This window comes from Lactuca virosa, chromosome 4, assembly GCF_052849685.1.
Source record: "Lactuca virosa cultivar CGN04683 chromosome 4, Lactuca_virosa_CGN04683_v6, whole genome shotgun sequence".
Taxonomy (NCBI): Eukaryota; Viridiplantae; Streptophyta; class Magnoliopsida; order Asterales; family Asteraceae; genus Lactuca; species Lactuca virosa.
In genome coordinates, this window is record NC_136429.1 from 413,408,912 (window position 1) to 413,481,000 (window position 72,089).

General features: G+C 39.3%; 1 protein-coding gene across 2 annotated transcripts; it reads right to left on the reverse strand.

Annotated features, from left to right (window-relative positions):
• Positions 1 to 13,249: 13,249 nt before the first annotated feature.
• On the reverse strand, positions 13,250 to 17,577 carry LOC145108925 (uncharacterized). 2 transcript variants are annotated; one of them, XM_079046009.1, is made up of 6 exons: positions 17,335 to 17,577; positions 16,049 to 17,242; positions 15,256 to 15,682; positions 14,707 to 15,173; positions 13,816 to 14,626; positions 13,250 to 13,745 (listed from the first exon to the last, which is right to left on the reverse strand). In XM_079046009.1, the coding sequence occupies exons 2-5, from the start codon at positions 16,378 to 16,380 to the stop codon at positions 14,560 to 14,562; spliced, it is 1,293 nt and encodes a 430-aa protein (XP_078902135.1). In that variant the 5' UTR covers positions 16,381 to 17,242; positions 17,335 to 17,577; the 3' UTR covers positions 13,250 to 13,745; positions 13,816 to 14,559. The 2 variants fall into 2 exon arrangements, with proteins under 2 accessions (XP_078902135.1, XP_078902134.1); XM_079046008.1 differs by having other exon boundaries at positions 16,049 to 17,577.
• Positions 17,578 to 72,089: the final 54,512 nt, after the last annotated feature.

Consider the following 72,089-nt stretch of genomic DNA (forward strand, 5'->3'; position numbering starts at 1 on the left):
TTTCCCAAAATACCCTTACTTATTTGTTTGTGTTATGAGTTCTTATTGAGATATTAGTGATGCATGCTAGAATATAGGCTAGGTATTTCATATATTAGGGCTAGAGTTGCCTGATTTGTGATGCCTTAGCCTAGGGGGTTGTTGCTATCTGTTATGTGTCTTGAGTATGTGTTGAGTAAGAGTATATAGCAGAAATCTTTTAGAGAGAGCTTTGAGTAGAGGAGTAATCTAGGAGAGATACCTAGATGAGACTTGAGGAGTCTGCTGAGAAGAGTAATTAGATACCATGAGAGGTGAGATAGCCTGAGTTCTGTGATGCCTTTTGAGATCAAGTAGAGCAAATAGAGTTGTAACCTAGAGTGCTTTTACGTGTTGGTGGTGATTATTCGATGCCCGAATGCTGCTTGCTTTGTGCTTTGTGGAACTCTTCATGATGGGAGTCAGATACTAAGTGAATATGACGATATTCAGGAGGTAGATGGCTGACATCATAAGGAGTTCTTCAGCAGTTGATGGTAGAGAAGTGTGAGAACCTAGGAATAGCCTGGGGGGGTGTCTGTGGTCAGAGGGGTATGCTGATAGAGGAGAGTATTCGCTGGGTAGCGACCAAGTATATCGGGATTGGTGATCGGGAATGGTTGAGCAGCTACTTAGGAAATCTAGGGCGATCCGTGTGGAAAGTATGGGTAGATGTGGCAGGTAGTATGGGCCCATACTACTGAAAGCAGAGGACCCGTACTCAAAAAAGGGAGAGTTTCAGAGGTTCTAAGTAGCAAATTGAGAGGTGATAACATGGTTCGGGTACCATAATTCGTAGCGAATTGAGAGGTGATAACATGGTTCGGGTACCATGATTCGTGGCGAATTGAGAGGTGATAACATGGTTCGGGTACCATGATTCGTGGCAGATTGAGAGGTGATCACATGGTTCGAGTACCATGGTTAGTGGTGATTAGTGCTTTAGAGTTTATCAGTTATCCCGTTGTGATTGATCAGACTAAGAGAAAATATGATAGAGTGTGGGGCCAGAGGGCCATGAAGAATGAGTTTCAATAGAGCATACCTTGGAAGGGAAATCGAGTTAGTTTCCGAGGGATTTTTGGTGAGATGCCAGTTAGAGTTGCAAGACTCAGGGATGAGTAGAGGCTGATGCTAATCGGAGGATCGCGGTCTGAGCTGAGCAATCGACCGATAGATGAGACGTCACCTTCTGTGACAAGGGTTGCGTTGTTCCCGTTCCGTGGGAGGAGAAAAAGAGATAGCGAGCTTCCGGTTTCAGAGTTTGGAGGCGAACCCTATGGGTAGCATAGGATTGCAACCTTTCCACCAGAGTATTTGGGCAGTATGCTACTGCGAGGTATTCTTATGCCATGAGAAAGTCATTAGTAAGACTGAGATGGGAGAGACTAAGGAAGGTTCCTTGATGGGTGAGGCATACTTTTAGCAGTAGTTCCTGGTGATTAAGAGGAGTACATCGGGGTGGTGGCCCTCATTGTCTACATTGTGTATCGACTGTGAGAATGAGGTCTCTTGCTTTTATATTTTCCCGCAATGGGAGGCTGGTCGAGGAATCAGAGAAAAGGTGTGTGATAGTGCATTATTTCCAGATTGAGAGTCAGGACTGTTTCGGAACAGTCAGGGTATTCGGCGGTGTGTCGGTCAGAGGCATTCAAGATGACTTAAGGCAGTCACGTTGGTAGGATTATGAGGTTTTTGTCGGAGATACGGGGTATTTGGAGTTGCTTGGTTTCCATCGGGGAGATCATTGAGTGATTGTGTGGTATGTTTCAAGAGTCAAGTGTGATGTACCTGGAGGAACAGTCTATGGAGTAGATTGTTGGTATGCCAATTGGTGATAGTTCGAACCCTGAGTGGGGGAGAATTGGGTATTCTATTGAGAGGATCAGCGATCCGTTCAAGTGCGGTTAGAGAGATGGTTATGAAGATCTATAGTGTGGACACATGAGACCTGGGTTATTGGCGAGATGATGTAGGTGTATGTGCTTAATCAAGGATGAGTGAATCCACGGCTTGTGGCCGTTGGGTCAGAGTATTTATTGTGGCTAGGGATTTCTGGGGTTTGCAAATGTGGAGTTCGAGACGGTTGGGTCGCTGAGTTAAGGGTGTATTAGCTGAGAACTGCGGGTATTGATTTAGATTGTAATCTATACTCCAGGAGGAGCAGCAGTTGAATTGTCAACCAATTACAGAGTCGGTATGAGTAGTTTCGTATGGGTGGTGATCAGTAGAGGGTGGAGCTTCGGATTTTCGTCAACGTGCTTTCAGTCATTGTCAAATCCCCGTGTTGCAATTGTGAGATGGGGATATTCCGAGGTTACAAGTGGTGCGAGGGGAAGATCGGTTGTGAGAATCTGAAAGGGGAATGCGGTATCTGAGTATGATGTCGTGAGTGGGATCAGTGGTTGAGGCAAGACAACGTACGGTTCTGTGATGGTGTGCCAAGGTGTCCGAGTATGATGTCCTAAATTTCAGATTATTTTGAGTCTTGAGTTAAGAGATGGCAAGTGGTGTATCAAGTATATATGGTTCCAGTGGGAGCCCCTTTGGCTAATTGACATCAAGTGAGAGTATCTAAGAATGTGAATTGCGGCGAGAAAAGGAGATGTCATGACAGCTGCTGTCAGGCGTAGTGATGCTTATTTTAGTTGGGTATGTGCACCTACCTATGCTAAGCCGCGGAGCATGAGTTAGTGAACGCAGTGTGACGTTGACTTGAGAATGAGATAGTAGGATGGTAAGAGAAAGTGCTGTAAGACTGCGAGGAGCTGCAACATCCATGAGTTAGTGCGAGGAAGTATGGTAGTACTGCGGGAAGCCGTAGTATTCATCAGTCAACGAGAGGGTGTGGTGATACTGCAGAGAGCTGTAGTATTCACCAATCGTCGAGCGAGTATTGTGAAACTGCGGGGAGCCGTAGCTTTCACCAGTCAGAGGGAGAGCGTTGTGAAACTGTGGGGAGCCGTAGCTTTCACCGGTCAGAGGGAGAGCGTTGTGAAACTGCGGGGAGCCGTAACTTTCACCAGTCAGAGGGAGAGCGTTGTGAAACTGCGGGGAGCCGTAGCTTTCACTGGTCAGGGGGAGAGCATTGTGAATCTTCGGGAAGCTGTAGTAGTCACTAATCAGAGTATGGCACAGAGGAATTCTTAGGCTTCGATAGCCTTATCGCTTGAGTCTTCGGAAACCTGGTTGCCAGACCAGGGGCGAGACCGGGGTCTCCTTAATGATCGGGAATCGTTATATTCTGAGTTAAGGTGTGGTTATCGCAATCAGAAGGAATTGGAGAAGTTATTTATGCGTGAATTGCGGGTCATGGGTCGTGAGTTGAGTGCTTCATTGGGACGAGTGGTTCCATTTCTGAGACAGACCAGACTCTCGAGTTAGAGTTTGGCCCTAGTGATGTATTGAATAGGCGAAATGAGATTCCGGATCCAGAGAATGGGGTTCCATTTTGAGGGGAATTGTTGTTATCTGATGACTTAGGCTTGAGTGGGTCAGTTCGTTGGTACGGGAGGTATTGCGTGACGCATGGAACCAATGAGTAGTAGACGACAGAGGTCGGGGTGAGATGATCTTCAGTTGGGATTGTAGTAATCGCTCGGGGTAAAGCGGGCTTCGTGACTTGTGTGTCACACTGGGCCGAGATAGTTAGTGTAGGAATGAAGTCAGTGAGACATGTTGAGGTCTGCAATGGGTAACCTTTGGAGGTTCAACTACTAGGTCGGGAGATGACCTGGTGCTCAGTGTTGAAAGGGATATTGGAGAAGGGAGCTGAGGTTTATGATTGTTAGATGTCAGAGGATAATTCTGAACAAACATGATCATTGTCTTGTGTCGGAGGACAGGGTGTGGAGAGTTCATTGTTCAGATGGGTTTTGATTGCAGTACAATGGATGGGTCCCTGGTATGATGTGATCCTTTCATTCTTTGGAGTATGATCTGAATTGTTTAACATGTCTGGTATGAGTGATCGGTAGTCAATTTTTGGGCATTGACTTGTTTTATCAGTCGCAACGAGAGAATCAGAGGGGAAGTGAGTTGTCAGGGTCTGTTATTCGAGGAGCGGGTAACATGGTGATATCTTGAGAAGGCGGCCTGGTAGTGAGATAGGCCACTAGAGCTTCCAGATTCTGAAGAGTCAGAAGGGGTATCGTAGCGGTAGAAGGGTATGTCCTCTTCCGGGTTTGGGAGTTCTGGTTTGGATTTAGGTGTCCATGGAGGGAGATAGTTGTGTGGTATGAGATCCTTTCGGTGGTGCTTTTCGGTTATTGGGTTCGATCTATGTGTTGTTGAGGAGCGATTTCGAGGGCGAAATCTAATTCAAGTGGGGGAGAATTGTAACATCCAGACTTTCAGGTATATTATTGTGTGATTAATCTGAGATTTATGGAGTGACTCAGAGAGTTGTGAGTCCAACTCGTCGAGTAGAGTCGAGTTTCCACGTGGGATTAATGAATGGACTCGACGAGTCAGAGAGCCGACTCGCCGAGTAGGTGCTGGGCAGAGAAACCCTAATTTCCCGGGGTTGGGGCCTATATAAGGGAACTTATAGCACCATTTGCACCTCACCAGTCACCCTACTTCCTTGAGAGAAACCCTAATCGTCCATTTGAGCTAGAGAGTGTGAAAGAGGCTAATCTTGTGGATTTTAGTGCATTGTTGAAGGAGGAGTGGAGAACATCAAAGCTTGGTTCAAGAGAAGGCTTTGGATCTAGAGGTTTTTTAGAGTTTTGCTTCAGTTGGAGGTAAAAAGATGCTAACTTGGTCATTTCCTTATGAAGATTTTGGTTTAGGGAGTTTCTAGGGTTTCTCCTATTCTTTTTGGTGTCATTATGATCTTTGAGCATGATTGAGGTTGAAACCTCAGATCTGAGTTGTAGGAGGCTTTGTGAGCCCAAATACCCGAACTTTATTGAGTCAGAGACAAGACCTTGAGCATGTAACCTTTGTTAGAACTTGTATTGGCATCATGGAGCAAGTATGCCATGCATGAACGTAAAGATCGAAGCTTTACGTGACAGTCGAGCCTTGGGAGGCTAGATCTAGAGTTTAGGGTAGTAGATCCGCCTTAAAATGTCTGAATGAGAAAACAGACCGAAGGGACTCGCCGATTCCATGGCCTGACTCGACGAGTCAGTTAGGGTTTGTCCCGATGAGTCTGATCATGCGATAACTCGGCGAGTTGGGGGTCAACTCGACGAGCTAAGCTGGAATTTCTTGAGACTTCTGAGGAAAAGAGGGGACTTGACGAGTTGCATGAGTGCACTCGACGATTCGGGTCAAACAAGGACTGTTGACTCAAGTTTGACTTCCAGTTGGTCAAACCTGAGTAATGGAGACCATTGAAGGGTAAAATGGTCTTTTACCCACTTTCGGAGTTAGAGAGAGAAAGAGTAACCTTTGGTTTACTTAGAGTTAAGAATCGAGTATTAATTAGAGAATATTTACCCTATGTGTTAGGCGGTGGCTAGTTCGAGATTCGAGTACATGGATAATTGCTTGCGTGCCTCGAGGTGAGTCTTCTCACTATACTTTACCATGAGTGGTATTTGTGTGTGACTGAGATGTCTTATGTGCTTATCTGTGTATTGTGATATCCTGCATTATTTCTTTGTGATTTATGCTGTGTATTACTCAGAGCTTACAGAGTTAGGACCGGAGGGTCCACAGAGTTAGGACTGGAGGGTCCATCAGAGTAGTGGGACTGGAGGTACCCACTGAGACACATTGAACGGAGGGTCTTACAGAGTTATAGCCTTGAGTGGCTAATGTATTGAATGTGGTATTTTGGGGAACTCACTAAGCTTCGTGCTTACCATGTTATATGTTATGTGTTTCAGGTTTTTCTCAGGATCGCGGGAGGGCATCGGCTAGATTGTACACACCAGAGAAAGAGTTATGTTTTGAGGATCCTGGATTATTAATCAATCAATTATGGAGTTGCGTTTTTATAAATTAAATACATAAGATTTTTGTGATATGTGTTATAAAAATTATGCGATTTTAAATGAAAAATTTATTTAAAAATTTACGGTGTTACATGGTTTATGGTATGTTTAATTTGATATTAATTGCATATTTTACAATGTTTAAATCATTCACAAAATGGAATGGTCAACATATAGATACCAAATATAACTTCCATTGGCATTTTGTTGCAAAACATGTGTTACATTGCTTACATTGCTTACATATTAAACAAATTCTACTTCATACAACTTACCAAAAGATTACATTGCTTACTGCTTACATCTTCAACAAAATGCTACCCTACCCAAACCATTACATTCCAAACTACTTGTAAAATATAACAAACACAAAGAAAATCCAACTGCATAACAGGTAAATTTTGAGTCTTGTGGTTTGAGCCTTCAATTTGTTGATTTTCCTCAGCAATCCAGGTATGATGGCTTTTGAACGTTCACACATTGGACCATCATACCACCCAATAAAGCGACACTTGGATCCCTTCAAAATTAAAAAAAAGCTAACACAGATCTTAACATGTAATGGGAGAATAATGATGAAAATACAAAATCCATTTGCTTACCTCAGTAGGGCATCCCAGAAACGTCGACATGGGTTTTTGTCGGTCCATGTAGTGCGAACAATAGCCATTTTACCACAGAAACACAACACCATTGTTAATTTCTTCAGATGAAAGCGTGAATAGTGATTGTGTTAGGGCTTGTGAAGAAGATGGGAACGAGGGGATAAAAGCTTGAGCACCGTAGTATCATCGATCTTATAGGAGGGTTTTATTAATTAAATAAAGGGAGTAAAACAGAGAATGACAAAAATACCCTCCCTTTGACAAGTCAAGTGGGTGGTAACGGGGGGAAAAGTGACGGCAATAAAGCTTTTGGACCAAAGTGACAACAAAATGTAAACTTTTCGACTATCAGTGCTAGCCCAAACCTTTTTGGCCCAAAGTGGCAATTTCCACCTAACCACAGAGACCATTCTTGCAATTTTCTCACATTTTTTTATGGGTTTTGGTCTAAACGTTAGAAAAATTGGATTTGTGGTCCTTTTACGCATATTTCCTTGTGGATTTGGTCATTATTCAAATTAAAAAGACTAATATGTCTCTCTTGATATTTTTAGAATTTATTCTATTTAAATTAAAGTCGTAATAAATATAAATGTCTCTATCGATTATCTTCTCATTTCCTTTTTTCATTCAAAGGAATTCCATTAATAAACATCATTCGTGTCATTCTTCATGGTTTTATGCCTCCCCATTGACACAGGAAAATTGTTACTCTTATTTTTCTTATCAAAATATATCCCATGTGCATATCATGTGCTCACTAGTATCAAACCTAGATTTTCATCATAGTACCGATCCAGTATGATATCTAACACCAACAGATGAGGGATTGAAATAAAACTTAACGTAAATGATACTAGTTGATATCGATGATGTGATGAGAGAAGTTAAAATCATGAAGCAATAAGAGCTAAGACAGACATGACATTTTTTTACCACCACTATAGTCGGATCGTTGTCGTTCACCATAGTTGAACCGTCATCTTAGAAAGGATTATGACTACCTCATTCAAAGGGACCTTAGCACTTGGTGTAGTTTTTTTTCTTTCGAAAAGCAAAATCAATGAGAGTTAGTTGAGAAAAATGTTTTAAAATCCGGTTTTATAGTTGAACCCATATGTTGACCGGTTCTCGGTTCAACTAATTCGACCGTTGAGTCAACCCAGTTTCTATAATTTTTATGAATTTTTTATTTTCCTGCATATATATATATATATATATATATATATATATATATATATATATATATATATATATATATATATATATATATATATATATATATATATATATTAGGAAACTGATGAGAACCGTAATAATCACGACCCTAAAGTGATTCAAGAAGAACCAAGATTTAGACAGAAAATGTAACTTTTGATCGAGTAAAATATGCATTAATTAACTATTAATTAGACGTGAAACTCGAAAAATCTTTGTTATTGTTCCTAGTAGCATGAGAGAATCATGTATTTTTAACGAAGATTAATAATGGTATTGTATTTTCCTAAATATACAGTTATTAATTATAATTTATGAAGCATATAGTTACACTTTATATAACTTTCCAAATGAGTTTTTATTTTTTTTATTTTTATGTTTAAGAGCTACAACCACTTTTATTTATCTTTTTCTGACATAAGACATCAGTCAAATGGTTAGAAGAGGTCTCGACTTAATTTTTTTTAACAGTCTTAATGTTTAATTGGTTTGTATGTCAACATTCTTGTAAGTCTCTTCATATTCATCAATGTACCTCATGTACCTCCAGATGATGTCATTAATACAGATGTTTTTGGGGTTTTCTATAAGTACCCTCATTTTTTTCCAATTCCACCCCCTTGACATGACTTTTTTGTCTTTTGTTGTTTTTTTTTGTTTTTTCTCTATTTTGTTTTTTTGTTGTTTTTAATTCTTTTTTATTTTTTTATTTTATTATTATTATTATTATTATTATTATTATTATAAATTTCGATAACCGTATAAAATCCGGACAACATTTTAAAATTCGGATGAAATCTTAAAATTCGGACGTTGTTATAAATTTGGACGACATAATAAAATTCGAACGACTACATAAAACGAAACAAAAACAAAGTTTGTCTTTATTTATTACAGATATATTTATTGGTTCGGTATTAAATTTTCGTGGTGTGTTATGCGGATTGAAAACAAACTTTACTTTTGTTCCATTTTATATAGTCGTTCGGATTTTATAATGTCGTCCGAATTTATAATGTTGTCCGAATTTTAAAACGTTGTCTAAATTTATATGATTATGGAAATTTATAATAATAATAATAATAATAATAATAATAATAATAATAAAGAAATAACAAAAAAAACAAAAAGGGCAAAAATATATATATATATATATATATATATATATATATATATATATATATATATATATATATATATATATATATATATATGTCAAATCAAAAGTAAAAAGGTTGATTAGATTGATGGTAGGGGGTAAAATTGGATAAGAAGGGTACTTATAGCACAACCCATGTTTTTTTAGAGATATGGAAAATTAGAAATAATTAAAAGAAAAAAATATATTCGAATAAACTAATAAATTTGCCGCCAATAATCTAAATTGTAATTTTCTTTATGATTTGAAATAATTTCCATCCCTTCACACATTCAATAGTGCATGAAAGATAATTTGATTTACCAAGAAGCATTTATTGGTCATCCTGCATGTCATTGAAAATATTTAAGAGTCATGTCATGTGTGAGATTAGAATTTTACAAATAAATAAAAAGAGAAAGCATGGCGTGGACATGCTTATGTTTCAAACAAAGGGTATCCTATATGCAAAATAAAAAAAACAATAGTCAATGCCTGAAAATGACAATGAGAAAAAAAAACAATATTACACAATACGTAAGTGAATAAAAATTACCAAGATATCATTTGGGTTTTGGCTGTTAAAAGTAGGTTGGAGAGATAAATCTTTAGGCTCATGAACATCATTTGAAGCAAAAAGGCCGTCCATTGTCACACTGGTTTAGTTTCATCAACCGGTGAATATGTATCTTCTGCATGAGGTATATTTGTGTCCTTGTAGTTTATATAAATAGTCTTAAATATATAAATAACCAAATATTAATTAAATAAATACAAGTTTTTATTAAAATTTAATACTTTACCGGTCATTAATTTTGTTTGGGTCTTTATGATTAAAAACTATAGACTACGCAAAAAAAATATATTTTTTGTATTAAGTTGAAGGGTATATAAATAAATATAAAAATCTTATATTTATTAATCGTTAAAATTAGAGGGTGGTAGAGGGGTTGTGATGTTTAATAAATTATCATACGCATATGTAATTCTTATATTTAAGTGTTGCTCTCCGTCCTTAAGGTCGAGAGTTTAAATATCGTCTGAAGCATAGATAAAACTGGGAGTAAGTCTAAGAATATATTAGATTTTCTGTTTTAAAAAAACTAGTTCCTATATTTTCATAATTGTATATTTAATTAACAATATCCTATATTTAATTGTATACTTGATAGACGTTATCCTATCTTTTTATGAAAACAAAATTTGCTAAGTTTATAAAAACATTATAGTAAATTTTCGACATATAATGCATCAATGAGTTCAAAATTTTATATGCCCCTCAAAAGTTTGAATGCAATCCTAGTGCCTTCATTTCTAAGCATAGGACTAGAATTAGGAAAATAAATTTATGATTGCTAAAACAAGGATAGTAAGGTAATTTCACATTTACCAATGTAATCAATCTTTTTACAACTTGTTATCTAGAAATAGATATCTCATAATCCCTCCATCACAAGGAACACAAACAAAAGACAAAACATAAGGAATTTTGGAATTTACAAAGCCATATGTTTTCTCGCAATTTTCAAAGTCGATTGAATTTTCTTGACAAAACAGTTTTGTTTGGGTCTTTTGACTCTTTGTATTTTGGTGATTCCACAGTTTCTAAACACAATGATCATTTGATGCCTCCAACTGAAATAATTTTGTCCATTCAGTTTAATGTACACAAAGTCTGTCATGTTTGATATTTAAAAATGACATTATACCTCCTATTGAATAAACAGTCTTTCATTACGTACATATGGAACAAACTTGGCTGAAATGAAGTAAGTTCCTCCCCATGATCAAATTCAAATCGGACCCGGATCTAATTCTGGATATTTATCTGTGGATAAAGCAAGAACATGTAGTAACCTAGCTTCAATTGTAGTTGTTGTAAGTTCAGAAATAATTAATGGATTCGTACCTAAATGCATGATGGGGTGGCAAAGAGGTGGGTTGATGTTCAAGATGAACATTTTTTCTGATTTTTTTTTTGCGTATTAGGAACATACTTGCCTCGTTACTGAATATATCAGTGACTCGATATAGAATAAAGAATCCTAGATGAAACACATCACTACAGTCCGTTGATTCTGCTATACCAAATGCACCAAAAAAGACATTCATCGATGAAAAATTTGGAACACTCGAAGATTTAAAAAGAAAAAAGTATTTTGCGTATTTAAGCTCTTATTAATTGGATTCAGATGACATGTTTCAATCTCCAAAGCCAATGTTTGGGTCAAAAGGGTATTTAAATCAAAAATGTTTCTGTTAATAAAAAACTGAGCTGCAATGTTTAATCAACAGTCATCAAGTCTAACTTCCCAGTCACTATACCATTTCGATGTTTGATTTAGAAATTAAGTAAATGCCAAGTTACATATTACAAAGGAGAAGGGTTTGTGCTATGAAAGTCATAAATCTAACAATAAAAAAAATCAATAACTAATTTGTAACCTGTGACGATTTGATGGGTAGTTCAGAAATCCTTTTATAATGCCCCATCACCAACTTGTTAGAATCATATTCTTGGATCCTCTTGCGTGGGATTTATGGTTAATTGTAACCTCCAAAACTCTTTCATCACGTGATTACCTAATGAACCTTCAAAAGCTAGATACCCTATTGAACACTGAGCAAGAAGAACGTGTATATAAAATGTTTACCTGTGCTTGTTTGTGTTAAATGAAATTCAAAACTGATAATTGATAATTTGTTCCTTGTTTACATTCACCCTTTCAGTTGATCATACTAATGGCATCGATAGGTAACAGTTGAACAAAGTCCTCAATTTGTAAACCAACTCGTTATACTTTTTAAAGCTATTACCAATATAACAAAATTTTGAAAAAGAACAGGAAGATCACCTATTTCCAACTCCAGCAATTAAACATATAAAAAGTGGATACCCATAAAAGCTATCTAGTACCAAATCTGACCAGAAGCAATAATCGAAACAATAAACATAAATTTCCTTACACTTCAATATGACGATACACTTTACTTTGCTTGATCCAAATCCTAATACAATACCTTAAATTCCTGCACATATTCAGAAACTGAATTCAACTTACATATAATAATTCACAAAATACAAAAGATAAATAATCAAAGGAATGAGAAAGGGAAATCTTCAAAAAAGTCCCAAACTTTTGGGAAAAATTACACTTTTGTCCCAACACTTTTTTTTGAACAAAAAAACCCAGAAAACCGGATAAATTGAACATTTCGGCCCTATTTTACCGGCGACCTTCATTTAGCCGGTTAAAATTGCTTATGTGGCATGGAGTTGCTGAGGTGGTTGGTGAGTCATTTAATGTCCTTGTATAAAAGTCTAAATATAGTGGAAAACTTCATTCGTGCCCTAGCAGACAACGATTGAAGCAGGAGCAGTGGAGGACCATGACAAATGTCTTCTTCGTCTTCTTCATCTTTAATGAATCGTCTCAGAAATAAGTGCTACTGTGGTGATCCTGTAGGAAGATGGACTTCGTAGACTCCATTAAACCCAGGAAGAAGGTTTATAGGATGCCCAAATTACAAGAATGGAGTCAAAGATTGCAAGTACTTTCGTTGGGTGGATCCTCCTCTACCAAACCAGTGGTATGCAAATTTGTTATTAGTATTACACAACAATGTCAATTTGGAGAACCATCGAATATTTGGGGAGTTTGGGCAAGAACAACCAACTGGGAACTTTTTTGGAGACGTTGTGGAACAGCCAATGGCACAACAACCAGTTGCACAACAAGCAGTGGAAAGAGGAAGATGGAAATCATTTCTGTATGTCTCTGTGGTTTCTTTTGTGTTTTTGTTGGTTATGTTGATGGATTGGTAGGATAGAAAGTTGTTTTAATGTATTTTGTTTGTATTTGTTTTGGTTATGACTAAGGGTTGTGTTTGTTTTGGTTATGACTAAGTATTTTGTGACTCATCTGATTATGAATGAAGTAACTAGTCTATGTATGAACTTTAAATGTGTTGATTGTAATCAATGAATGTAATCAAAGTATGACTTTAATCAGTTAATAATGGACTTAATACACAAAGGACTCAATACATAACGAGTCATTAAATAAAACAAATCAATACATAATGGAGTCAATCATGCATGACTGGAATCATGCATGACCGGAATCATGCTTTACTGGAATCATGCATAACTAGGATACATATAAGCAAACATTGTAAGCACAAGTAATGTATGCATCACTGGAATCTATAAAACAAGGAATCAATATAACCAAACATAAACATTGTTAATTATAGAATATGTAGTAATATTAACCAAAGCCAAACAATTTTATGGTTAGTTGTGTAAATGCCCAAAAACATGTTAAAGGGCCCAAAGCCTATAGTTTATATGGATGTAAACAAAAGGGGCTATTAACAAAAGGGGCTATCAATAGTAGAGGCTTATCAACAAAAAGGGCTATCAACATTTGCCCAAACCCAAAAGTTTTATACATGTTCTTAACAAAAGTAAAGATTAGAAACACCCTATTCTAGACTAAGGGGGTTGGATGAACTCATCCCCTTTCCATTCTTGACAGCTACCACCTTTTGCAACTTGATCTCTGTTATCCTTTCTGAAGGCTTCCTCCTTCTGACTTGATTCACTTTGCTCCTCTTTGTAGGCCTCATTCTGACTTGATTCAATTGTTATGTGGCAGGTATTTCTCTCTCATCATCCATCCTTTCCTCATTCATCATTACCTCACCCATCCCCGTCTCATCTTTGCCATCCTCCTCATTCATGCTTTCCTCATCTCCAAGTGCTTGAGTTTTAGGGAATTCTTCAACTGTTATTTGGCTAGCAATTCCAACATCCTGTAAAAAGCATAACAAAAGGACACTTAGCAAGATTTAACATCACAAAATGAATAATGAGAAAGCATACTTGTGACATAGCAACATCCACATCTTCAATTTGTTGTACTTCTGCTTCACTCAATCCAAGACCTTCAATTTGTTGAAAATCTGGACTTGCATCATTTTCACTCTCAACATTTGGAATGGCAACATGTTCAAGCTCACATTTAGGAAACTCAGAAGTACCCTCCCCATATTCTGTTTGGACTCCTTCACCAGATCCCCTACCACCACCTCTATTGCTTCTTCCACTAGATCCCCTACCACCACCTCTACTTCTTCATCCACCAACCCTTCCACCACCTCTAGATCCTTTTTTAGTTCCTGACCAATTAAGCAAATTAGGTTCCAACCTAGGCCTGCCCATTTTTTTTAGGTTGAGGTTCAGGAACCACTATAGGATTCTTGCATGATGTTTTATTGTGTCCCCTTTATAGACAATTTTTACACTGGACAGTTCTACCCTTGCTTGGCACTTGAGAGTACTTGTCTTGATTTTCTGAAACATGTCTTCCTCTTTTAACACTAGGCCTTCCTGGCATCCTCCTTTCAATGGGTGGAAGGGGCTTAGTGTAACTTGTTTCTTCCCATAAGTTACTTCCATTAACTGGGAGTATATTCTGATCATAATTGTAATTATTCTTGCTGAACCAACTACTTATAAAGTTAACTGGATCTTGATTGGTGTACAATATTGCCACTTGTGCATGCACACAAGGTAACCCTGAAAGTTCCCATAGTCTACAAGCACAAGTTTTTTCCTTCAAGTCAACTACATAGTTTTGAACCCATTCCTTACTTCATATTCATTCACTCCACTTGGAACTGCAGACAAACTTCTGCAAACACATAAAATAGAACATAAGATGCAAACACATAAGATAGAACATGTAAAAACAAAACAATTGAAAATACTTACTTAATGTCTTCTCTAAATTCTTCCATCTTTGTTACCTCGGAAGGACAAACTTCACCAACCCAATTTTCAGCCTCTTGTTTCAGATTGAAAGCCCTTTCCATCATGTAAAGCCTAATCTCTTCAAGCATAGTCAGTAGAGGTTTCTTTCTTGCGTCTACAATGATTGCATTGAAACACTCAGCAATCCCATTCTCTACAGCCTCACAAGCCAAGCAAGTAGAGAAATAAGCCCTGCACCATGAAGTTGGTTCCCTTGCCATGAGATGATCATAAGCAGCAAAACTTATTGCCCTGATCCTTTCCATATTAAAATTGAAATCTCCTTCTGTGGTAGATTTTACAGCCGCCCAAAACATGTTTCTGAACTCTACTTCACTATAAACTTTTCTGAAATTGGCATAGATATGCCTGGCACATTGCCTGTGCTCAACATATGGTAGAATATCCTTACTAGCTTCAACAAGACCCTAAAACATATGGTAGAATATCCTTATTAGCAACACCTTACACTATTGTAAATAATGAAAAATAAAGAGATAGTTACTTTACCTTGTGTTGGTCACTGATTACACACACACCCCTTCCAACCTGCAATCCAAGATCATCATTAACCAAATCCAGGAACCATTTCCAGTTGTTCTTGTTCTCTACATCAACAACTGCCCAAGCTATAGGATACACCTGATTGTTGGCATCCCTACCTATTGTAGTTAACAACTCACCCTTACATTGTCCCTTAAAAAAAGAACCATCCAATCCTATTACACTACGACATCCCCTTTTCCACCCCTCTCTTATTGCTTTAAAGCAAATGTAGAATCTATGAAATGCTGTGGTATTATCAGGGTTTACAGTAACTGTAATCCTAACTGTGCTGTCTGGATTGGATATCAGTAGCTCATGCCCATATTCCCAAACTCTTGCGTAGTGGTCACTCAATTTCCCATGAATTAATGACAGTGCCCTCATCCTTGATCTATAACACTTTGACCATGGAAATTTTCAATGAAATTTACTTTGAATAATTACCTGCATCTCCTTGCATTTTAAATTAGGTTTCCTAATTAACTCCTTCACAAATTTCCTAACTAACCAGGTAGGATCCATAAGCCTTGAATTGTTAGAATTCCTAACACATTTATGAATGTCTATCATCTTTTTGACTTGGAAAGACCTTTCAGTACTCATCCAAGAAGCCCTAACCACAAATGGACACTTCTATGGACCACTTCCACATATTGCCACTAGTCTAACACTATCACATTTTTTGAAACGGATTTGAAAACCCTTACTAACAGCATAGTTGGTTAAACACAATTTCAGTTCATGTGGGGATTCATACCTTTCACCAAGCGTTGGTCTCATTTTGTTCCATTTCACATTTGGATTGTGGGTGGAATACTCAAATTCCTCATCACAATCTTCCTCGTTACTACCTTCCAGATAATCTTCATCTGATTCTTTTTTAGTGATTCCAGTTTGAGCATCGTTTCCAGTTTGAGCATCATTTTCAATTTGAGCATCATTTTCAGTTTGAGCATCATCTACTGCCTCATAATCGTCTTCTTCACATAGAATATTGAGAAATTCATCTTTGCATTGGGAAACTTGTTTCTTTTTGAAGTACGCATCCAACTCCACATTTATTGTATCAAAATCATGGATGTCGTCCATGATTTCAATTGCACGGGGGTAAAAACCCTAGTTTACTGAGGGGGAGGTAGAATGTGAAACGAGAGAGGTAAGTTGTATTGTGTGTGTGTGTCTAAATGAGGTCGATTAAACCCACGTAAGCAACTCCTGGCCACATAAGAAAATTTAACCGGCTAAATGAGGGTCGACGGTATAATAGGGCCAAAATGTTCGATTTATCCGGTTTCCTTGGTTTTTTTGTTCAAAAAAAATATTTTAGGACAAAAGTGTAAATTTTCCCAAAAGTTTGGGACTGAAGATTTCCCAATGAGAAATGGAAAAATTAGAGGTTTACCTTCTGCAACAAATTAGTTGTTCTTAAGAAAAAAACCTGAACTTCAGCAAAGAAGACGAAGATGAAGATGTAGCTTCAATTAAAAACCTTAGAAAATTCAATAGAGAATCAGGAGTGATGTAGAAGAGAAGAAGGATGACTGAAATCAAAGTTGCATATTCGAATTTCAATATAGAATCCCTTCAATTTAGGGTTCAAACATGTAGAGGATGAAATTGTTGCCTCCCTCGTATTGTCCTCTCCCGTTCCCATGGAAGCCACAGAAATGTCCAAAGAGAAATAAGTGGTGTGTAACAGTGCTCCAGTTGGGGGCTATGTTAGCTGACCGGAAAGATGTAAATAGGGAATGATCAAGAAGTGACAAATATAAGATAAAAAACATCACCTTTCTTATTGGGGGTGAGGGGCGATGGTAGATGCACAAACGACGAGCAAAATCCAAGCAGACCTCATGAACTGGAATCCAAATTGAAATCTACACATATATCTTTTGTTGAAAAGACCCAAGAATCAAATAAACAGGAACGACAATTGCCGTTCTTTCAAAGCCTATAAAAAGAAAAGATAAATCGATCGTCTCCAGCATAGAGTGAGAACAAAAATTAACTAATAGAAAACCTATGATCTGAAATTATACATACGTTAAATATAGAAGATGGGGTCGGCCGAAAATTTTAACATTGAGCAAGGAGGAGGTGGAAGAAGGAGACTCGTTAGGGAAGAGGTGGAGGAAAACTGGAGGGAAAAGAGGTGGGAAGCAGGTGGCAAGAAGCTTTGGGGGAAACGCCACCGCCAAGAAAGAAAAACCTATCATGAAGTCTTTTGCCTCAGCGTGAGGTCAGGATAACTAGAGAAGGACGCAGGCAGGTAGCTTAAGACCATATACGTTAAAAAAACCCCGCCCGACAACATGCTTATTGGAAGAGGAAGCAGCTTATCGATGTGGACATAAACACAAGTCTTTAACATATAGGTAATGATAAGAAGAATTCGACATCTACAAGTTTAAACATTAAAAATACACATAACTACAAGTTATAGATCAATACAAATATATTAAAAACCACATAATCATAAGAATTACATCAATCCAAATGCATAAAAAAGAAAGATAAAGTATAATACAAAAAATATAGTTTAGATGAATACTAACGCATCAAGATCAAACTAAATCACGGATTTTGAGATTTTGGAGTGTTAATCGCATTAATCTCACGACTGCTTAGTAATGATATCTACTATCAACTTGATCCTCATCAAAACATGGTCATTATCCTTTTCTATAGTATCAAATAAACAATTTTAATGTTACGTAATAGACTAAAAATAATAATTATAAAAATAAAAAATGCCACCTTGCATTCAAGAAGCTTGTTCGTACTCTTGCTCGTCAAGCAAATTTTCTAAATCATTGTAATCAATTTCTCCTTTAGGGTCTTCTTCAACCATGCAAAGACCTGTCTTATCAATATATTCATATTCAATAGGATGATAAGAGCTCTTATCAACCTTTAGTCTACAAAAATATTCATAAAAATGAAACATAATTGGTAAAATAAAATGACATTGTTAATAGACAAATATTTTATTACAATGTAATATCTGTATTTTGTATAAACATTTTATTATAATGTAATGTACCTACTTAGTAAATTCAAGTTGTATCCAGCAAATACAAGATCATTTACCCTTTGATGTTCCAACATATTCATTTTTTTATGTAAATCCTTTCAAAGACACTCCAATTATATCCGCAACCGGAAGAAGATGTGATTTGACTTAATATTCTAATAGAAAACATTTCCAATATCAAAGTATCTTCACAAAATAACTTTCAACACTTATCTAGAAAAGAAATGGTTAGAAAAAATATTTCATAATAATATATAGAATAATAATATATAAAAGTTAAATGTAACCTGGATGAGTACTAGTACGAGAAGCAACAACACTAAATCTACCAAAAGTACCTTCACCGTCACAAAACTTGCTCTAAAATGCCTCTACCGAAAAAATTATTTTAAACCATATGGAGAACACCTTCCTTAACAAACGAGTCATCATTTTCAACATAATCAAATAATTTTAATAAAAAAATCATTCAAGACAATTTATTTACATTCAACTGCATTTCGAACTTTCAACATCTTCTTAAAATCGTTAGATATGGCCATTCCTTGTAACTCAACTGTATGGTTATACAAAATTTTCAATGCAATGAACGCGGTATTAAAACGGGTAGCACCTTGAAGAATGATTTTTGTCCAACCAGGTATTTTTCATAACCAATATAAGGGCCATTTATGATTATAAATAAAAAGAGTAACCTTGGATGCAAGAGGAACCAAACTTTTCATGGTATCCAATTCCAAACATCCTTCAATACAAGATTAAGAATCATGTTGCACATTGAGACCAAGTAATAAATGTATATCTTTCACATAACTTATTATGAAAAAGTTTCAAATTAGCAACATTGTCAGTAACAATTTAAACCACATTATTTTCTCCTATCATTTCAACAATCTCAACAAACAAATTACTCAAATTTGAAGCATTTCTCTCTATGTCGGATGCATTAAATTTTAAGAAATGATATCCCTTTCGGATAATAAACCAAGAAATTAACCAAATAATGTTGCCTAGTATCCCTTCAACCCATCACTCATAATCGTGCAACCACTTTCAATCCATTGACTTCTATACAAATCATATAAGAGCGGAACAAACTTCTTTGCATCTTTCAATAAATGGACCCACAAAGCATGATAATTAGGTGCTTTATACCCATAACCAATACCCCATATTTTATCTACCATATGTTGAAAACAATGAGAGTTACAAGTATTCCTATGTACACATACATCATAGAGCCACATCGCAATAGCTAAATCCACATCATGTATTTTTCCCCTTAGTTTTCATGACATATTTAATAGTTGGTTGAGAGGGATCATTTATACATTTTGTAAAGAAATGATGAAAACTTGATGTAGCATTCCTTTTTCCCTCTTTATTAGATTGTGATATTTCGAAATTATGTTTCCTTCATCCTTTCATCGTCATCAGACATTGAAATTGTTTATGCCACCACCACTAGCTTTACCTATTTCCTTTTTAGCCATTTCTTTCAAGATACCTTGCAAGTTAAACGAACTTCTGGAGTTACTTTATTACAAGAGGCTATGTCACCACTAACATCGACAAGATGTTCTTAACTCTATTTATTCCAGCATCATGAATAACTTTTTGACAAAAATTACACACACATACACACACACACATACACACACACACACACACACATATATATATATATATATATATATATATATATATATATATATATATATATATATATATATATCTTGTTTCCCTTGTCATCAACAACTAGAGTCACATGTTCCCATGCTTTATTTGTGTTCGTTCTTAGATTTAATTGAACGGAAGAAGGGGATTGAGACTGAGGTTGTGTTTACATTGGTTCTTTGTCTCTAGGTTCCATATTGAACTATATTATAAAGCCACAGAGCAATTTCAAAGTCAAAACAACATGAACATAAGTTAATTATAATATAAAAATTACATTCCAAAATAATAGGAACAAAAACTGAAATTAAAATTGACAACCCAAACAAAAGTTAATTATAACATAAAAATTACAATTCGGCATAATAGGAACAAAAACTGAAATTAAAATTGACAAACCAAACAAAAATGTAACGTCCCAATTTTCAAACTAAAATTTTTCATTAAAAATAGGTTAAACAATTAAAACCCTTTTAACTTAAAATCGTTAGGTGACATTCATTTGTTTAAAAATCATAAAGTTATAGAGTTAAGTTACAAAACAACGAAAACCAATATCTTTGATGCGAGTGTACAGTCTCGTCAAGCTTTTCCCACAAACTGATACAAATATGAGTACATATTCCAAAATGAGTTCAAATTCCGAGTCGGGTGTTGGCTGCAAATGGATGCGACTGGATATGAATGATCTCAAGCCATCGTAGTCACTTATGAACAGTTATGGTCCGAGTGTCATTGGTTGTGATTGTGAGTAGGTGTGATTGGTTCCAAACCATCAGAATGAATCCGAGTCTTGTGTTATAAGTACAACGGGGTCCCTTGTTATCGGTTACAATTGCGATTCTTGGAGTGAGATTCAATGCGAATCTCATAGTACTATCAGATGCGAACTTCGAAGTGTTGTGATTGAGAACAACCTAGGAACCGCATGGATATTGGTTCCGAAGGACTACTTGGATGCGATGTTGTTGGATGCAAGCTACTTGGGATCAGTTTCGATAAAAGATGGGTTTGCATGGTTAATTGTGTGGATTAACATGTGGAAGATTCTATTTATTTTTTGAAACGATTTTTAGCTTTTATTTATTTCATTATTTAGTTTTCAATTAGCTTTTATTAGGTTTCCGTTTTGTAATTAGTTTCCTTTTGTAATAGCTTGTAAGGATATAAATAGGTCGTGGTAGATCATTTGTGAAGTCAATTTATGAATGAATTTTGAATTGAAGAACTTTGTTTCTGTTGAGTTGCTTACTCATCCCTATGTCAATTCCAGGACGTGTTTTCTAGGTTGATTCGAATTCACATCAATAGGTCTTGATTTGTCTTCATCGATACTTAATCTATAGGTCTAGATTGTTTATCAAATCATCTTTTCTTGTTTTCTTGTTAATAAAGTTATCTTTCTTCTCGTTTTCTTGTCTTTGTTATTGTTATCCACTGTGTTCATAAAAACCCAAAAAAAACCCCCTATGTATTCATATCATAAGTGGTATCAGAGCTCAGTTCGAATTAAGTATTTATAAAAGAGTAGTCTGAAATCGTTAATAGTGCCAACTCTTATCATAATCAAAACCAGTATGTTAAATAACCAAAACATGTCATAGAAAAGTAATATCAGAGTACAACTCCCAAAGATCTCATAATGCGGAAAATCATAGCGTGATGCACTGCGATCATGCCGGCTCCTTTCCTTTTGAAGAAGAAGTACATGAAACCATGTAACATCCGGATTTCCAGGTATCATAAATTGAGTATTTAATTTTGAGTCAAGAAGAGGGACTCGACGAGTTGACGCCTAGACTCGTCGAGTAGGATCGCGACTGCTGACTAGGATTAATGAATGGACTCGACGAGTCGGAGAGTGGACTCGACGAGTCCGCGCTGTGGGCAGAAACCCTAAATCCTTGGGCCTGTGCCCTATTTAAGGGTCCTTATGGCCCTCATTGCGGCCACCCATACCCCTGAGAAACCCTAGCAAGCCAGAGGGCTTAGAGAGAGAGAGAGAGGGCTAATTTCACCTCCATAATGTATTGTTGCAAGGAAGGAAGGGAGATTCAAGCTAGGCTGCTTGGAGGGGCTCAGAACTTCTTCCATTTCATCAAGGGCTTCTGTTTGAGGTATGAATCCAGGCCTATTTTCATGTATTTAGTAGATCTATGGAATCTAGGGTTTCTTTACCCTTTCTTTTGGTTAAATATGGAGCTTGTGAAGTCCCTCTGAGGAATAAACTTTAGATCTGGACCTTGAGAGGTCCAGAGTGTCCCAACAATCAAGCTTTATGATGTTACATGTGGATGATGAGCTTAGGATTCCATTTTTAGAGCTATTTCTTCAAATAAAGCTATATGTGCGATGCATGGACGTAAAGTTCAGACCTTTACGTGACTTTTGGGTGTTAGAAGGTCAGATCTATAAGTTAGAGAAACAGATCTGACCTCCGAAGGTCGTTTGAGCATTCTCATGGAATAAAATCGTCGAGTCCATGAGAGGACTCGACGAGTCGGATCGTGTTGCACCACAGTTCGTGTTCAGTGGTAACCCGTTGAGAGAAGGGCTAACTCGACGAGTCGAGTGAGGCCTTAGGAGGATTCAGAGGACACATATGGACTCGCCGAGTCACCCGAGTGCACTCGACGAGTCTGGTCAAAGTTGGACCATTGACTGGGGTTGACTTTTAGGGTTTGGTCAACTTTTGGAGAGTGGACCATTGGAGGGGTAAAATGGTCTTTTCACCTTCTGAGAGAATATAAGGAGGGATTATTCTAGCCTTTAAGAGCCGTATTAATTATAGATAGTTACTTTATGTGATTAGGTGGAGGCTAGAGCAGATATTCGAGTTCGAGACTTTCTGAGATTTCCCGAGGTGAGTCTTCTCACTATACATTACCTAGAGTGGTATCTATGTGCAGACCGGAGGGTCTTATGTGTTATGTGTATGTTTGAGTTTATGTGCATTGTGATATATGTATGCTATGTGTTATATACACCGGACCGGAGGGTCCAACGATTTAGACCGGGCCGGAGGGTCCAACGAGCTAGACCGGACTGGAGGGTCCAACGAGCTACGGGACTGGAGGGTCCCGCTGAGACACATTGACCGGAGGGTCGTACCGAGTTATAGCCTCGAGTGGCTTATGTGCTGTATGTGGTATTTTGGGGAACTCACTAAGCATTTATGCTTACCGTGTTATGTGATATGTGTTTCAGGTACCAGCGAGGATCGCGGGAAGGTGCCGGCATGATTTGTACACACTGGCAGAGGATTATGTTTTGAGATTTTGAGTTATGTTTTATTATGATGACATTTGATCATGAGATTCTGGGAATATTATATATGTTTTATCATGTTGAAAAATGAAAAATTGTTTTAAATTTTACGTCGTTACAAGTTGGTATCAGAGCCTTGGTTTGAGAGATTCGGATGCACCTCCGGGCGTATCTGAACTCAAACTGAGGATTTGAGGAAATTTTTCATAAAAGAAACAATTTTTCTAAAAGAGAAAAGATTTTTGAGAAAATAAGAACGGAGCAGTGTGTACGATCAGCCAGCGCCCGAACGGTGATTTCCCAAAATACCCTTACGTTATGTGTTATGAGATATTATGTGATATGCTATGCATGCTAGAGTAGGCTAGGTATTCATGGTTAGGACTAGAGTGGGCCTGATTTGTGATACCTTAGCCTAGGAGGTTACTGCTACTATGAGATACTTCGAGAGTGAGTAGGTAGCAACGATGAGCTTATGAGTGGTCTACTGGAGGGTAGCCTGAGTTTAGTGAGATATAGAGTACTTGTGATCTGGAATCCTGGGAGGAGGACTTGGGGTGAGTACCGATGCGTTGTGGAAGGTAGTATAGGGCCCGTACTACTGGAAACGCCGGATCGGTGATCAGTCCAAGTAAGAATCCTTAGGGTACTAAAGAGCAAGTAGGGTTGAGTATCGAGTGAGAGTATACTCAAGCGAATCTCTAATTTCTTTTGTGTTGTATGTCAGAGACATCATGGTTGGGACATGCCACAACCCAGGAGGCAGTGGTACCAGTGGTGCCAGTGATGAGGAGATCCGCAGGTTGATTCATGAGGAGGTGGCCGCAGCCATACGAGCTGAGATTCCTGAGATGTTTGGGTCTATCAAGACCACTTTGATTCAGACGTTTGATGAGCAGTATGCTTCTCTTACCGAGGCTGCTGTTGCTGCAGCCAACGTAGCCGTCACCGCTGCCAGGCCACAGGGGGGGTGACTCGTTGCTGTACCGAGAGTTCAGCAACACGAAGCCACCAGAGTTTGATGGGACTCAGGATCCGATAGCCACGATGAGGTGGATCTCTGACATTGAGGGATGCTTCTACACCTATTTTTTTCCGGAGCATCTGAGGGTGCGGTTCGCACTGAACCAACTTCTCTTGGGAGCGAAGGACTGGTGGAAGTTTGTTACGGCAGACTTCACTCCTGCAGAGATTACAACGGTGACCTGGGAGAGGTTCACCACCATGTTCCGAGATTAGTATGTTCCCCCGGTGGAGAGGGAACGGTTGGCACATGAGTTCTTGTCCCTCAAGCAGGGAACTGAGTCCGTGATAGTGATTACGAGGATGTTTCATGAGAGGGCGTTGTTTTTCCCTAAGCACGTGTCGACCGAGCAGGCACGTATGAGCCGATATCTGAGCATACTGAGGAGAGACATTCGTGAGTTCGTGGCGAACTCGACGTACCGGACATTTTCCGAGCTCCAGGAAAATGCTCGGAAGAGGGAGATCGAGCTGGAGACTCAGGCCAGGGAGGAGGCCGAGTCTCAGAGGAGGGACAGGCGACCGACGCAGTCGCAGCCGGCAGCCAAGCGGGCGAAGCCCGCTGATTCGAGATCTGGAGGTCCGAAGGGACGCACTTGCGGGAAGTGCGGCAATAGCCATGAGGGAGTGTGCAGAGCTGGGGTGTGTTACAATTGTGGGAAGGAGGGGCATTTCGCGAGGGATTACCCCAAAGGATTTTCGGTTTGCTTTCATTGCAACCAGACAGGCCATCGGAAGGCCGAGTGCCCGCATCTACTACACGGATCAGCACAGGGATCTACACCTGCTGCTAGAGCTACCGAGGTCCGGCCAGCGAAGGCCGAGGCACCGAAGGCTCGCGGGAGAGCTTTCCAGTTGACATCGGAGGAGGTCCGCGCATCGCCCGATGTCGTGGCTAGTGTGTATTCTTTCATTTATTTATGCTGAGTTGAGATACTGTGCTTATATTATGATATGCGTCGGTACTTTCCTTGTGAGTTATGTACCTGCTTTGGTGTTAATTGACTCGGGTGCGAGTCGATCTTTCGTGTCATTAGCATTTAGTCAGCACATCAGTGTCCAACGAGAGGCGTTGAGTCGACCTCTACGAGTTTCTATAGCCGACGAGCGAGCGGTGTATGCTACTGATGTGATTCGAGGATGTGTACTCGAGATCTTCGATGTTGAGTTCCCGATTGACCTAGTACCGATTGCGATGGGTGATGTCTGTGTCATCGTGGGCATGGACTGGTTGAGCCGATTTAGAGCTGTTATCAACTGCGAGCGTCAGATGGTGACAATACGAGACCCTAGTGGGGGAGTGCTGACAGTGTATGGCGAGGGTACCCGAATTGGGTCAGCATTTTGTTCGGCTGCCAGAGCGAGACAGAGTCTACATCAGGGATATAGAGGGTTTGTAGCTTATGTGATGGATACACGAGTGGCCGCAGAGAGGCCGAGTTCGGTTGATGATGTTCCGATAGTGCGTGAGTTCCCGGATGTTTTTCCCGAGGAGTTGTCGGGTGTGCCTCCCGAGAGGCAGGTGGAGTTCCGCATCGATTTGGTTCCGGGGGCAGCGCCTATCGCCAAGGCGCCTTATCGCCTTGCGCCGCCAGAGATGCATGAGTTATCCTCGCAGCTTCAGGAGCTGCATGGAAAGGGGTTTATTCGACCGAGTAGCTCGCCGTGGGGAGCGCCAATCCTTTTTGTCAAGAAAAAGGATAGTTCACACCAGATGTGCATTGATTACCGGGAGTTGAACAAATTAACGGTCAAGAACCGTTATCCATTACCGAGGATCGATGATTTGTTCGATCAGTTGCAGGGTGCGTCTTGGTTTTCCAAGATAGACTTGAGGTCTGGATATCACCAGATGAGGGTGCGTGATGAGGATATCCAGAAGACAACATTTAGGACTCGTTATGGGCATTACGAGTTCGTGGTGATGCCTTTTGGGCTCACCAATGCCCCAGCGACGTTCATGGACCTCATGAACCGAGTATGCAGGCCGATGTTGGATCGATCGGTGATTGTGTTCATCGACGACATTCTAGTGTATTCCAGGACCAGAGAGCAGCATGAGGAGCACCTGAGGGAGATCCTCGGAGTATTGAGATCGGAGAGGCTATATGCCAAATTCTCCAAGTGTGATTTCTGGTTACGAGAGGTCCAGTTCTTGGGACATCTCGTTAATCAGAATGGGATATTGGTCGATCCGGCCAAGATTGAGGCGGTCATGAGTTGGGAGGTGCCGAGATCCCCCACCGAGATCAGAAGTTTTCTGGGGTTGGCCGGCTACTATCAGAGATTTACCAGAGACTTCTCCAAGATTGCCGTTCCCCTCACCAGATTGACCCGGAAGGGCGTTGCTTTTTCTTGGGGTCCAGAGCAGCAGACCTCGTTTGAGACCCTTCGCCAGAGACTATGCGAAGCGCCGGTGAAAGCCCTTCCGGAGGGAGTGGAGGATTTCGTGGTGTACTGTGACGCATCTATATCGGGGTTGGGTGCGTTGCTTATGTAGAGAGGGCACGTGATAGCATACTCATCGAGGCAGCTGAAGCCTCATGAGACGAGGTATCCCACCCACGATTTGGAGTTGGGGGCGGTGGTTTTCGCCCTCAAGATCTGGCGCCATTATTTGTATGGGGTTCGGTGTACCATATACACGGGCCACAAGAGTTTGAAGTACCTGATGGATCAGCCCAACCTGAATATGCGCCAGAGGAGATGGTTGGATGTGGTAAAGGATTACGATTGTGAGATCCTGTACCACCCGGGCAAGGCTAACATGGTAGCCGATGCTCTGAGCCGCAGGGCGGAGAGTGCCCCAATTCGAGATATATGTATGAGGATGACGGTGATGACTCCGGTATTGGATACCATTCGAGAAGCCCAGGCAGAGGCTGTGAGACCGGAGAACCGCAGGAGGGAGCGGGTGATTGGACAGGTGTCCGAGTTTGTGACAGATAGCCGAGGGCTTATGACCTTTCGTGGTCGGATTTGGGTGCCGTATACGGGCGGGGCACGTAGCACTCTGATGGAGGAGGCACATAGATCGAAATTTTCGATCCATCCTGGGGCCACTAAGATGTATTTGGACCTGAAGAGAGACTACTGGTGGCCATGTATGAAGAGGGATGTTGCGTGGGTAGTAGAGAGATGCTTGACCTGTTGTCGGGTTAAGGCCGAGCACCAGCGTCCACATGGCAAGTTGCCATTAGAGGTTCCCTAGTGGAAGTGGGAGCAGATTTCTATGGATTTTATCACCAAATTGCCGAGGACCGCGAGAGGTGTTGATGCAATTTGGGTGATTGTAGACCGGCTGACGAAGAGCGCTCACTTCCTTGCTATTAGTGAGAGCTCTTCTGCAGAGAGTCTGGAAGAGATGTATGTGAGAGAGGTGGTGTCGCAGCATGGAGTGCCGATCTCGATTGTGTCAGACCGAGATGTACGTTTTACTTCCAGGTTCTGGAAGAAGTTTCATGAGGAGTTGGGTACGAGATTGCACTTCAGTACTGCTTATCACCCGCAGACGGACGGGCAGAGTGAGCGGACGGTTCAGACACTCGAGGACATGCTTTGGGCATGTGTTATGGACTTCGGTGGAAGTTGGGACACATACCTACCTTTGGCTGAGTTTTCTTACAACAACAGCCTCCATTCGAGTATTGGTATGCCTCCCTTTGAGCTTTTATATGGGAGGAGGTGTCGGACTCCCATTTGTTGGGGAGAGGTAGGGCAGCGAGTGATGGGTAGCACTGAGATAGTGCTTAAGACGACTGCGCAGATACAGCAGGTCAGACAGAGGTTACTGACAGCCCAGAGCCGTCATAAGAGTTATGCGGATAGGCGGCGATCCGAGCTCGAGTTCCAGGTCGGAGATTTCGTACTCCTGAAGGTATCTCCTTGGAAAGGAGTGATCCGGTTCAGGAAGAGGGGCAAGTTGGGGCCCCGATACATTGGTCCATTCAGGGTGATCGTGAGGGTGGGTAAGGTAGCATACTGTCTGGAGCTACCCGAGGATTTGAGTCAGATCCATGATACCTTCCATGTATCCCAATTAAGGAAGTGTATAGCCGATGAGACGGCGGTTGTACCGTTAGAGGATATTCAGGTGGACGCGAGTTTGAATTACATTGAGAGGCCGATCGCGATCTTGGATCGGAAGGTCAAGGTTCTGAGGAACAAGGAGGTGCCCCTGGTTCAGGTCCAATGGCAACATCGGAGAGGGTCCGAGCTGACATGGGAGCCGGAGTTGGAGATGCGGGAGCAGCATCCAGAGTTGTTTGCAAAGTGAGACTTCGAGGGCGAAGTCTGATTCTAGTGGGGGAGAATTGTAACATCCGGATTTCCAGGTATCATAAATTGAGTATTTAATTTTGAGTCAAGAAAAGGGACTCGACGAGTTGACGCCTAGACTCGTCGAGTAGGATCGCGACTGCTGACTAGGATTAATGAATGGACTCGGCGAGTCGAAGAGTGGACTCGACGAGTCCGCGCTGTGGGTAGAAACCCTAAATCCTTGGGCCTTTTCCCTATTTAAGGGTCCTTATGGCCCTTATTGCGGCCACCCATACCCCTGAGAAACCCTAGCAAGCCAGAGGGCTTAGAGAGAGAGAGAGAGAGAGAGAGGGCTAATTTCACCTCCATAGTGTATTGTTGCAAGGAAGGAAGGGAGATTCAAGCTAGGCTGCTTGGAGGGGCTCAGAACTTCTTCCATTTCATCAAGGGTTTCTGTTTGAGGTATGAATCCATGCCTATTTTTGTGTATTTAGTAGATATATGGAATCTAGGTTTTCTTTACCCTTTCTTTTGTTGAAATATGGAGCTTGTGAAGTCCCTTTGAGGAATAGACTTTAGATCTGGACCTTGAGAGGTCCAGAGTGTCCCAATAATCAAGCTTTATGATGTTACATGAGGATGATGAGCTTATGATTCCATTTTTAGAGCTATTTCTTCAAATAAAGCTATATGTGCGATGCATGGACGTAAAGTTCAGACCTTTATGTGACTTTTGGGTGTTAGAAGGTCAAATCTATAGGTTAGAGAAACAGATCTGACCTCAGAAGGTCGTTTGAGCATTCTCATGGATTAAACTCGCCGAGTCCATGAGAGGACTCGACGAGTCAGATCGTGTTGCACCACGATTCGTGTTCAGTGGTAACCCGTTGCGAGAAGGGCTAACTCGACGAGTCGAGTGAGGCCTTAGGAGGATTCAGAGGATACGTATGGACTCGCCCAGTCACCCGAGTGCACTCGATGAGTCTGGTCAAAGTTGGACCGTTGACTGGGGTTGACTTTTAGGGTTTGGTCAACTTTTGGATAGTGGACCATTGGAGGGGTAAAATGGTCTTTTCCCCTTCTGAGAGAATATAAGGAGGGATTATTCTAGCCTTTGAGAGCCGTATTAATTAGAGATAGTTACTTTATGTGATTAGGCGGAGGCTAGAGCAGATATTCGAGTTCGAGACTTTTTGAGATTTCCCGAGGTGAGTCTTCTCACTATACATTACCTAGAGTGGTATCTATGTGCAGACCGGAGGGTCTTATGTGTTATGTGTATGTTTGAGTTTATGTGCATTATGATATATGTATGCTATGTGTTATATAGACAGGACCGAAGGGTCCAACGATTTAGACCGGACCGGAGGGTCCAACGAGCTAGACCGGACTGGAGGGTCCAACGAGCTACGGGACTGGAGGGTCCTGCTGAGACACATTGACCGGAGGGTCGTACCGAGTTATAGCCTCGAGTGGCTTATGTGCTGTATGTGGTATTTTGGTGAACTCACTAAGCATTTATGCTTACTGTGTTATGTGATATGTGTTTCAGGTACCAACGAGGATCGCGGGAAGGCGCCGACATGATTTGTACACACTGGTAGAGGATTATGTTTTGAGATTTTGGGTTATGTTTTATTATGATGATATTTGATCATGAGATTCTGGGAATATTATATACGTTTTATCATGTTGAAAAATGAAAAATTGTTTTAAATTTTACGTAAACCGTAAGCACGAAGCTTAGTGAGTTCCCCCATCATACTGTTGGATTAATGTCTAAGTCCATAACTATAATTGGTAAGACTTGACCCGACCCGGCATGGTCCATTTGGGTTGCATGGCATCATGCATTTGGATAGACTATAATGAGAGAAATAACACTTAAGGTTGGTTAATATATTATAAGTTCTAATATATTAATAAGGTTATTTAATTAGTATTGATCAAGAATTAATTTGGAATTAATTAAGTGATCAAAAGGAGACTAATTAAATATATGGGTTGATTGTGTAAATCATTCATTCTTATATATGTGGGCTTGTGATCCAAGATTCCTTATGTTGGACTAAGTCCATGGGGTGACCCATGGATACTCCATGGAGGTTAAAATCCATGGAGCATAAGGAATGGGTAAAGTTATGAGTTACATGGTGTAACCCTAATAGCCACCATATAAAAGAATCCCATGGCTCAAGAAATCGTGCACTAATGTGTGTGTGTGAGGGCTAGACGATTTCAAGGAGTGTTCAAGTTTCTCTCAAGTTATTCCAAGTGTATTTGGTGTTGTGTGAACCATTTGAGGTGTCACACTTGGGGCACTAGGCACTCAAGCTTCATGAAGACATTCTACATCAAAGAGGTATGTATTCTATCTTGTTATATTTATTATTTTGTATGCTAGATTAGGATAATACCTTGCATGTTCATAATTGTATGTATAATAGAGAAAACATAGATCCAAGGTATTTAGGGTTGCATGTACACTTAGGAGTGTTAGAATGCTCATAACCCAACAGTGGTATCAGAGCCTAGGCTTGTTTTCTTGTTATACTTGCAAAAGTAGCTGAAAAATTGAGTTGGATGCATATATTCGATTGTTTTGGCTGGAATTGGACTAGGAACATTACCCTAAGATGTTTTTGGACTTATAAACTTGTTTTTGATGTGGTAATGTTCATGCTAATCCAATTTCTAAGATAATTGTCATAATTTCAAGATTTGTATTAGTTTGTATGTTCATGCTAATTTCTTGAAGATTGATGATTTGAATTATCTTGTTCTTATGAGGTTCTTAGATTAATAGAAAAGTTGTGTGAAATAGTTGTTTTCAATCCATTTTAATCTAAGAGTTGATTCCAAAGTGTGTTTTGTAACTTGTCCTCAAGTTATATGAAAAGTCACATTTAAGAATCATAAAACTCATAAAAGTTGGCAAAGGTTACAAAATGAAGAGTCTAGTTCTAATTAAATGGTTTTATGACTCCATAACTTGTCCTCAAGTTATGGAGGTTCAAGAGTCTCTTCATTAAATTTAACAAAAAAAGTGTAACCTTAATTAGTTCTATAAGTTACAATAAAAAATAGTTATTTTTTTTATTAATTAGTTTAAAGTCTTCCATAACTTGTCCTCAAGTTATGGAACTTGAAGAGTTTTTTTTTTAATTAAAACTACTTTAAACTCATAAGTTATGGAATTAATTAGTTTTGAATAGTTTCAAAACTTGCCCTCAAATTTTGGAATTTGAAAAGTTTTCACTTATGAATACTTTAATTCCAAGTTAGCCCTTAGAATTTTAAAAGTTAAAATTCAACCCTTATACTTTATAATATTATAAGTTAATAATATTTATATATATATGTATAAGAGTAAAGTCAGTCTTACCGTTAGTAGGCCTCATTCACGAAGCCGGTCTATAAGGGGGGTATAAGGTTACTGCCTATAAAATGGCAGTTTAATGGGTGTCCACTCTCACCCACCGCTTCCTTGACTGGTGGAGGGTCGTTAGCCGAACGGGTAGGACAAGGACTATAATTCTCCTTTCATTAAAAGTATTAATGATAAATACTAAGTAACTAAACTCTTATTAATACCCAATCTTAGTTACTTAGGAAAATGTGAATTTGGTGCTAACCCATGAAATTACACTTTGCACTTTGCTTAAGTCGTTAGTGGAGCGTGTGTGGTTAACCGGCACACTAACCTGGACTTAACAAGGTAGGAAAAGGGTAACTTAATATTTATCATAGTATCGGTGGAGCGTGTGTGGTTAACCGGCACACTGATTAAGGGGTAAATATTAAGGGTACCAAGTATATTTGCATGGTTATTCACACCTTGTTTTGTGATCCTCGGCATCCCAGTCACAAAAAATGAAGGGCACACTCGAGAATGAAACATGCCTTTGAACAGTTCAATGAATCTCAAAGATCTAGGACTTTCAAATCCAATTAAAACGTAATAAATTATTTCGTTTTTCATGGTGGAAATTGGTGAATCGTCATTCACCTACCTTCAAATATTTTATAGCTTGGATTACGGCATCCGACTTCTAAGTTATAAAATAGTTTGTTGGGTCCTAGCCTTAATATTTCATATTGGGTGTCATATTAAGGACTTTAAATCAACTATCTTGAATATCTCCCAAAAAGATGTCTGGTCTAGACATTTATGATCTTCCCAAATCTCTTGAAACAAGCTTTCCTAAATGAAGATGATGTCCCATGGATATCATACTTCTTTCACCTCCTCCAATTATTCTCCCTAACCCACAAGTTCCTAAAAAGTTTAAGGTCACTCAAGCCCTATTGGCAAGGCAAGGTCTAGGTGTGATCACATCTTGGAGATGTAGTCACATATTGACAAGCCGGGAGAGTTGGGTGTCAAAGTCTTCAGAAAGTTGGTGGCTCAACTACTTTCTAAGTCACATAGTGAGTTCTTTTGGGAATCCTATGAAACAGACTAAGACAAGACCCTTAATGATCTTATCTATTTGCTAAGATCAACTTCCTAAAACGCTATGGACATTGACAATGATGACATTGGATATCCAGTAAAGCTCTCTCTTCCCAATGGAAAAGGATCGGCCATAGTCAACTCAGTTGACCCAATGGTAAAGAGAGAGGCGAAGTCTGAGATAGTCCCATTATCAAGGGTCCATAGGTAACTATTGCCAAAGGAAGGGGCATTGGTTACGAAGCTGCCAAATTTACCTAAGGATGTTAAAGTCAATAAGTTTGGCTCTACTTCAGGTAAAGTCCATTGTCTAACTCTATTAAGTACATGCTGATTCTGATCGCATGGTTCGGTGATCAGAATTTTGGGTTATTACTTAAGAGTTATGATATTTATATTGCTTAGGAATAGATAACAACAAGGTTTTCATATGGATTGTAAGGATAAGTTTTTCCACAAAGTTTTAAAATAAAAGAAAAATGTTTTGATTTTATTTATTTTAAGTATCCTTACAATGGCATTTGTGAAAAGTTGTTGCTTATAAGATTCCATTGATAGCAATATTGGAAAAATGGATTTGATTCTTTCGGTTGTGGTAGTGTCTAATATTACCAAATAAGGAAAGATTCTCATCACCCAAGGTTCAATTGGACCGAAACTTGGAATCATGCAAGTTGTATAGTATGATGAATGAGAACTCTCAGCTTGGAAAATTAAGACGAATTCCTTATGTGAATAAGGAAAGGACTAAGGGATCGAGTACACATTCTTGTGCACTGGTCAAGTCCACCACAAAAGATCAAGAAGACTATTCGTCATGATTTACTTAAGTTCAGTAAATATGGTTATACTTATAAGTTTAAGTATAAGTCTGTAGCATTGGAGAAGTTTCAATGTGAGACAGAACGAATAAGAAGAATCAAAGTATGGCAGAAAGATAAAAGTTTCTCAAATCTGAAAAGATGGGAGAGTACTTTAGTATCATGTTTATGATCATCTTAATGATTAAGATACCATATCACAATTGGTCCTCTAAAGTCATCTTAGTGCATTCTTATGACTAAGAAGAGGAGTCATGAATTGTTGAAATGGTTAAATCAAAAAGATGAGTCATACTTCGTTCCAAAACAATTCTTAGAGTCATACTCCAAGATTGTAACTTGAGTGACATATCTTAAAGAGGGTTTGTTAACACTAGTCAAATGTAAGAGTAAAAGGTTATCTACTCTTGTACATTTGAAATTGGTAAGTTGTGATGTTTTGGATAAAACAGAGACCAACATAGGCCAATTGTGTAAAGTGTTAGTCTTGATAAAGAATCCGCACTATCTCTTGAATATTTGACAAGGGAGTCTTATATGTCAAGAGGACAGTGGGAGTCTTAAAGCTCTTGAAAGTTTCAAGACTTAATCAAGAATAAAACCTAAAGTCCTTCACTAGCACACGACTTGAGGTTTATAACCTATCATGTTGAAATTTTTGTGCCTATTCAAGTTGGCTTTGCATAGGAGTTCTGAGAGTTCTCAATTGGTTGCACAACTACTTGGAAGCAATGGCAGGCACCTGAGCTGCCAAATGGCAAGAATTTAAGATTGCACAAGTTTAATCAATATGAGTTTGGATTTGTCACTAACCTTGTCTTGTGATTATGGTTTTGACAAATTCACATGGATAAGAACACATACACTATTAAATCTAAGTGTCATAAGGTTTCTCTCCGATTCATGAAAATGATGGTGAGGAAACACTTTCACTAAGTAGATTTTAGCTAGATAGCAATTGTGATATTTGCATTCTCAAAGTCGTTAGTGGAGCGTGTGTGGTTTACCGGCACACTAACATGGACTTGTGAGAAGTGGCAAAGGTCTAAACAATTGAGACTGTGATTATGGCATCCCTTTTCATAGTTCTAAAATTGTTTAGACACACATGTGAGCTATCTAAGAGAGGTGTATGATTTTGATAAAGTTTTATCAAAACAATCTAGTATCAGAAATCTGAACTTTGGTAAGAAAGTCAGCTGATTTCTGAGTACATGTCAAAGCTAGTGGGAGCATAAGTGTTATGCTAATAATCATCATGTTAGTGGGAGCATGATAATTATGACAAAGGTTGCAAGTTAGCAATATTAATTATAGAAAACAAAAGTTTCAATTCGTGAGGTTGCAGGGGTTGAAAACGTTGTTTTGCTATAATTAAGGGAGAGGAAATTATACTTCATTTCAATTCTAAAAGCTGAGATTGAGATTTTAATCGTATTTAATGAAGGATATATATATGAATTTCATGTTGGAATGGCTCAACATAAGGAAATTCTATATATGGGTCCATTATTTGCGTTCTAAAATTCGATTATGATTACGGCATCCCTTTTCATAATCTGAATTTTGAGAACATGGCAAATTGAAATGGAAATATTATAGTAAAAGACTGGTTTAGTCTTTATGTGAGACATCATGAATCGTGTCCCATATGCTTCGGATATAGGATCGATTACATGTGCTATATTCATCCTTTCTAAAATTTTCCAAATGCCTGGGGCATTATGAAGGGAAAAGGTCTAGAATTGGATATGACTAAAATGATTAAGCAATTGTCGAGGACACTCTAAGGTTTACCAAAGATTGGTTGCTCAAGGACAGTTGGAAGTATAATGTTAATTTTGGAAGGACCATATTGACATAATCTGTAAGGAGGCAACTCTTGTTCAGAAGTGATAGTCAAAATGGAATATGGAAATGTTTCAAAGTTAGAAATTATTCAATATGTGTAAGATTAGGAAACTTAATGAAAGAAGGATGTTTCCAAGGAGCTGATCTCCTTTGGAATGCTCTGTAATGATTGTTGTCAAGTCTTTCTGACTTCGTGCATAATCATTAAGAGGATCAATGCATATAAGTTTAGAATCTAACAGATTTCAGTAAATGGCATGAATTTGGAATTCTTGCATTTGCAGTAAGGATTTGGGACTGTGAAAAGATGATCATTGGAGTGATGTTCAATTGATCTATTTTACAAAGTAAAGATCATAGACAAACATAGTATGCATACTTGGTGTATGGCATGACTAGTGTTTAGAAAACATAGTGTACATGCTTGGAGCATGGGACAACTATTGTTTTAAATTCAAGTATAAAGTTGATAAAACCGAAACAATGAATAATGAGTAATCAGTATGGTGATAAATAAAAGTGTTTATTTATATTCATAGGGTTTGATACCATATTTGATTCATTTATTCTTGTGTTTCACTTTGCATGTTTTGACTTCCAGAATAACTAAGTCGCTCTTCCTGAATGATTAAGTTATTCAAACCATCCACAGTCGGTCATATGTTGGAAGTAGATATGAATCAAGACTGTCATGGGTTGGTTTGTAAAGGTCCAAGTTGGTGGACAAAGTGGTGCTACAACACTCATGAGTGCTCATAAGTTCTGAGTATTGGATTCAACCCACGCTCATTTGAATCACTTCATGGATTTTATCACGAGTGATCATGAGACGATAATATCTTATATTCTTCAAACCTAGAGATATGAGTTGTTACTATGAGTTGGTTATACATTGATTGCACGAAAACGCATTGGTAACTCGATGTTATAAAACGTTCCTTTGTGTATGATTCAACAAGTAGTAGAACAAGCCATATGAGTCGAAGTTTATCCATTCCTTTTACCTTCGGGATAAAAGCAATATCTGTGGGCCCCTCGATGATTTAAAGATGATACATGTGAGTGCTTGGCCAAGCCAGGACTGATTTTATTTGTTCAATCAGTCAGTCATCATGAATCGGAAATCGGGAAACAACAAATGGACAGAGAGAATGATTGATAATCCATGTCTCAGTCCATATGATATCTAGAATGGAGGAATATATGATCCCTTATCTAATGGACAAGTCATTGACAAAGGTCAGAGTTCATCGACAAGGTCAGAGTTCGACAGAAGCTTTTGAGAGCTACGATTGCTGACCGGTTCCTGAAGTCATACGCAATAATAGTTTTAGACTTATCCAAGTGGGAGACTGTTGGATTAATGTCTAAGTCCATAACTATAATTGGTAAGACATGACCCGACCCGGCATGGTCGATTTGGGTTGCATGGCATCATGCATTTGGATAGACTATAATGAGAGAAATAACACTTAAGGTTGGTTAATATATTATAAGTTATAATATATTAATAAGGTTATTTAATTAGTATTGATCAAGAATTAATTTGGAATTAATTAAGTGATCAAAAGGAGACTAATTAAATATATGGGTTGATTGTGTAAATCATTCATTCTTATATATGTGGGCTTGTGATCCAAGATTCCTTATGTTGGACTAAGTCCATGGGGTGACCCATGGATACTCCATGGAGGTTAAAATCCATGGAGCATAAGGAATGGGTAAAGTTATGAGTTACATGGTGTAACCCTAATAGCCACCATATAAAAGAATCCCATGGCTCAAGAAATCGTGCACTAATGTGTGTGTGTGAGGGCTAGACGATTTCAAGGAGTGTTCAAGTTTCTCTCAAGTTATTCCAAGTGTATTTGGTGTTGTGTGAACCATTTGAGGTGTCACACTTGGGGCACTAGGCACTCAAGCTTCATGAAGACATTCTACATCAAAGAGGTATGTATTTTATCTTGTTATATTTATTATTTTGTATGCTAGATTAGGATAATACCTTGGATGTTCATAATTGTATGTATAATAGAGAAAACATAGATCCAAGGTATTTAGGGTTGCATGTACACTTAGGAGTGTTAGAATGCTCATAACCCAACACATACCACATAATCACATACGGCCAGGCATATATGGGTGCCCGGCCTACCCTGTCAGGCATACCTAGGTGTCCGACCTACCCTACAGTGTATTTCAACTGGTTACGGGGTCTAATTCGCCCCCTACCACTACCACATAATAACATAGCATAAACATACTGTCAGGCATATCTGGTTGCCCGACCTATCCTCCGGTGTATTTCAACCGGTTACGGGGTCTATTTCACCCCTACCACTACCACATAATAACATAGCATAAACATACTGTCAGACATATCTGGGTGCCTGACCTACCCTTCGGTGTATTTCAACCGGTTATGGGGTCTATTTCACCCATACCACTACCACATAATAACATATCATACAAGCACATAAATCTCAACAGATAGTGGCATACTAGATAATTATCACAAAGACAATCATCTCTACTATAAACAAGTGATAGTGGGCCGCCATTGGTGCCTTTGACCCAGTTATACAAGGAAGGTAACTCACCTCACACTTCTGAAGTTCACTACAATAAATCCTTAGCTGCTGTCGTAGCAACTCCTCGAGTTATCAATACCAAAATATCACCCAATTAGCAATTGGGTCCCAAACTATGATACATAATCCATACTTGGGGTAAAATGACCATTTTACCCCTAGTCCAACAAGATACATAACTAAGGCCCAAAACTATCAAATCCATAAAAACCCATCAATGGCCCAATTTTCCAAATTGGGCCCAAACCCTTACATGGGCCTTTCCCTAAAGCCCATTTACTTTTCTAAACCAATGATTTTCCGATGACCCAAAGGTCCAAGCCCATTGGGCCCACTCAAGGCCTAATTACATTGGGCCCACTAAGGCACAATTCAACATCCAAGGCCCATTAGGGAAATCCCAACAAGGCAAGCCCAACCAGAAGTCCATTACTCTAAAATCCTTAGTCCATTATGAGCCCAAACCAAAGGATAAGTCCAATACCAAGCTAGCCAACAATCAAAGAGCCCAAAACTTGCAAAGGTGATGCTCACATCGTGAGCACCTTATGCTCACGGCGTGAGGTCGTGACTTTGGCCCATAAACTTCCTCAAACACGCTCTCACATCGTGAGGCTGCATTCCTCACATCGTGAGTCCAGATCTAACCAAAAATGAGCATTAAGCTCCTAATCTATTAAGCCTTAACATGGGACAGTCTAGAGGGTCTTCCTTGACCCCAAGGGACATAAAAATTGAAGCTTTTAAGACATGTATGTCCAATACATGAATCAAACACCAACTTGGGTCAAAATAGAGGAAAAAGGATCAAGACTTGTAACATCCATAAAATAAGGTCCCAAAAATTTCGTTTTAAACCATTAAATAAAACCATAGCTATCAAACCATTCCATCAAAACATGAGTCAAAGTATTTCAAAACATTTTTATCAGAGTTTCCAAATCAAAAATCGGAGTAAACATCCCAGGCTAAACATCATGGTGTGTGCAATGCACTCATCCCGAGCTCTTCTCTTTTCAATTGGAAGTACCAGAAACCAAAACTGAAAACTGTAAGCACGAAGCTTAGTGAGTCTCCCCATACTACCACATACCATACACATAGTCACATAAACTGGGCCCCCGCCCCTTCATCAGGCCCCGCCCGTCATCAGGCCCTGCCTGACATCAGGCCCCGCCTGGCATCGGGCCCCGCTCGGTATACATATCTGTTTCTTCCAGGCCCCCCTGTCATTGGGCCTCGCCCGCTATACACATATAAAGAATATCATATAACTACGCTACCAGATAAAGAATCATACACAGTACTAATGTTCCAGTCCTAAGGCCTCGCGTATCATGGGCCCCGCCCCTACTCTAACGATGAGATATGAAACCCCGTCCACACTCAGCTAGTGATGAGATACGGGACCCCGCCCACACTTACCTCCCTACCAGGCACATACAAGTATCACATAGACAACAAGTATAATAAAACATATATAAACATTCCTTGGGCCCCGCCCAACATCAGACCTTAGTCCGAAAAACATATAACCATTCATCGGGCATCGCCCGACATCGGATTGTAATCCGAAAAGCATATAAATACCAACACATACAAGAATCACGAAGACAAGAAGCATACATATAAACATTCCTCGGGCCCAGCCTGGCATCGGACCGTAATCCGGAAAGCATATAAACATACCTCGGGCACCGCCCGACATCGAACCTTAGTCCGGAACATACTAACATACATAAATGGGCCGACATTGGTGCCTTTGACCCATTCCTACAGGAGGAAACTCACCTCGCGAAACTGAATCTCACGGATAATCCTCTGGCTGTTAGCTCGCAGATCCCCGAACTGCTGATCTCTCGACTCCCCGAGCTACTGATCATCATATAAACTAGTTAAGTCCGGGATAACTCAACCATTAGTCCTCACAGGGGTAAAAGACCATTCTACCCTTTACATACTCATGTCCTAAAATGAACTCTACCCAAACCTTAGCCCAAAAAGACAAACACTTCCACAAGGCCCAATATATGGCCCAATTTCCAATTAGGCCCAATCCCTTCACATAGGCCTCAACCTAAGGCCCAATAATGCTTCTCTAGTCCAAAAGTCCAATTCAGATGGCCCACTAAAGCCCAAGATACCAGCCCATGTAAATGGCCCAAACCGAGGCCCAAACAACGCCAAACCCAGATCTGATGAGTACGCGGGGTGTACTCCTCTGTACGTTAAGCGTATAGGATGTATGGCTTGTAGGCTGTGCGTACGTGCATGTACGCCCAGTGTACTGCTCTGTTAAGCCACTTCTACCATTAAGCACTTAATACTTTATTCCAAAGGCTAAAATCACAGATCCAAGTCCTCTTCAATGTCTTAATCCATTAAGTCACTGACTTGGTGACTTTATATGACCCACATGAACCCAAATTCAAATTATAGCAATCTACTTCCATGAAAGTGGCCATAACTCTTGCATGAACCCATTAAGACCTTCAAGATGGCAACTTTCTATCTTACGAACTCAGATAGCACCAAGGGTGGCAACGCTAAGCCTAGGAATCAGATTTGAACCATAAAGCTTCATCCTTGGGACCAAAAAGGTCCAAAAACTCAATACACAAGATCTAAGGAAATAACCACCAAGTTTAAGACTTTATACCTCAAATGAGAGCCAAAAGGTGGTGTAGTTCTGGATCTAAAAGCTCCATCCTCTCCAATAAGTCCTCAAGAATGAACACCTTCTTCAAAGGCACCAAAATACTCTTCTAATGGCCTTCTAAGCTCCAAAATCACTCAAGTATGGATTAGGGTTTCGTAGTAGCTGCTTTAGGGTAAGAGGGAGGCTGGTCTTTGAGGCATATTGTTCCTTTTATAGTGTCATACCCTAGAATTTAGGGTTTTCATCTGAATGAAGTATGCCCCACGTACCTCTTAGTACGCCCGACGTACTCACAAACCACCCGCAACCATGAAACTTTATACGGTGGGCGTAACCCAGCTTAGGTTGGGCGTTCCCAGCCGTACACCTGCATGCATCCCTTGCATGCATGGGACTTATTTGCCAAACATTCCCATTAGGGCTAGATCGGCCAAAACGTTCAAAGTGTTATAACTTCTTCATTCTAAATCCGATCTGACGAACTTTATATCCATGAAAAGGTGACAAGAAGCCCTATGCTTCTAACAACTCCTCATTACCTAAAACCTTCCCAAACAAGAACCCAAAATCCCTAGAAGATTGAGATGTCAAATTACGAGTAGGCCCTTGGCCTCCGAAGACACAATCAAACACTTGGATCACGTATACCCTAATACCTACATCCGAAATGGGACAAATCCTTCCTTTCCCAAGGCCATAACCCTATGACAACTGGTGATTGGGCCGCATCCCCAAGCAACGAAGCACTTTCAAAACCAGGTGTTAGAAGACTCAAGCTTGGAGTCCAAAACTTCCATAAAAATCCAGATCTGAGGGTTCTAACACATCAAATGACTCAATGGTCCATAAAGTTGCCAAATTTATGGACCTCATGCATGATAATCCAAGATCCCATGCAAAGAAGGTATCCATAACCTAGATCTAGCAAGATTAGAAGAGAAAGGTGGGATCTTTGAGACTTACAGAGGCTTATAAACTCAGAAGTGCCACAATGAAGAGCTTATCTCACCAAAAAGGAACCTCCACAAGAGCTTCTTCTTCTTCTTCAAGGAAATCAAAACACCAATAACACACCAATACCACCAACAATGGCTTAAGGGCTTAAGAGGATCGATTCTAGGGTTTCTCAGAGGTCTTAAAGGTGAAGGAGGCTGAGGAGAAGCAACCCTAATAATCCCTTAACCTTAAATACCCGAAAATAAGGGTTTTGGAGCATCAGGCGCTTCGTATGTCGTGATCACTTCATGCTCACGTCGTGAGCCTTAAATGAGCTTGGTCAACAAGTCAACGACCACTCACCCGAACCACTCCAACTTCAAACGGCCATAACTTCTTCGTTTCAACTCCGTTTTCGACGTTCTTTATATCCACGGAAAGGTGGCGAGAAGCTCTACACATCTATCAACTTATCCTCACCTCAAAACTTTCCGAACAAAAATCCAAAATTCATAAAGAGCTTGAACTGCCACTTTACCGATATACCCCTTGGTTCCAAGACACAACCCAAACTCCTGGATCACCTCAACTACATTACCCATACCTAAATGGGTCTAGATATCTCTTTTCCAAAGGACCTAAGCCTTATGATAACCTATCTTCAGGTCACAGTCCCGAATTAGGAAAGCGATTCGGAACAAGGCGTTACAACTCTCCCCCACTTCAATTAGATTTCGTCCTCGAAGTCTCTCCTTACTAACACCCATATCAAAACAAACAATCTGAGGAACGTAGCCGAAGATCCTGCGTGTAAGGTAACCTTCTCAAGACAACCGATACCTAAACCAAAACTCCCATCCTGAAGAAAACAAACCATAAGCTCCTGTAAAGTCACTTCCGCCCTTCCGAGATCTGAAATCTATAATGGTCTGACTCCCCGACAGACCGCCCACGCTGAAGTATTACCATACCTAAACCTCCTCGAATAACTGACCAACCATAATACTTCCAACCCTGATTACCTTGATTCAACCTACGAAAATAAAACCACCAACCATAACCACCTAAAGAACACTTATACTTGACAGAAGGCTCAGATAATCCTTCGAGTATAAGTCTCAACCCTGCCACAGTTAGACTCAGACGAGAGCTACACAACAGGGTCAAATCATTTACCATGAGATTATTTAATCCCATTGTGAGTGACTTAGCATTACCCAAGCAATCAGTTACCCATCCATACATGGAATCCTAAAACACTAATAGTGCCTGAAACACTGAAACTGTCTGAAACACTGAACTGTCCAAAACAGCATGCTGCCTCCTGGCTGCTTTTCAAAATCCACCGAGACCTCCCTGGTCCCAGTTCGTCTACTAGACATCTGAGATACAGGGTTCCACCCCGGTTGCTGAGCCAAAAGACTCCCACACTGTCGCCCCACACAACTTTTGAACGAAATTGTCATACCCCAGGACCAGACGGCGGAAACGTCCGGAGGCGGGTGACTTCATTGTGCAGTATCATAACAATTGAATATAAATGAAACAGAGCAATCCAAACATCATACATTGAGATAACAAACTTACATTGTTTACATATTGTATTTGTTCCTCGAGTTACATAAAAGAGACATAAGTAGATATTCCGAACTACAACTAAATGGTCTTGCATCAGCGTCCCTTGTTACCTGCTCACTAGATCCCTGAGAATACAAGTCGTTTTGAAAAGCGTCAACTAAAAAGTTGGTGAGTTCATAAGCATTTTTGTATAACATCGTTTACACTTGTTTAAAATCGTTCTCTTTGTACTTTTAGAAAATTCGATGTTTTCTATGAAATTGTTTGAAGTCTTGCCTTGAAAATCATGGATATGTGTGTGCATGACATTACTTTTGTTCATCCTTATAAGTAGTGATTTTGAAAAGTAGTGTGATTTGTGAAAGCGAGCTGTGTCCGAGAATAGTTCTTTTGAATAGTAACAATCAACCGTTTCAAGAAAAATCCCTTATTTTCAAAAAGGAAATATGGTTGAAAATCTTGTTCCTCTTATCGAGTAAAATTGAGTGTGTGCGTTCTAGTTTATCGTTATCGAAATCGTAGAAAAATCGTTTTCTCCCGAAAATTCTATATTTTCTGCAATAAAATATTCGTAAGTTCTAGTTTATCGTTATCGAAATCGTAGAAAATTCGTTTTCCCCAGAAAATCCTATATTTTCTGCTATAAAATAATCGTAAGTTCTAGTTTCCAACTATGTATATGTGTGGGTTAGTTTATCGTTATCAAAATCGTTTACAAACGTTTTCCATAGAGTCCTACGCTTTTTAATTTGTAAAAATAGCAGTATTACGACTCTATACTTGTAGGAGAAAGAATCAACATGGCTATTGTGGACATTCTACGCGATGAAGAAGGACAGTCAACATAACAAATGCGGACCATCACCTATCACGTGTAGGACAGTCAACACAACGTGCCAAAATTTATTTATGGGGTTTTCCTTACATAAATTTCTAGTTAATATAACATATTCTAGTGAGTCGTTATAACCATACTAATATGACGAAGTGCCAGTTTTTGGCGTTTCTCAGGCGCCCTCGGTTTGGATAAGACATTTGTCACCCTAGACATGCCTGTCTAGCTGTAGCGAACAGCGAAGGTGCGGGGTGTCAACCCCGTATAGATCTATACACAAATTCCCGCTCTCCCTCCAGGAGACTCTGGCTATAACTCCTTACAGGACTTAGACGTACACTAATATTTTTATATTTAGGTACTTTTGAGATTTGTCTGACTAGAATATTAACAACCCTTTGAGCAATCGTTAGAGATCCATTATTTGTTAGATAAATAATGAAATTCGTACTCATTGAATAGAAGTATCGTTCTCATTCCATATCGTTGATTGTGCTTGTTAACTAGGTGCTCGTGTTCGTTCTTTTCGTTTATTGAAAAATAAGTCATTTTAGTCAAGAGAGAAAAAGTGTCAAGTTATAATTTGTATAAATTTATAACTGCCGGTTACGACACACATTTTCTGTTTTATGACATATAGAACATTACTTATGTTCTTGGAGGTTTTATGACAACAGTTTATGACATGCAAATATTTCTGTCATAAAGGCTCTATTTGTGTATTTTATTGACGCAAACTTTTATATTGAATATTTATAAAATACCCCCTGATAGTTTGCAAAATAGTCACAAAGTTTCCATTTTCGAAAATTTACTAGAAATAGTGTCCACTTATCAAGATCCCTATTATAACTTTTATCTTTAGACATGAAAGCATAGATAAAGGGGTTAAGTTGGACACATCCAATAGTTGGGAGGCTCTTTTGTACAAAGTATCATCTGTTCTTTATGAAATTGAGAATTCTTACGTTCAGGAGTATATTACTAAAATATTAATTTAATAATATTTCACACACACATACAAACATACGTATATACGCAATTATTCAAGTATTTAGGCAAGATTTGACTTGTACTCTCCCCTAAAAACATTAAAATATTGAAAATGTGGGGTATGAAGCTCACCTTGAGTTAGTTGAGGAGTTGTCTGGAGTTATGGAGTGAAGATCTCAAGCTTAAACTCTTCGCTGAGATGAAGAACTTCCTTGGGAGAAAGTTATCCTAAAGGTGATTTTTCACATATTATTATGAATAAAATAATATGGATTCATGTTGAAATATTATAAAATATTAGATGAGTGGAGGAATTTACCTTACAACTCCAGGGAGAAATTTAGAATTTTGTTTTTAGCAAGTTCTTGTTCTTGCTTGGAGATGAGTTTTGAGAGGAAATGAGAAAAGTGAGAGAAAATGTGAAGTCTAACCCCTTTACTGTTGTTGTCTTGAGGAGTATAAGAAAAAGGAGGAATCTTTGGTGCATGGGGATTTGGTGGTCCATGCATGGATATTTGGTGGGTAAAGCATGTAATACTGTGATTTGCATGGGAAATGAGGAATTTCATCAAATCACAAAGACAATCCCTTTGTCCTTTTCTTGATTTAGGATAAGGTTTTCCTAAATCCTAAACTTTTTATTTTATGTAAATACAATTTAAATAATTAAATTTGGTATAAAATAAAGGTTTTAGGGGTCTTAGCTAAGAAAAACACGAGTTTGGTGGGATTCCCGACCTCAAAATACCCCAAAATGAAGAAAATGTCCGGAATAGTCCAAAATCCGGAGCTAAATGGTGAAATCCGGAGTCCTTATGCGAATTTCCGAAGCTCTTCTTAGCATTCCGGAGCTATATCTTAAATTCCGGAGGGAAGGATGAAGGCTGCGAGGGTCCGAAGTGAGTGGCAGGGAGGTTCTGGAGCAAATAGTGAAGTTTCGAAGCAAACAGGAACTTCCGGAAGGCTTTTCTCGGATTCCGAAGTCAGGAGCGGGTCAGCGGTCCGGACAGATCAGGTACTTCCGAACCGAAGTGGGGTAAGAACTTCCGGAGCTGTGAACCTCTCCGGATGAGAGGCTTCCGAGGCATAGAAGGTTCCGAAGCAAGACGCTTCCTGGTTTCTTAGAAGGTATCTGGACTAAGAGGGTTCCGGACCAAGAGGGTTCCGCACCAAGAGGTTCCGGACCAAAAGGGTCCTTTTGGGGTTTCCTCTTCCGGTTTTGAGCTGTTTTCGAGTAAGGAAGGTACTTAGGGAGATTTGGGAGAGATTTCACATACTTGGAGAGATTTGGGAGAGATTTCACATGCTTGGAGAGATTCACTATTCTTGGAGAGATTTCGCATACTTAGAGGGATTTGGGAGAGATTCACTATTTTTGGAGAGATTTCGCACACTTAGAGAGATTTGGGAGAGATTCACTATTCTTGGAGAGATTTCGAATACTTAGGGAGATTTGGGAGATATTCACTATTCTTGGAGAGATTTCGCATACTTAGGGAGATTTGGGAGAGATTTCACATACTTGGAGAGATTTGGGAGAGATTCACTATACTTGGAGAGATTTGCATTCTAACACTTTATGGCTCCTTAGGAACTCATATTGAACACTTAGGAGTGTTAGCACAAATCTCACAATAGTCCTTACTTACCTGAGGACGAAATTTCCTAGCCAAAAGTGCTAGTTGTGACATCATCCCCCCGTTAGAGGGAATTTCGTCCCGAAATTCTTTCGAAAGGTAGAGTCATGAATATGGGAATAGATGAAGGTACTTCATTCATTTGGTTTTCGTGCTCCCAAGTGAATTCCGACTCACGCCTAGCGTTCTCTCGAACCTTCACAATCGGGATGCAGTTTTGTTTTGGTGTGCCTAACCTTTCTATCCATAGTTTCGATAGACTGATCAACTATTAGGAGGTTCTAGTCCACTAAACCTTGTCTAGTGGGACTGGAAAGGTTCTTGCCTTACAGACCCTTTCTAGGTTCGACACATGGAACACATGATGTATCTTACTAAGATTGGAGGGTAGTTGGAGTTCGTAGGTTACCTGGACCGATTCGTGCGTGGATCTCGAATGGTCTGGTGCATCGGGGAGTTAGTTTATCTTGCCTTTCAAATCGATTCATCCTTCCCTGAGGGAAGATCTTTAAGAATACTCTAATCCCTTACTTGGGATTGTGAGGCTTTAACCTGCTATCTGTATAGTTCTATTGTCGACTTATTCGATGATTGGGGTCGTGTTCGGGTTTTGACTATCCTTTTTGTGGTTTCTCGAATAATCTAGGGTCTAGGGAGTGTGCTATTGAGTGTTTTTCATCTTGTCGGTTGGGTGTCTCTCACCTCAGCCCAACAGAGGATGATTTGCATTTCCGGCCACGCGGGGCCTCGAAGGATACAACTCCCATGCTCGGGTGGCAGCTGTTGGTATATGAGTAGAGATAGGTGGGTATCCCAACTCTTTCAATGTCCATTACACATGTTTCTCTTTGGGGTGTAGATTCTTGTTTACCTCGTTCTTGTCAAGTGGGATTTCTTGGGCTTCGGTGGTTCGACACTTGTGAGTGTTGAACACATGGAAGGTAAAATGTCTAAACTGAGCTCTTAGGTTAATCGGAGATTATGGGTTATCGGACCTTTCTCGGCGAGGCCTTTTGAATGGTCCTCTAGGAATCGGGATCCTGGTGTCCTAGAAGTAGAGTTTTCTAGGTCTTAGGAGTTGGTACTATGGTCACCAAGGTTGAGTTGGCGTGATATAGTTGACCTTATGAGTCTTAGATTATCTTGGGAGTTTTCTCCCTAGGGTCTTTCCAACCTAATGGTAGGTCGGTCTCTGCCAGTTCTTTGCTGGTGGTTAAGCGAACCTCCAATTCGGGGTAGGGAGTATCGTGTTGGATTAGCTGTCTAAGCCCATAACTATAATTGTTATGTACTTGAATTGATAGTAGCAATGTCCTTTTGGGTTGCCTTCAAACCTGGCAATTGAATAGGATAATTGTTGGAGAGAGAAGAATGATTTATTAATTTATTGCTTGGTTAATAAATTAATAATCAAGATAAATGATTTATTAATGTATTATGGATATAATATATTAATTAGGAATCATATTGTTTAATTAATATTAATCAGAAATTAATTTGGAATTAATTTTGGGATTAAAGGAATTAACTGAAACTGTAGGGACTAAAGGTGACAATGTTCAAAAGTTATGCATTGAGCATTCTAGAACCTCCCTTAGAGGTGGGGAACGAAATCTAGAGTGTCATAGGGTTTCCTTGGGCTCTAAGGGTGCCTTGGAAGCCTTAGGGAGGAAGTTAAGGGATTAGGGTTATCTAAGATACACCTGCCTTATCCTAAACCTTCCTTATCACCTATATAAACCCCTATAGGGTTGGATTTCGTCCAAGGGCACTCCAAGAAAGGCTAAGGGCCGAAATTCTACTCTACTTCTCTCTCTCCATAGTAATCCTTGGTTGCTAGGTTTGTTTGTGAGCCATTAGAGGCGCGACACTTGTGGCGCTTGCTACCAAAGTTCAAGATCTTCAAGGATTTGATTGTTATTACAATATAACAATCAAGGTATGTATCCTAACCCTAATTATATCTTAATTTCGAAAATTACATGTGCCTCCTAGGGTTTCTAGTTTTTGTGTTCAATGCTTGTATGTCTAATAGTGAAAACATAGATCCTCACCTTAGGGTTGCATGCACACATAGGATTGTTTGTTATGTACAAAACCCATCATATCGATCCTTGATGATAGGTTCGTTTGGCTTACTCGTAGTCAGTGGTGCTTGTGGTAGTTTTCGTCTTTCTCCCTTACGAGTTAGACAAGTGCTTCCTGTGGTTAGGGACTGGGTCTGATGTTTACTTTATCTATTATGTCGATCTTGCGATCAGACACTATCTATTCTTGTGACTGTGCTAAGCGGTATCGGGTGTTCGGTTATTGGGGTGGTTCCAGGAGTCGGGGTGATTCTATTTCCGCTTAGCACTTGGTTGAGGTTTCCAAGAGGTTTTGGGAACCTTTGGAGGAAGGCTGGAAGCCTTTCGGATTCCCTTAATGCCTTTTGCTCCTTGATTTTTAAATCTTTATCGGGGCTAGGGAAGGGCATGGTATTTCTTACACCAGAACTTAGGTGTCTGGTTGCTAGGAATTTGTCGTTACTGGTTGGAAGAGTTTTGTCACTCAGTGGAGTAGGGTGAAAGTCTAATTGTAGTGCTCGGGGTTTGTAAGGTGAGGATCAAGCCTGTCCGTGCCAATTGGTGGCATTGGACTTCTTGTTGTTACGTCGATTGAGGAGTATTAGTTGCTAGTAGTGACAGGGTGTTCTATGTTCATGTTCTTATCTTTGCTAGTTTTGTTTTCGTTGTTACCATTGGGTCTATCTTGTTTCTGCTTGTTAGGCGTTCTAGTGTTCGTGTTCTTATCGTTGCGAGTTTCGTTTTCGTTGTTACCATTGGGTCTATATCGTTTCTGCTTGTTAGGTGTTCTAGTGTTCGGGTTCTTATCGTTGCTAGTTTCGTTTTCGTTGTTACCATTGGGTCTATCTTGTTTCTGCTTGTTAGGTGTTCTAGTGTTCATGTTTTTATCGTTGCTAGTTTTGTTTTCGTTGTTACCATTGGGTCTATCTCGTTTCTGCTTGTTAGGCGTTCTGGCGACACGAGGGTGTTGTTATAAGGCAAAGGAATTCGTAATCTGAATTCTGCCAGGTCCTTCCGCTATAGATGGATGTGACCTAACCATACATACTTAAGATCTTAGGATCTTTAGAGATGGTTGACTGTGGGGTTCTGTCCTACTCGTTATTCAGCCCAGGGGCAGAAAGTAAGGCGGAATCGCACGGTCTTAGTTTGTGGAATCCTAATCATAGGCGATACTAACGTTCATATGGGACCATCATGGTCCATTCGTGAGGATCCCTAGCTTCCCGTGATTTACAGGATTTGCTCTAACGAGAAAATAGTTTTTGGATTGTATCTTTAGTTGACAAAAACTTTTGTGATAGATCGATGCTTAAGTTTATCGTGGAACATACCAAGAGCTGTGGTAGGGTTCCTTGTTGTCAACTCCTGTCTAGTCGTCGACTCCTTCGTTATTCATCTCCGTTGGACAATCTCTCTTGAGATGTCCTGTTGCACCACACTTGTGGCAAACTGAACTTATTTATGGGTTGCTGGTTGGGGCAACGCATGGGGCCGGAGTCCTACAGTAGCGGGAGGTGTGCCCCATCTAGTTGCACCTTTTGCAACAAAATGTCTGGCAGGCTCCCCAATGATGGTATTTGCACTTATTGCAGGGTGGATTGTTCCCAAGGTATGATGGTCTCGATGGGGAAGGTGTAGGGTTAGTGGGGGTAGGGACTGATCCCACTTGTTGTCTTTTAGTAGGCCTATGAGTCGACCTGCCTCCTTTCTCGTTCCCAAATTTTTGTTTCTTGAGATTAGGTTTAGGTTTTAGGGTGCATTGGCGAGTTGTTTTTCGTTGGTTTCCCTGGTTGTTGTTACGATTGAATTTATCGATACTGTTTCTATTTCCGTTCGTGCTGTTGGCATTGAAGTATGTCATGACAGCTGCCACGACAGCTGTTACAGTGGCTTGGAATGTGGTGGAGTCTATTTGTAGGACCGGTGCATCGTCAGGGAACTGGTTATCTCTATGGTAAGACATGACCCTGTTGCACACGAAAAGTGAGCTCGTAAGTACTTGTAGCTAGTTTCAAGGGAGTTTATTCGTATAATCGTGTCAACCTACATCCCCATGATGCAGTTAGGATAGAGAGTGGGAAACATATATTGCATGACGTTAAGTCTATCAAAATAGCACATAGTTAGCAATATAGTTAACGGATTTGGTTGTATGGATTCTTGGAGGATGTACTCCCCTTGGTTTACTACTACTGTTTGTGATTAAGGGCATTATGGACCAAAGGCAAGTCGTGTGGTGATCCTCTTTTGGCGCACAAAGTGCTTGGCCATTTCACTTATATTAAGGGTGCCCTTTTTGTGTTCCTTATGTTGCTAAGGCTGTCCTAGCCTCGATTGCTATGAGTTGTGGTCTCCAAATGACCATTTCCTCTTTTAAGGGGTGTACATGGTCTGCCTAGTTTTCTGGTCCTACTTGTGGGTTTCGCAAGGTATTTGGAATGGCGTTCTTGTTACTTGTGCGGGATCGGATTTTACATTGTTGCATACTGGGATTTGTCTACGGTTTCCACTACTCCATGAAAGAGAGTTGGAAGTCGGGAGTCAATTCGGGTTACTCGTGGCCCATACGGAGGTGATGCTTGATTTGTGAGGGTGTTGGCTATTAGAGTTTGGTGCACGTCGATCGTGGATCGGGGTGTCCTTCGTGAAGGTGCGCCCTAAATTGGATAGGAGCCAATTTATCAACTTGTTTTTGTGTGGGTATAGTTTTGTTTCTAGGTATGTCTATTCCAGGAGTGCCTATATCGGGTGTTTATGTATCTGGGAAAAGAAAGGTGAAAGGGTCTCGGGTCTACTCTCAGTTGGGCAAAGCTTATCAAGGGTTTCCTTGGCGCTTTTATCCTCGTTGGGTTCTTGATCAGAATTCTCCCTTTCACGATTAATCCCTTGGTGTTCCTTAGGATCCACTTCTGGATTTTCCTCTTGGACTTCTTCTGGTCTCTCGTTGCCCCATTCATAAATTGTCGTGACAGGGTAGTAGAAGTCTTGGCGAGGAATTTCAACTACGTTGTTTGTGCGAGAATCGAGGTACGAGATATACGGGGAAAGTTTAGGTGTGGGAGGGGTTTATAGTGTCCTAAAATACTCCTATAGTATTTTAAACTTGATGTTCGATTCTAGTATTCTCTTGTACACATAGTTGTTAGGTTTTAGGTTTGTTGCAACACCACCATCACTCCCAAGCACATGTTGGTCATATCTAAAATAAATATAGTTGATCAGGCTATATTTATCCCAGATATGATTACATACTGCCTAGATTTGACTGTAGCGTTCAACCTTTAGTTACTTTTGTTTTCTTCTCGTTATGATACTGTGTTAGTAGATATGTATACTTTCATAAAATACTTATCTTTTTAAAGTATACTTTCAGGCAGAGTGTGTTTTAGTCCCATTGTATTTATAGTTGTATATCTTGTATGGCTAGATATACTAGTTCATTATAAACAATGCTCTGATACCAATCTGTCACACCCCCGGACCAGACGGCGGAAACGTCCGGAGGCGGGTGACTTCATTGTGCAGTATCATAACAATTGAATATAAATGAAACAGAGCAATCCAAACATCATACATTGAGATAACAAACTTACATTGTTTACATATTGTATTTGTTCCTCGAGTTACATAAAAGAGACATAAGTAGATATTCCAAACTACAACTAAATGGTCTTGCATCAGCGTCCCTTGTTACCTGCTCACTAGATCCCTGAGAATACAAGTCGTTTTGAAAAGCGTCAACTAAAAAGTTGGTGAGTTCATAAGCATTTTTGTATAACATTGTTTAAACTTGTTTAAAATCGTTCTCTTTGTACTTTCAGAAAATTCGATATTTTCTATGAAATCGTTTGAAGTCTTGCCTTGAAATCATGGATATGTGTGTGCATGACATTACTTTTGTTCATCCTTATAAGGAGTGATTTTGAAAAGTAGTGTGATTTGTGAAAGCGAGCTGTGTCCGAGAATAGTTCTTTTGAATAGTAACAATCAACCGTTTCAAGAAAAATCCATTATTTTCAAAAAGGAAATATGGTTGAAAATCTTGTTCCTCTTATTGAGTAAAATTGAGTGTGTGCGTTCTAGTTTATCGTTATCGAAATCGTAGAAAAATCGTTTTCTCCAAAAAATCCTATATTTCCTGCTATAAAATATTCGTAAGTTCTAGTTTATCGTTATCGAAATCATAGAAAATTCGTTTTCCCCAAAAAATCCTATATTTTCTGCTATAAAATAATCGTAAGTTCTAGTTTCCAACTATGTATATGTGTGGGTTAGTTTATCGTTATCAAAATCGTTTACAAACGTTTTCCATAGAGTCCTACGCTTTTTAATTTGTAAAAATAGCAGTATTACGACTCTATAATTGTAGGAGAAAGAATCAACATGGCTATTGTGGACATTCTACGCGATGAAGAAGGACAGTCAACACAACAAATGCGGACCATCACCTATCACGTGTAGGACAGTCAACACAACGTGCCAAAATTTATTTATGGGGTTTTCCTTACATAAATTTCTAGTTAATATAACATATTCTAGTGAGTCGTTATAACCATACTAATCTGACGAAGTGCCTATTTTTGGCGTTTCTCAGGGCCCTCGGTTTGGATAAGACATTTGTCACCCTAGACTGGCCTGTCTAGCTGTAGCGAACAGCGAAGGTGCGGGGTGTCAACCCCATATAGATCTATACACAAATTCCCACTCTCCCTCCAGGAGACTCTGGCTATAACTCCTTACAGGACTTAGACGTACACTAATATTTTTATATTTAGGTACTTTTGAGATTTGTCTGACTAGAATATTAACAACCTTTTGAGCAATCGTTAGAGATCCATTATTTGTTATATAAATAATGAAATTCGTACTCATTGAATAGAAGTATCGTTCTCATTCCATATCGTTGATTGTGCTCGTTAACTAGGTGCTCGTGTTCGTTTTTTTCGTTTATTGAAAAATAAGTTATTTTAGTCAAGAGATAAAAAGTGTCAAGTTATAATTTGTATAAATTTATAACTGCCGGTTACGACACGCATTTTCTGTTTTATGACATATAGAACATTACTTATGTTCTTGGAGGTTTTATGACATCAGTTTATGACATGTGAATATTTCTGTCATAAAGGCTCTATTTGTGTATTTTCTTGACGCAAACTTTTATATTGAATATTTATAAAATACTCCCTGATAGTTTGCAAAATAGTAACAAAGTTTCCATTTTCGAAAATTTACTAGAAATGGTGTCCACTTATCAAGATCCCTATTATAACTTTTATCTTTAGACATGAAAGCATAGATAAAGGGGTTAAGTTGGACACATCCAATAGTTGGGAGGCTCTTTTGTACAAAGTATCCTCTGTTCTTTATGAAATTGAGAATTCTTACGTTCAGGAGTATATTACTAAAATATTAATTTAATAATATTTCACACACACATACAAACATACGTATATATGCAATTATTTAAGTATTTAGGCAAGATTTGACTTGTACTCTCCCCCAAAAACATTAAAATATTGAAAAGGTGGGGTATGAAGCTCACATTGAGTTAGTTGAGGAGTTGTCTGGAGTTATGGAGTGAAGATCTCAAGCTTAAACTCTTGGCTGAGATGAAGAACTTCCTTGGGTGAAAGTTATCCTAAAGGTGATTTTTCATGTATTATTATGAATAAAATAATATGGATTCATCTTGAAATATTATAAAATATTAGATGAGTGGAGGAATTCACCTTACAACTCCACGGAGAAATTGAGAATTTTGTTTTCAGCAAGTTCTTGTTCTTGCTTGGAGATGAATTTTGAGAGGAAATGAGAAAAGTGAGAGAAAATGTGAAGTCTAACCCCTTTACTGTCGTTGTCTTGAGGAGTATAAGAAAAAGGAGGAATCTTTGGTGCATGGGGATCTGGTGGTCCATGCATGGATATTTGGTGGGTAAAGCATGGAATACTGTGATTTGCATGGGAAATGAGGAATTTCATCAAATCACAAAGTCAATCCCTTTGTCCTTTTCTTGATTTAGGATAAGGTTTTCCTAAATCCTAAACTTTTTATTTTATGTAAATATAATTTAAATAATTAAATTTGGCATAAAATAAAGGTTTTAGGGGTCTTAGCTAAGAAAAACACGAGTTTGGTGGGATTCCCGACCTCAAAATACCCCAAAATGAAGAAAATATCTGGAATAGTCCAAAATCCGGAGCTAAATGGTGAAATCCGGAGTCCTTATGCGAATTTCCGAAGCTCTTCTTAGCAATCCGGAGCTATATCTTAAATTCCGGAGGGAATGATGAAGGCTGCGAGGGTCCGAAGTGAGTGGCAGGCAGGTTCCGGAGCAAATTGTGAAGTTCCGAAGCAAACAGGAACTTCCAGAAGGCTTTTCTCGGATTCCGAAGTCAGAAGCCGGTCAGCGGTCCGGGCAGATCAGGTACTTCCGAACTGAAGTGGGGTAAGAACTTCCGGAGCTGCGAACCTATCCGGATGAGAGGCTTCCGAGGCAAAGAAGGTTCCGAAGCAAGAAGCTTCCTGGTTTCTTAGAAGGTATCCGGACTAAGAGGGTTCCGGACCAAGAGGGTTCCGCACCAAGAGGTTCCGGACCAAAAGGGTCCTTTTGGGATTTCCTCTTCCGGTTTTGAGCTATTTTCGACTAAGGAAGGTACTTAGGGAGATTTGGGAGAGATTTCACATACTATGAGAGATTTGGGAGAGATTTCACATGCTTGGAGAGATTTGGGAGAGATTCACTATTCTTGGAGAGATTTCGCATACTTAGAGGGATTTGGGAGAGATTCACTATTCTTGGAGAGATTTCGCACACTTAGAGAGATTTGGGAGAGATTCACTATTCTTGGAGAGATTTTGCATACTTAGGGAGATTTGGGAGAGATTCACTATTCTTGGAGAGATTTCGCATACTTAGGGAGATTTGGGAGAGATTTCACATACTTGGAGAGATTTGGGAGAGATTCAGTATACTTGGAGAGATTTGCATTCTAACACTTTATGGCTCCTTAGGAACTCATATTGAACACTTAGGAGTGTTAGCACAAATCTCACAATAGTCCTTACTTACCTGAGGACGGAATTTCCTAGCCAAAAGTGCTAGTTTTGACAGAAATCCTCATTTGTCAATAGTTGACATTCGTTATCTTTCCACCATGGCTCTAACGACCTTCTGATCCAACCGATCGGGTCCATACGTCGAATCCCAACGTCACCAAATCCAAGGCTAAAAGTGAATGCTACATGACCAAAAGTAGCCTTATATCACAAACGACCTTATATGGTATATCACTTCCTTGATCCCATGATTGCAGTGGTGTTCCTACGGTCTTATCACTAGCTTAAATACGTCTAATCCATATCGGTAAATCCGTAACCCAATCTGTGGGTTTGCTGCGCCTTTACTACTGCACCAGAACTGGTGGGTGCTATCTACCAACCTAGTGAATGCTATGATTACCCCCGCAGTCTTACAACACACTAGCACTATTTGTCAGCTTTGTGAATGCTACGGCTACACCCGCAGTCTTACAACACTCTAACACTATCTGCCAACCTTGTGAATGCTACGGCTACACCCGTACTCTTACAACACTCTAGCACTATCTGCCAACCTTGTGAATGCTACGGCTACACCCGCAGTCTTACAACACTCTACTAACCATAATTGTAACCCAAAGCCTTACCCTAATCTATTAACTCGAACACACTCAAATTCGAGCACCCACTCGACCGAACACCCAAGCTGAACTCGAGTTCTGACTGGAACCTCAATCCTACTCCCAAAGTCTGCTATCAAAAACCACGAGAACGCGATCTCAGTGTTGGTAAGTTTCCCGAACTTCCAACTCACACAATTCCTCAATCCAAACAGCCGCTTGGGCCTTTTTTCTTCCCGATGAGGATGCGAAACTTTTCCCAGTTTCAAAACCGCTCCTGCTTCTGAATCCATAGACGATTCCCCCCACTTTGAACTGACTAAATCCTCAAAGCACACGAGAATTGAAGGATTCCCATTCCTTCTTTCCTTATAACGATTGGCACGATGACTAGCAACATTTAACCTTGCTAGTGATCCATTACTAGCCCACTCCAAAGACTGCACAATTACCGAAGACTAGATGAATGCTTTCCGTATCCCAGCAATGCTGATAACTCTAAATGCGTTGAAATGATATCACGCTCAGATCTCGAAATCCAAAGAACGGATGCTCCAACCAAATCCTCCGTGACAACCCCCTTTTCTCGGCAATTCTGAAAGCCATCCCAAGCATAAATACTACGGCTGCTGAATCCTGGCGATACTGGAAAACTGACTTGATGAATCCTAACCATAATTCCTTCGTTTAAAGCCCTTGAACCGATCTTGGTCCTAACCCAAGATAAAAACCGAACACTTGGAACTCGCTATACGAGATACAACCCCTTACTAACCCCCTAACGATTCATGGCATGAAAATGGCATATAACACTTCATGAAGATATAACCCCAACATAAGCAGAGAAATAACCCAACTATACATTTACCCTGTGCGATGCAAGATTCCAAAATAACATACATACTGATAAAACCATTAAGAAAGCAACATATAAGATACTCACAATGTCGTCTGCTGGATTCCTGACCTCCTCTATCTAACACTGCAAAACCCGACTCCTCTCTGCTGGGGCTCTTGCCCTACCCTATCGTCCATTGGTGACTCTCAAAGTAGCCGGAGAAGGCACACGCACTGCTCCGCCCCTCAACATCGGACGGTTGGCCTTCTTGTGGCTCACCTGTTCGTAGAGGAGGCATAACGGGCTTGCCTCCTGAGGACAATCCCTGCTAACATGACCAAATCTGCCACGCTTGTAGCAATCCAAACTTATGGAACAACAAGTCCCCTCCTGCAGTTTCCTTCACGTGCTGCACAGATTCCGGCCCTGCTGGCCTTTCATGTGTTGGTCAAAAATCTTGGGTCTCTTCCTGGGACCCTTCAATGTCTGCACCTGGTCTGACCCCCTCTCACCAATATGATCCAAATCTATCTCCCACTTACAGGCTCTAAAAGTTATATCATTCAGGGTCTCGCACCCTGAAGTATTCACGAAATCCCTGATATCATCCCGCAGCATATCATGATTCCTTACTTTCTTCATTCATCTGCTGCATGCTGCGGATCCAACAAAGCCCTCTCCTGGGGCTTGGCAGTGACCTTTGGCACAGCCTCAGTAGTCTGGCGGAGACCTAGAAAGTCTCGCGCCAACTGTTTCACCTCGATTGCTGGAGAAAACTCCGCTAGATACCTGGTCGAGAAATCATCCTATGACACAGAATCAACCGCATCATCACCCAACTCACTACCAATCTCTTCCCACCAATCACGTGCCAGGTCCTTGAATAGGCAAGAAGCATATCCGACCTTCGTCTCCTCGGGGCAGAAACTCACTCTAAACACGTTAGCCATATCCACTAACCACCTCCTACTGAGAATGGGGTCCCTAACCCCATGATAGCCTGGAGCTCCACAAGCTCGGAACTCCCGAAACATCATCGCGCACGTCCCTATCATAGTCCTCACCTCAAAGCAAAATGCGCTCATATTCTCATTAAGGATCTCGAAAATTCCCTCCTTGACCGTACCAAAGATCACAGGAGTCTGGTCAATGATACAACACGTAATCTCAGCTGGAATAAACTACCTCATATGATCATCGAGCTGCCCGGCTCTAGAGTCCGAGCCTGATCCCTTGCCGACACTAGAACTGCCTTCTGGTCTACCATGCAGCGTTACCATGCTGGAAACATACCACAACAACCATATGAATACTCATCCAATATCGAGCGATCACATACGCACCACAAGTTTCCCGGCTCTATCTCAGTCCTTCTTGACTCGAGTACGGATCCTCTGCTTTCAGTAGTACAGGCCCATAATACGTTCCACGTCTATCCGTACTTTCCTCAAGGATTGCTTTGACTTCACCAAGTCCCTTTCACTAGTACTTCTCTTCGCGCTAATCTTATCCTAGGGTTGCCCTAGGGTAATCTGCAACTCACTCTCTGCCATCAGCTGCATAAGAAGTTCTTGCTACCGCTCCCTAACTAGCTCGCGAATACCATTACATATTACTAAGACCAGATAATTCTTCGAATGAGAGGTCTCTCCCTACAACGGTTAGACTCAAAAGAGAGCTGCGAAATAGGGCTAAACCTAACCTTTTGAAATTATTTAGTCCTTGTAATATGTAACTTAACATATTCGTTTACTAGTTAGTTAAAGATAAGTAGAACTCCTAAGAGCACAAAGCAAGCAACATTCAGGCATTGAGTAACCAAAACCAAGCATATCCTAATCAGGCCATGATATCACTGACTAATCTGTACTAGCATGCAATTCAATAAGCATATACATCAGGCATATAAGGCATCTTCCTAGATCCTTAGCCCTAATCTAGCATGCAATTCACATACACATACAATAGGCATATAAGGCATCCTTCCTAGATCCTTAGCACTATTCTAGCATGCAATTCTCATAATCATTTCATATATCATAACAAAAATGTATAGTATCTTAGGGAAACTTGCATGAGCTCGGCCGATTGCACGTATCACACTCCTTATTCTTTATCAAAAACCCTTAATTTTAAATTTTAGAAAATTTATTTTTTTCTTGTAAAACATTTCAAACCCTTGATTTGAGTTCAGACACACCCGAGAGTGTGCCCGAATCCCTCAAACCAAGGCTCTGATACCAACTTGTAACATCCCAAAATTTAGAACCAAAAATTTCATTTTTAATTAAGTATTTATAAAAGAGTAGTCTGAAATCATTGATAGTGACAACGTTTATCATAATAAAAACCAGTATGTCAAATAACCAAAACATGTCATAGAAAAGTAATATCAGAGTACAACTCCCAAAGATCTCATAATGCGGAAAATCATAGTGTGATGCATTGCGATCATGCCGGCTCCTTTCCTTTTGAAGAAGAAGTACCTGAAACCAAAACTGAAAACCGTAAGCACGAAGCTTAGTGAGTTCCCCCATCATACCACATAATCACATACTGCCAGGCATATCTGGGTGCCCGGCCTACCCTGTCAGGCATATCTGGGTGCCCGACCTACCCTATCAAGCATATATGGTTGCTCGACTTACCCTGTCAGGCATATCTGGGTGTCGGACCTAACCTCTGGTGTATTTCAACCGGTTACGGGGTCTATTTTGCCCCTACCACTACCACATAATAACATAGCATAAACACACTGTCAGGCATATATGGGTGCCCGACCTACCCTCCGGTGTATTTCAACCGGTTACGGGGTCTATTTCACCCCTACCACTACCACATAATAACATAGCATAAACATACTGTCATGCATATCTGGGTGCCCGACCTACCCTCCAGTGCATTTCAACCGGTTACGGGGTCTATTTCACCCCTACCACTATCACATAATAACATAGCATACAAGCACATAAATCTCTACAGATAGAGGCATACCAGATAATTATCACAAAGAAAATCATCTCTACTATAAACAACTACTAGTGGGTCGGCATTGGTGTCTTCGACCCACTTATAAAAGGAAGGTAACTCACCTCACACTACTGAAGTCCACTGCAAGAAATCCTTAACTGTTGTCCTGGCAACTCCTCGAGCTATCAATACCAAAATACACCCCATTAGCAATTGGGTCCTAGACCATGATCCATAATCCATACTCAGGGTAAAATGACCATTTTACCCCTAGTCCAACAAGATACATAACTAAGGCCCAAAACTATCATATCCATAGAAACCCATCAATGGCCCAAATTTCCAAATTGGGCCCAAACCCTTACATGGGCCTTTCCGTAAAGCCCATTTACTTTTCTGAACCAATGATTTTCCGATGGCACAAAGGTCCAAGTCCATTGGGCTCACTCAAGGCCTAACTACATTGGGCCCACTAAGGCCCAATTCACCATCCAAGGCCCATTAGGGCAAGCCCAGCGAGGCAAGCACAACCAGAAGTCTATTACTCTAAAATCCTTAGTATTTTATGAGCCCAAACCAAAGGATAAGTCCAATACCAAGCTAGTCAACAATCAAAGAGCCTAAAACTTACACAGGTGATGCTCACGTCGTGAGCACCTTATGCTCACATCGTGAGGTCGTGACTTTGGCCCAAAAACTTCCTCAAACACGCTCTCACATCGTGAGGCTGCATTCCTCACGTCGTGAGTCTAGATCTGACCAAGAATGAGCATTAAGCTCATAATCCATTAAGCCTAAACATGGGACAGTCTAAAGGGTTTTCGTTGACCCCAAGGGCCATAAAAATCGAATCTTTTTAGTCATGTATGTCCAATACATGACTCAAACACCAAATTGGGTCAAAATGGAGGAAAAAGGATCAAGACTCAAGCTTGGAGTCCAACACTTCCATTAAAATCTAGATTTGAGGGTTCTAACACATCAAATGACTCAATGGTCCATAAAGTTGCCAACTTTATCGACCTCATGCATGATAATCTAAGATCCCATCCAAAGAAGGTAACCATGACCTAGATCTAGCAAGATTAGAAGAGAAAGGTGGGATCTTTGAGAATTACAGAGGCTTATAAGCTCAGAAGTGCCACAATGAAGATATTATATCGCCAAAAAAGAACCACTAAAAGAGCTGCTTCTTTTTCTTCAAGGAAATCAAAACACCAATAACACACCAATACCACCAACAATGGCTCAAGGGCTTAAGATGATCGATTATAGGGTTTCTCAGAGGTCTTGGAGGTGAAGGAGGCTGAGGAGAAGCAACCCTAATCATCCCTTACCTTTAAATACCCAAAAATAAGGGTTTTGGAGCATCAGGCACTTCTTACGTCGTGAGCCTTAAATGAGCTTGGTCAACAAGTTAATGACCACTCACCCGAACCACTCCAACTTCAAACGGCCATAAATTCTTCGTTTCAACTCCGTTTTCAACGTTCTTTATATCCACGGAAAGGTGGCGAGAAGCTCTACACATATATCAACTTATCCTCACCTCAAAACTTTCCAAAAAAAATCCAAAATTCATAAAGAGCTTGAACTGCCACTTTACCGATATACCCTTTGGTTCTAATACACTACCCAAACTCCTGGATCACCTCAACTACATTATCCATACCTAAATGGGTCTAGATATCTCTTTTCCAAAGGCCCTAAGCCTTATGATAACCTATCTTCAGGCCACAATCCCGAATTAGGAAAGCGATTCGGAATAGGGCGTTATAAAGATGGAGGGAATGATACAAATATGAGTTCATATTCTGAAATGGGTTTAAATTCTGAGTTGGGTGTTGGTTGCGAATGGATGTGATTGGATGTGAACTATTGCAAGCCATTGTAGTCACTTATGAATGGTTGTGATATGAGTGTCATTAGTTACGATTACGACTGGTTCTGAACCATCGGAACGAATCAGAGTCTTGTGTTATTGGTACGACGAGGTCCCTTATGATCAGTTGCGATTGTGATTCTTGGAGGCGGCGATCGCTAGTTGTTGCTTTGCTCGTGGGTTGAGGGCGGTCACTGTTACCGAGCCATTGGTGGTCCTGAATTGTACTGTACCATGTATTGTCGACGGGATAGCTTGGAGCTGGAAGAGGGTTGGCCACCCACGGATCATATCATCGTCAGACCTGTGTTTTACTACTAAGAATTTGACTGTCCTTGTTACCTTTTCCTTCCCATCGTGGCTGAGTATTGTTAATGGTAGGTTTATGGTTCCAAGCGGCCACAACTTGTGCCCCGTGCAGCCGACGAGTGGGGCTTGAGTTGGTGGTTTTAGATTATTTTTCCAGGGTGGCGGGAGTCATTCGAAACATTGCTCATAGAGGACGTCGACGCTATTGCCATCATCGACTAAGACTCGCCAGATCTGGTGTTGTTGGATGTAGGCAGAGATTATGATCGGGTCTGTGGGGTCCCAGTCGGGCGTTCACAGGTCTCCCGGTGAGAAACTTATGTTTAAAGTATCGTCGGGTAGAGCGTCGATGCTATTATTTGGGGATTGGTGCCTGACTCTGTTATGGGGCTTCGCAATTGTGAAGATCTCTTCCTTTTTGACTGGTTGTTTATTTGCCTCCTTCTAGGTTCGTCTTCCTTTTTTTTCAGCTTCGAATTTTGATCGTAGGGTCTCCGCGATCTCCATGAGGTCCCCATTCGGTTGCTTTTCTGCTACTTCCCTTTTGAGGATTGTGCACTCCCCAGTGTCGCGAGTTTTTCTCTTGTGGTATTCGCAATACTTCTCCCTTTTTTTTCACGCGCTGAGGAGGTTTTTCCACAGTGTGGATTTCTGGCCTCTGGCTCCTAGGCTCATCTTTGAAGAATAGGCAAAAACTACGAGAGAAATGTCTTGAATGTCTGCTATGATTATCGTGACTTCCATCGTGACGCTCCTTGTGACTATCCCAGGAGTGGGAGTCAACTGATTCGTGTTTAAGGTATGCATTTGTATGAGGTACTTTTTGTTGGATTAAGTGTCTAAGCCCATAACTATAATTGGTATGTTCTTGATTTGATAGTAGCATGGTCCTTTTGGGTTGCCTTCACTCTAGCAACTTGATAGGATGACTTTTGGAGAGAGAGGTGGAATTTGTTATTTGGAATAGTAAATTGATTTATTAATGTATTATGAAAATAATATATTAATTAGAAATCATGTTATTTAATTAGTATTTAATCAGAAATTAATTTTGGGATTAAAGGAAATGATTAAAGGAACAGGGGTTGTTTTGCAAATCATTGATAATTATGGAACTGGGCTATTGGACTCCTTAGAGAGGAGTGGACGAAATACTATAGGGAGGCCCTATAGGTTTTGTCCAAGGCCTCTTGATGAGGAGTCCATGGGCTGCTTAAGCCTTAAACAGGAAATTAGGGTTTCCTCCTGAAAACCCTAGCAGCCCACAGCTATGTAAAGACCCCACCACCTATGATTTTCCGCCAATGCTTGGATCTGTAAACCATAGCCGAATTTCTTAGAGCATCCATCTTCTCTCCTCTCATCCTCTTGATAGTGGTGTTTGTAAGCCATTAGAGGTGTCACATTTGAGGCACTAAGCTTTCAAGAGTCAAGGATCTACAAGGTTTCTTGTTATTGCTACATAACAAGTGAGGTAAACTTCTAAACCCTAATTATATGTAGATTTCGATTTATGTATGCTATACCTAGGGTTTTTGATTTGGTATTCAATTTGCATGTTCAACTAGTGAAAAACTTAGATCCAAAGCAATTAGGGTTGCATGAACACATAGGTTGTAGTTATGCTCAAAACCCATCAGTGGTATCAGAGCCTAGGATGTTTTTCAGTTGAATTTGATGCATATGTGAATTGTCCAAAGGAGGAGGGAACATATTCGTCAATCTGTTCATGGAACTCGGCGAGTTCCTCATGGGTAATGGTATATCTTTATCAAAACAAATGATTTGGTCAAATTTTTAGATAAAGACAAAATTGATTTATTAATTTAATTATTTAAAATTTGATCTAGTATGTAGTTTTAAAAAAAATACATCCTATGGTTTTACAATTGAGAATTTAATTAAATAGTTTAATTTTGAAATCTTAAATTTAAGAACCCTAGTATTTTAAAAGGTTTAAAGTACATCCTTATGGATGTTATTAATAATTTAATTAAGTGTTTAATTAAAAGATAATTAATAAATCCATAAATGCTTTAAATTTAATCAAATTAAAAGTTTAATTTATTAAAAGATTAAACCCCTAGTATTTTAAAAGTTTAAAATACACCCTTATACTATTATAGAATTAAAAGTTATATATATATATATATATATATATATATATATATATATATATATATATATATATATATATATATATATATATATATATATATATATATATATATAAGAAAAGTCAGTCTTACCGTTAGTAGGCCTCATTCACGAAGCTGGTCTATAAGGGGTGCTTAAGGAAGCGGCCTATAAAATGACCGCCATTGGGTATCCATTCTTACCCACCGCACTCTTGACTGGTGGAGGGTCGTTAGCCAAACGGGTAGGATAGGACACTAAACTCTCATTAAAAGTATAATGACATAAAGTAACTAAACTTTTTCTAAAATCCCATTCTTAGTTACTTTAGGAAAAATGTGAATTTGATGCTAACCCATGAAATTGTACATTGCACCTTATTTGTCGTTGGTGGAGCGTGTGTGGTTAACTGACACACTAATATGGGACCAATATTGTTGGAAATTGGTATCTCGTAAATTATTATTGATGAATGGAGCGTGTGTGGTTAACCGACACATTGATTAGGTGATAAATGACATCGAGAGAACCAAGCTAATTAGCATGGTTATTTGCATCTCGTTTGTGATCCTCGGCATCCCAGTCACAAAGTGAGAGCATAATCGGGATTAAACATGCCATTGAATAGTTCAATGAATCTCAAAAGATATAGGAGCTTCATCAGATTGAAACTGGTAAATGCTTACCTACCTAAAATAGATTTGAATTTGATTATGGCATCCCTCTTCAGAATTCGAATCGAAAATATGGATCTTAGCCTTAATTTAAATTTTGGGTTAATATTTAAGGATTAAATAAATCAACTAACTTGAATTCTTTTCTCCCTTTATAGATGTCAAGTTTAGAAAATTATGGCCTTCATGGAAATGGTTTTCCTTCTCTTTCTGGAGATGATATTCCACAAGTTGATCAAGGTGAAAGAATCTTCCCTTCTTCAAATGTGGAACTGGAAATCATACTTCTCCAACTCTTCGTCCACCCCCTCCAGTGATTCTCCATGACCCACGTTTTCGTCAAATTGAAAAGTTCAAGGTTACTCAATCCTGTTGGCATGCAAACACCTAGATGGAAATTCTGTGTGTGCACATGTTCTAAACATGAAGTCGCACATTGACAGATTAGGAATTTTGGGTGTCGTTTTACCAAAGGAGCTGGCTGTTGACTTGGTTCTTCACTCGCTTCCTGAGTCATATAGTCAGTTTGTTAAGGACTATTATTTGACTAACAACGACGTGACCCTTATTGATATGATATATTTGCTAATTGCTGCTGAAGCAGAAATGTTAAAGTGCACTGGTCAAGCAAATAAGTTTGAAGGATCAATCTCCCAAGTTTACATGGACAATGACAATGGCAACATTGGTAGTCCAGAAAATGTTTCTCTTCCCAATGGAAAGGGATCGACCAAGGTCAAACTGTTTGACCATATGGTAAAGAGAAAGGCTAATTCTGAGATAGTCCCATGTGACATTCCTGAAGAGTCCATATCTTTCTATTTCTAATTGAAGGGACATTGGATGTGAAGCTGCCCTGTCTACCTGAAATATCGTAAAGATAAGAAAGTCAAGTTGTATGACTCTACTTTAGGTACATCCATTATCTAACTCCATTAAGTTCCTATCCATAGATTCTTAATACATGATGTGATAGTCACATTTTGATGTTTTGCAGGATCTAAGAGAAAGAAGGAAGCTTAAGAAGATCAAGATGAATCTGATCGTGAAAGATGGATTTCGGTCGTGTACTTCGATGATCAGATTTTGGAGCTGCTGATTAGGAGTTATGATAGATTAATAGATTGCTTAAGAAATATGTAGAAACATAGTTTTCATATGTTTGCATTGTAAGGATAATTTTTTCCACATTTTATCAATAAAGTGAATTTTTGGTTTTATCTTATTTACTTTATATATCCTCGCAATGTTATTTATGAAAATTGGTGGTTATATTTCTTTTATTAGCAATATTAAATATGGATTTGATTCTTTGTTATATCATTTGTGGTAATATCATAATTGAACAAGTGAAAAAGGAATTCTCATCACCCAAGTTTCAGTTGGATAGAAACTTGGAATCATACAATTCGAATTGTGTGATGTATGAGAATCTTGATCCTTGGAAGATTAAGACTAATTCGTTGATCACATGCTTATGTGAATCAAAGTGAAGGACTAAAGGATCTAGTACACATTGATGTGGACTGGTCAGATCCACCACAAAGGACGATAAGTCTATTCTTCATGATTTACTAATGGTTCAGTAAATATGGTTATACTTATAAGATTAAGTGTAATTCTGATTCTTTGAAAGGTTTCAAAGAAAGGCAGAATGAATATGAAGAATCTATTAGGTAGAAAGATAAATGTTTCTCCAATCTGAAAGGAAAGAAGATTACTTTAGTATCATGTTTTATGATCATCTCAAGTATTATGGAACTATGTCACAATTAATCCTCTAAGGACGTTTTAGTGAAATCGTTTTGACTAAGAAGAGGAATTAGATATTGTTGAAATAGTTTAATCAATAGACGAGTCATACTTCATTTCCAAACCAAGTTTTAGAGTCACACTCTAGTTACTTCGAATCCCATCTCAAACTAAGTAGGTTTATAACACCTCATGAAATGTGGAGTAGAAATGTTTTCTTACTCTAGCACATTTGAAATTGGTAGTTGTGATGTTTGGTTAAAACAAAGATAAACTAGTACCAATTAAATGAAGCGTTTTTCTTGATAAGAACCCACACTACCCTTTGATTGTTTAGTTTTTCTTGTCAATGAATGTAACTTAACAAAGAAATTTATATGTCAATGAGTCAGTGGGAGTCTTAATTGTTTTGAATAGTGTCAAGAGTCAATCAAGAATAAATCTGTTAGTTATCACTAGCACACGACATGAGGTTGATAACCTATCGTGTTAAGTTGACATATTCTTATTTCTGTGCACCTTCTAGTAAAGTTAACTATGAATGTGAGTTCTTTGAGTCCCCATTTGAATGTAATAGGCAGAGCACATTGGTCAGTGAGAGTACATTGGTCAATGGAAGTGAGATGCTTGACAACATGGAATCGCTGGTAGGCCTTTGTGCTACCAGAGGGCGAGAGACTAAGAATAAGGAAAGTTTAGTCCATGAAAGAAAAGCAAAATTAGATTTTGGTTTTGTCCACAACCTTATCTTATGATTGTAAGTTGGAAATGACAAATTCGCATGGATAGGAACACATACAACATAAAATCTAGGTTGCAAAAGTTTTCACTCTAATTCATGAAAATGATTATGAGGAAACACTTTCGCTAGTAGTCTTTAAATCTGAATTGATATCATTATGGTTAGCAGTTGTGATAATTGCATTCTCAAATTTGTATATGATTACGAAATCCTTTTTCATAGTTCGAATTGTGAGAAATGGCAATAAACAGTTTGAACGTTCAGGAATTATTGTCATAAGTTCTGAAAAGGTTTAAGCACACACGTATGCTATCTAATGAAAGGTGTATAAGCTTGGGAAGTCTATATGAAGACTTATCGAAGCACCACGTATTAGAAATCTAAACATTAGTAAGAAAGTCAAGAGCATTGATTTTCTGGAAGTCCACTTGATTTCTGAATACATGTCAAAGCTAGTGCGAGCATAAGTGTTGTGAAAATGGGAGCATAATTGTTATGCTAGAAAGAGTATAATTTGTTGGGCCAAAGTCAGTCTTGGGTTTCGGTTGGTTGGACCGAAATAATATGTGATTTCGGTCAGGCCTTTGAGTTTTGGGCTTGGGCTTTTTCCATATATATATATATATATATATATATATATATATATATATATATATATATATATATATATATATATAGAGAGAGAGAGAGAGAGAGAGAGAGAGAGTTATTGTAGGCGTGATATATAAGAGATAAGAGGGTGGAACGTGATTTGGGGGGATGCCACATCCAAGGAACGTGTTTTAGAGAGAGAAAGAAAAGTGAATGTGTGTGTGTGTGTGTGAATCTTGTGTACTGGATTATTATTGAATATTATTGTGTGCATTGAAGATTCATCTTGTTCTTGTTCTTGTTCTTCTTTTATATTCCATCTTGCATCATTCACTTGATTGGGATTCTGCACCATTAAGTGGATCTGATTGATACATCAAACCGATTTAGGGACTTACAAGTGGTATCAGAGCTTGGATCGTATCAATCAAATTGGCAAGATATTAAACCTTTTTGGACTTTTTCTTGGAGTTTTTGGCGTTTTTGATTTGTTATGGACGAAATATTGGCTGTTTGTTCTTCGTGTTCTTTATATTTTTGAGTTTTTGATCGAGTTTTGCGTTAAAAGTTGAAAAAATTAGTGTTTTTAGACGATTTTTGCGAGACCCCGGCGGCTATTCTTGGTCTCGGATATGGTTTCCGCAGCGTTTTCGGCCAGCAACGAGTTTTCGGTCAGCAGCGATTTCGGTGGAGCGTCTACGAGGGTTTGCGGTGGAGTGTCCAAAGGTTCTCGGTCCAGTTTTCGGCTTCGCTTTTGGTCCACGTGTTCGGCCTCCGATTTCGGTCTCGCATTTTCGGTCAGAAGCTATTTTCGGTGCGAGACTTCTCGGTGTGAATGAGAAGCCTCGCGATTTCGGTCTAAAAATCAATTTTTCGAATTTTAAAGTTTCATTTTCGGCCTAAAGTTTTGACTTTCGACTTTTGACTTCCAAGTTTGAATTTTGACTTTCATTTTTGACCTTTGACTTGCAAAGTTGACTTTTGAATCTCAAGTTTAATCTTTGACTTTTAACTTTGACTTTCTCGTTTAACTTTCAAGTTTTAATTTTCAAGTTTGACTTATTACATTTGACCTTCAAATTTGACTTTGAATTTTGACTTTTCAAGTTTGACTTTTTAAGTTTGACTTTTGAGGTTTCAAGTCAAAGGGTGTTTTTAGTAAACAATGAGTTCCTCAATCACCAAGGTTAATGAAACTTCATGTTCTCAGTCTTGGGAAGCTACAATTAAGCTTCTTCGTGATCAAATTGATATATTACGTAGAGATAATGAGGACCTTAAATATGAAGGATATACACTTAGGAAGGCCCAAAAACCTTTAAAAGAACAACTAGAGGCCAAAACCAAGGACTTTAGAAAACTTCAAGAAGAATATAGTAATAAATGTGAAAATTACAACTATGCTAAACAGGAAATTGCCAAATTAACTGCCAAACTTGATGCATTGAAAGCTAAATATAAAGATGCTGAATTCAACTTTAAGAAATTTGACGTTTCAAGTAAAGTAGTTATTTCCATGATAGAAAAACAATTAAATTTTAAAAATAATCAAACTAAGGGTCTAGGGTATCACGAAGTTCCACCTCCCTTAAATGACAACTATAACCCACCCCTTGAAATCAACGAGGAAGATACATGTTAGGGTCAAATATGTTGTAATGTGTCGAAGTCATTTGAGTAGTTTCGAAAGTTATCTTATCTATTTACTAAGGCATTTTAGTATCGAAGTCAGAATATCAAGTCCTTAGTATTTTTTGTATACTTTCTTGTTCTCCTATAAATAGGAGTTGTACTCAGGGTTAGATAGAACTTTTGGCTATTATTCTGTCTAAACACTCTCTGTGTATGTTGAAAGTATAAATGAGCTGAAACAAGATCTTATTTTCTCCTTGTGTTCTGATTACGTTGTTTTACTCTGATTTCTTTCATACACTCGATTAATCACTTCTATAATTGGTATCAGAGCAGGAATCATACTGCAATGATCTGATTTTCATTCTGAATCATAAGTTTTTGAGTTGCGATTGTGATTCAAAAGTTTTCCGCACTTTTTGGTTCTGACAATCATCTCTGATCTTCAGTTGTGATTCGATTTTGCAATTGATTTGTTTAGTCACGTGATCGATTTGGAATTCCTGATCAATTCATTCATTCATCTGTGAAATTCATCAAGTTTTTCTGAAAATCACGTCCGTACTTTCATGGCGAACTTCAACATGAATACGATGACCTCTTTTTCACATCTGCTAGGATCTCCAACGAAGATTCCTATGCTAATTCTGGATTACTATGATTAGTGGGCTGATCGAATGGAAGATTATCTGAATGGACTGGATGAGGAGCTTTGGAATTGCATTAATGGAAGTGTTCAACCTCCTTTGAATGTTCAGAACATTGGTTCATCTGGTTCAACTCAAGCTGTTAGTGATCAATTTACGAGGCTGAAGAATAATGAGAAAAGATGCATGAGGGAACTGCGAGGTGCATTGCCACTGGTTGTTTACAACTATGTGCATGGTTGTAAAACTGCTAAAGAAATGTGGAATACACTCAAAGAGAAGTTTCAAGGAAGTGAGAAAACGAAGATTCATTCTGTAAAGCAATGCTTGGTTGAGTTGAAAGAGTTCAAACAAAAAGATGGTGAAGCCATTGAAGGATACTATGACCGCTTAAACGAACTCATTTACAGATGCAATCGTTATGGAGTCACAAGGTCAACCATGGAGTTTAATCTCAAATTCATTATAGGTCTTCGTAAGGAATGGAGAAGTGTTAGCATGATGGTGAAAAATCAGTAGAGTTTCGATAATTCATCCCTGAATGATCTATACAACTTGCTGAAGACTCACGAAGGAGAAGTTAATGAAATTGCTGAGGAGACAAAAATGAGTCTGGGAGGTGCATTAGCTTTGGTTTCGAAAGTTGCTGAGAAGGACACACTTGAGAAAGAGAATTCTGATGAAGAAGGATTTTTGATAAATTTTGACGATGAGGCAGTTGCATTTTACTCCAATAACAGAGTAAAGAAGTTTTTCAAGAAACCTTTTAATCCAAAGTCGAAACCAAATGATGGTAAAGGAAGTTTTGTCAACAAAGTTGTGAGTGATGATAAGAAAAAGGTCGAAAAGAATGATGTGAAGACTAATGAATCAAAAGTTGAAAAGAAGCTTAAAGGAGACTCTGGAATTGATTGTCATTATTGCCACGGTGCAAATCACATGGCTAATGACTGTATGCTTCGAAAGAAGGATGAAAAGAAAAACAAGGTGAAAGACGAAGCATATTATGTTAAACGTCTGGAGGAAGTTCGATCAAAAGCAAAGGGAATTTCGTTGGTTGCTAGAGGTGAAGGTGAAGATGATGGAACTTATCAAATCTGGTCATCCGGATCAGATGATGAGGAAATGCGTAATCCTACGTATGGAGCAATGTACGCAAGGTTCGAGGAAGAAGATGAAGAAGTGGTGACTGGTAGTTGTTTCGTGACCAAGAGTGGAGATAAATCACCGATGACTACCAAGGTACGTTCTATTCTTCAATCTTTTAATATTCCTCTAC

What these genes read in the sequence shown, in the direction of transcription:
- LOC145108925 (XM_079046009.1), bottom strand. Translation starts at nt 16,380, where the DNA reads ATGGACGACATCCATGATTTTGATACAATAAATGTGGAGTTGGATGCG. An exon ending in AGACCAACGCTTGGTGAAAG is followed by an intron (nt 15,683 to 16,048) that starts GTATGAATCCCC and finishes AAAGTGTTATAG; the next exon opens with ATCAAGGATGAGGGCACTGT. An exon ending in TAATCAGTGACCAACACAAG is followed by an intron (nt 15,174 to 15,255) that starts GTAAAGTAACTA and finishes CATATGTTTTAG; the next exon opens with GGTCTTGTTGAAGCTAGTAA.